Here is a 70,126-nt window from a genome sequence, read left to right on the forward strand (position 1 = left end):
TCCCAAACTTGCCAAACGGCTCAAATTAAAGGCTTCCTAAAGATTATACAAATGATAACTTCCTATTATAATTAACCAGGGACAAGAATTTGGCCTTGGCAAGACCTGGAAAAAAACCCAAAACTAATCTTCAATACAAATCAAAGTAGAAAACTTTCAATAAACTTGTAGGTCCAAATCTACTTTTCCTTTCTTACCAAGAGGTTAAATGCCTTCTGCTTTGAAGAAACACATTAAACTGCTGCAATACTCTGAAATTAAAATAAACATTCCTACTCTAGCTAGGATAAAAATGTATGAATCAGTTACTGTTTAACTCAACTTAGAGAGGCTTATTCTAATTGCCCATTTCAGATACTTATATCCCTGTGAAAAGAGGACACAAAGGAGCAAAAACAGATGACCAATTCTGTTATTATTTTTCTTATACTGCAAAAATTCAGCAAAAATATACCAGAATAAGAGTCATCGATCAATACAACACACACTACCTCCCCAAAAGAAGAGGTTTAAAAAAATTTTAAGTGGCATTTTCCATTATGTGACTTTATCAAGGTTGTAAGTTAGACCATTTCATTAAGGAAATGAACGATGGATCAAGTATCAGGAAATTAATTTAATCACATTGTTGTTCCTAAGGCAAACATAGGAGTAAATCTATATTTATCGGACTCTCTTGTGACCCCATAGACTATAGTCCCCCAGGCTTCTCTGTCCATGGTATTTCCCAGGCAAGAATACTGGAATGCGTTGCCATTTCCTGACCCAAGATCAAACCCGAGTCTCCTGCATCGGCAGGTGGGTTCTTTACCACTAAGCTACCCGGGAAGCCCAACCACGTATTAGCCAAGGCTTAAATAAAAAAGATTAAAAACAAACAAAAAAAATCAAGGTAATCTAGCCTCCTAAGACAATACAATTTTGTTAAATATCATGAATCCAAGAACACAGAGGCAGTGAGTATGTCGGTCAGGCACATCAAAGCTGGACCGCCTGGAGCCTTACTGGGCTCTGACTGCCCCTCACCAGCTGAGTGGCTATCCTCTCAGTGTGAGTCGCTCCTTACCTGTAGAACTGTGACAACAGTGCTGCCTCTATTACTCGGCTAATGTAGGGATTAGAGTTAGTACATGAAATAATCAGAGCAAGGGCTTGCAAACAGTTAAGTGCACAGCAGAACTTAGCTAATATGATTGCATTGATGATCAAGTCTCAAAAGACTCCCTGTTAGGAATTTACTCAGATTCTTTACCAAAAACCGTGGAATATTCTCCTTTGCAATTCTTAGAAAATAAGTATTCAGTTGAAGAGTTCTGTATATTCCTATTAAGCAAAAAGGTAGGAGATGGAGAACAGCATAAATCTACTATTCTCCAAAAACTTACATTTAACAATGTCTCCCAATTGAAACATTTCATAGTCAACAAGCATTCAAGTATCATTTCTACTTTACTTGCTTCTGAGCACTTTAAGGATTTTTATCTCCAATGATTTAAATACCTTTGCCTTAGCTAAAAAAATGTATACATTTATAAAGTGTTAAAAAGTTAAAAATGGAACCTCCTCAAAAAAGCTGAAAGCACAATTCCACATGTAGTGTTTGAATTTGCTATTATGAATTCTAGGCAAAAGTGTTATTCCATACAATGAATATTAGCGAGGGATAAAAACAACATATTTCCTAACAATATGATGGAATACGATTAAAAGAATTTGCCTGCAACCTGGCTATTGACACAGAAGTCTGGGTTTTAAGGCTTCCTACCTCTGAAGTCAGCAATGTGTATTTCAGAGTACTGGGTGGCTCTCACCTTGGGATTCAACACACTTCTGAAGGTCACTGGACAGGAATGTGAGCAAACTCGGGAAAACGGTGAAGGACAGGGAAGCCTGGCGCGCAGCAGTCACTAAGGTCGCAAAGAGTCCGACACGACTAAGCGACTGAAGCACCGCCACAACGGCAAGTCACAGGTTCGAGACAAGCCTCCCGGGCTGGCCTGGGCTCCGGAAGCCCGGCCTAGAGGAGCCCCGGCGCCCGGCCGCGCTCCTGGGGCCCCCTGCGCTCCCCCGGGAAGGAGAGGCCCGGTGGCCCGGGGACCGCGCGGGAGGGGCCGCAGGCTCGCCAGCGCCCAAGGCCCGGCCCCACGGCCAACACCGACACGGCACCCCGGAGGGGCCCCACTACCGTCCAACTTCAACTTTCCGGCTACAACTAAAACGCGGACGTTTTAAAAGTCGTTCTCTCACAAACTAGTAAACTAACTGAACACAAGGTGGTTTACTAAACGCTCATCCTGACTCTTCACTCATCTTTGACTTTCAAACACGAAGTCCGCCTCACTTCCTTAAATCCACACAAACGACGAAACAAAGTCGGCCTGAAGAGAACAGGGCGGCTTTTTGTTGATTTAGCTCAAGTTAAGTTCATTAACGGGCTAACTCGTTTCCCACTTTTACACATTCCTACTCTTTAAGAAGAGCCCAAACATTTCAGAAGGACACTCCTCAGACGAAGGCGCGCCTCAAAACACGCAGGGGCCCAGACCAACTTGAGGAGCGCGCCCTCGGCGTCGGAGGAAACTTTTATTTCTTCGGAGAGCGGGCTGCCCCGGGGGGACGCGCTCAGGGGAGTCTTCGGGCGAAAACCGCGAAGAACACTCGGGACCGAGGCCGAGCGGACCCCGACCCGGCGGGGCCCCGAGGCAGTGCCGGCCCGGCGCGGGTCCCGCCGCCCCCAGGCCCCGGCCCAGACCCGGCCCGCTCCTCACCTTCGGGGACTGGGCTCCAGGGGTGGCCGGGTCGCTGTCGCATGGCCGCGGAGACAGCGCCGTCCCGGGGCCGCCCGCCGCCGCCATCAGCCCGAGCGCCCCGCGCCGCCGCCTCCGCCGCCGTCGCCGCCTCGTCCCGGCCGCCGCCGCCGCCGCCGCCACCGCCGCCGCCGCGCGGGCCGCCCGCCGCCCGGGCCCCGCCCCCTCCGCCCGCCCGCCGCCCGGGGGCCGGCCCCTGCCTCCGCGCGCCCCGCGGCCCGCCAGCGCCGCCGCCACCGCCATGGCCGCCGCCAGCGCGCCGCCCGCCGCCGCCGAGGACGCTGTCCGCCGCCCGCCGCCCGCCGGGCCCGCCGCCGTGCGCGCCCGCGGGGCCCTCCGCGCCCTCGGCCGCCGCCGCCGCCCGCTGCGCTCGCCGCCGCCGCCGCCGCCCCCCGGCCGCCGCCCTCGGCCGCACGCAGCCCCGGCCCGCCGCCACCCCGCCTCTCGGCAGCCGCCGCAGCCCGGCGCGCTCCGCGGCCCCACCTCCCGCCGCTCCCCTCAGCCCCCAGCCCCGCCCCGGCCCGCCGCCCTGGGCGCGCTCGCCGCCACCGCCCCCTCCCCGCCGCCCCCGGCCCGGCCCCTCACACGTCAGCCCTCTCCTCCCACCGCGCCCCGCCCGGGCTCCCCGCCTCTCCCCTCCGCCGCCTGCCTGAGGGGCCCCTCCCCACCCCTTCCTTCCAGGTGTCCGCGCCCGCGGCCCCGCGCTCGCTCCTGGGGGTTCCCCGGCCCTCCCCTACCCCTCCATCCCAGGTGTCCCTCCCTCTCCGGGGTCCGCGCCCGCGTCCCCTCTCTCCCTCCTGGGGGTCCCCGCCCCCGCCCCACCCCCTCCGCCTCCATCCTGAGCGGCCCCTCCCCGCCCCCTCCCTCCCCGGTGTCCGCTCCCCCGTCCCCTCTCTCCCCCCTGGGGGGGTCCCCGGCCCCTCCCCGCCCCCTCCCTCCCCGGTGTCCGCTCCCCCGTCCCCTCTCTCCCCCCTGGGGGGGTCCCCGCCCCTCCATCCCAGGTGTCCCTCCCCTCCCCCTTCCTCCCAGGTGTCCGCGCTCCCGTCCCCTCTCTCCCTCCTGGAGTCCCCGCCCCTGCCTCCCCGGCGTCCGCGCCCGCGTGCCCAGACCTGGCGGTCCTCGCTGCCCTTCCCTTCCACCTAATTCCCGAGGGGCCCGCCCCCTTGCCCTCCTCTCCCCGCCCGCTCCTTCCCGGGGTCCTCGTCGCCCCGCCCCCTCCTCCACCTTCCCGGGGGTCTCCCCGGCACCCTCTCCCTACCCTGGGGGCTGCGTCGCGGGAGGCTCTGAGGGCCCCGGCTCGTCTCCTCGCGTTCCCGGTTCCCAGTTGATGCCCGCCGTCCGCCTTTGTTCTTTGCTGGCGACCTCGAGCTCTCCGGCGCTCCTGAACCACCTGCCAGGGAACGTGTCCTTTCCAAAGGCATCCTCAGCTTGCTTTCACTTGAAAAGTTGATCCACATCGACCTTGGTTCGTGCGGGAGTTCTCAAACTTAGGTGAAATTTAGGACTTTGCTGGGATGCTGCGGATGCAGAAGCTCCCATTCAGGACATGAGATCGCGTGCGGAGAGGAAGGTCAGAGCATCGCAGCGGAGCATTTCGGGACCGTATGGCCCTCATCAGATTCCCGCTCCGCTTTTTCTGTCTGCGTAGCCATAGCCCGTCGTTTATCGAACATTCAGTATTGTTGTAAAGTGCTTAGGCCGGTAAAAGTCACGAAGAAATTGACTGCTATTATTAATCCTGGTTCTTAGGCTTCACTTGGTCACTTTTGGACTTCATCAAAAATTAAAAGAAAAAAAAAAAAGCTAACAGAACCTTAAAGGAACACATGAGAGACAGCTGAGATAGGATGACAGTGGTGCCAGAAATGTTAAATTTGACCTCTCAGAAGACACCTTGTACCTGAGTGTAGATGACTTGGTTCCTGGCAAAAGATTCCTGGATTTGGAATACAATATGGCTTCCCTTTCCTGCATTATTTTTGCTTACACCCAGCAGACAAGTTTGGGAAGGTAAGACAGGGATTGTTTCTAGCCGGTCAGTTTGATACAAAGGACCTCCTTTGACTCTCCCAGCCCACCCTTTCCTGACTTCCCTATTTGCATCCGATCAGAGATGGCATCACCAAGGACTCAACACTGGCAAACTGCTCCTAATCCAGCCTCCATTTTATCCGCACAACCTGGTCAGAGCAGCGCCCATTTCCCTGTCAAAAGCCCACTGAAGAAAACGGCCTAAGTGTCTGAATGACTCAAGGAGAACCAACATCTTTCCCCCAAAGTCCCTCAACTGATCAAGACCCTCAGTCAGACTCTGTGGATAGAGTTTAATGTTTATATATATATATATATATATATATATATATATTTAGTTACTTGGTTCTAGTCTTGTTCCTTGGGTTATTTTGTCTCTGGATCAAATTCAAATTTAAAACTTCATTCTAAGCCAATAAACACTGATTCAGCTTTTCATCCTGCAAGGCATAATATTAAGGCTGTTCAGAGTACAATCCCTGCACACAGGCTGCTTCAATACTGAAAGAATTAGTGTGTGTTGACTGGAAAAGAAAAAGCACAACCTGAAAGCTGAGACTTGTATTTTATTCAGGCATACTAAGGACTTCAAGTTCTAAAGACAGGACCCTCAGATCATTCTGAGATAACTGCTCCAAAGAAGCAAGGTGGGGAGCCAGGATATATAGGGGTTTTTGCAATAAAGACCTAGTTAGAACATCAGATTACTGTTAGTTGAAGAAAATCAGACATCTCAAGTTAAGGAATCTAGTGCTTTTCTCAGTGTGAGAAGATCCAAGAACCTGGGCTCATTGAAACCATTCCTTTGATGTGCACCTCAGCTACCCAGGGCCAGGATCCCGTTTTCTCACCCTGAGATTCTTCAGGGTGCACTGAGGGGGTGGGGAGTGGTGGCTGCTGTGCCTGACCTCTGGATGGCCAGGCATCCTGCCTCCTTCCTGAGCTCCCTCAGGGCTTATCATCATCATCCTATGGCTGTAACATGATGGCTTGATGGCTGCAACATCCTTTGTTTACTGATATTCTGGGCAATAATTTTCATTCACAGATGGGTGAAAATTTACTTGCAACCAGAAAAATTAAGATTTTAAGCTTGAGATAGAATTTGAAAAGTAACTTGAGATACTGATAGAACTACTGGTAAATGTAGTTGTTGTTCAGTTGCTAAATTGTGTCCAACTCTTTGTGATGTCATGGACTATAGCCTGCCAGGCTCCTCTGTCCATGGGATTTTTCCAGGCAAGAATACTGGAGTGGGTTGCCATTTCCTTCTCGAGGGCATCTTCCCAAGCCAGAGATCAAACCTGAGTATCCTGCACTGCAGGAGAATTCTTTATCACTGAGCCTCAAATGTACAACTAGAAGTATATATATGGATTCAAACCCAAAAAAGATGGAGAAGTGGGAAAGTAGGAGGGATATCCAAGTACGACACTCATTCCAGTCTGGCGTGAGGATCGGGTAAGTGAAGGCAGAGTCTCAGAGTTAGGAGTGAAATATGCAGGGAGGCTGTTGATATAAAGGTGAGAACAAAGATTTGGAGTTAAGACTTTGGTGTGATACCAGCTGTGCCACTTACTAGCTATGTGATCATGGATAAACTAATCTTTCTGACCCTCCAGCTCCTCATTTGCAGGATTAGAATAATAATGTCCATTGATTTATTTCACAAAGGTTTTATGGAAACCAACTAGGAACTATGTTAGGTGATAGAAATATAAGGAATCATGTATTCATCAAATACTACCTTACTATTTATTGTTAGATCCTGAGTTAGGCACTGGCAATAGAGTGCTGAAGAGAAAAAGCAATAAAACTGTATAAAACCATTAGAATATGTAGTTATAGGTGAGAAAAAGGCTCAAGTCAAGAATTCCTGAGATATTGGTGAAAATAGAGAAAAAGGAAGAAAACTATCAAGTACTGTAAGCTTAGAGTATTGATCAACATGTCATTTGAGAACCTGAGTAAGATAAAGACCGAAAAATGTCCATTGTATTTAGAAATTTGGTAATAACTAACCATATTATTTGTTGCAAGCTATTTTAATGGTGTGGCAGTGTCAGAAGCTAAATTGAAGTTGATTAAGGAAGGAATTAAAAGATGCTTACTCCTTGGAAGAAAAACTGACAAACCTAAAGCATAGACATCACTTTGCCGAAAAAGGTCTCTCTAGTCAAAGCTATGGTTTTTCCAGTGGTCATGTATGGATGTGAGAGTTGGACTATAAAGAAAGCTGAGTGCCGAAGAATTGATGCTTTTGAACTGTGGTGTTGAAGAAGATTCTTGGACAGCGAGAAGATCGAATAAGTCAATCCTAAAGGAAATCAGTCCTGAATATTCATTGGAAGGACTGATGCTGAAGTTGAGGCTCCCAAGACTTTGGCCACCTGATGCAAAGAACTGACTCACTGGAAAAGACCCTGATGCTGGAAAAGATTGAAGGCAGGAGGAGAAGGGGATGACAGAGGATGAGATGGTTGGATGGCATCACGGACTCAATGGACATGAGTTTGAGCAAGCTCTAGGAGTTGGTGATGGACAGGGAGGCCTGGCATGCTGCAGTCCATGGGGTTGCAAGGAGTTGGACACAACTAAGTGATTGAACTGAACTGACTGATGCTGAAGCTCCAATACTTTAGTCACCTGATTCGAAGAACCAACTCACTGGAAAAGACCCTGATGCTGGAAAAGATTGAGGACAGGAGGAGAAGTGGGCAACAGAGGATGAGATGGTTACATAGCATCACTGATTCAATGGACATGACTACGCAAACTCCAGGAGATAGTGGAGGACAGGTGAGCCTGGTGCCCTGAAGTCCACAGGGTTGCAAAAAGTCAGACACGACTTAGCAACTGAACTGGTTTTGATAATAACAAGGATGAACCAAGGAGCAGATGACCAACATGTGCTCGATGAAAAGGTCCTTGAGTTTGAGTTGGTCAAGGAACTGGGAACCTGGAGTACAGAAGCCCTAGTTGCACAATAGCACAGAGCGATAAAAAAGAAAAGACCATGAAGCAGAAATCATGCAAAGTGATCTTATTAAAAAGTACAGTTCTTCTATGACTGTAAAAACTTTTTGTTAAAACATTGAAAAACTCCCTTATTGCCAGTTATACATGTATACAGAATTTTCATTGCAAAAGTAGTATTTATTTAGTCCACTATAATTTGAAACATGAGACACTCAGTTCAGTCCAGTCGCTCAGTCGTGTCTGACTCTTTGCAACCCCATGAACTGCAGCACGCCAGGCCTCCCTGTCCATCACCAACTCCCGGAGTCCACCCAAACCCATGTCCATTGAGTCAGTGATGCCATCCAACCATCTCATCCTCCGTCATCCCCTTCTCCTCCTGCCCTCAATTTTTCCCAGCACCAGGGTCTTTTCAAATGAGTCAGCTCTTCTCATCAGGTTGCCAAAGTATTGGAGTTTCAGCTTCAACATCAGAATTACTATTTTCTTTTTAATAACTTTGCCAAGAGAAATTTAAATTGTGCTTGCCTTTTTCTCACCCTACAACTTACCTTTTTCTATGCCTTGATAAATTTTCATACTTATTTTGAAGTTTGGATTGGCTTCCAACATTTTATCTTTTGTATTTTCAGTGTTGTAAATTATCTCCTAGAGTTTCTTCAATGTGAAGTTTTAAATTAGTCTCACTTCCTCTCAACATCTTCATCCTTTTGTCATGACCAGTGGCTGTAACTGACCTATGAAATCTGGGTGCATATTTCACAGCACTGAGCCACCAGCTAGCTCAGTGTGAATCAGTTCTTGTAGTTGTCTAAAATGATGGAACCAGTCTTCACTGGCAGAAAAGTTTGCTTTTCTGTCTCTTTGTAATTACAGTTTCCTTTTAACATAGTAACTAACTTTGACATTTTGGCCTGAATGCTAGTCAAACTGATTGAGATTTTTATTATTATTATTACAGTTGACACTTGCCCTGTGCAGGTCCACTTACACAGATTTTCTCATTAAATACATCCTACACTACCTTGCCTCCTGCGGTTGGTTGAATCTGCTGATGTGGAACAGAAGATACTGTATCCAAAGTAGAAGACAGTCTTTCTCAACCAAAAATAGCTTTCTGTTCCAAAAGCAACTCAAACTGAAAGATGTCCACACAACTTGACCTCGTTTTTCCTGCTTCTTGGACTTTCTCCCCATGGTTCCTCCTTCCAGGCAGGCTGAGGTCTCATCCTGTCTTGATTTTGCTCTTGTCATTTTCAAGTTTCCTAACCAATTTCATTTCTAGCATCATCACTTCTTTGCTGCACTTTCACCTTTTTGGCCAATTTCCTCTTTAGGCTGTCCATTTTTGTAAAACATCACACGGGTTCATCACAGGGAGGCAAGCAGGTAACATGAGTACATGCTTTGCTGTCTTGTGACCTGAAGCGCTGAAGAAGAGAAGTGCAGTGATCAGTGACTAAAGGGCTTCGACAGAAAGCTCGTGACGCCCATCTGCTGTTTACATAATGACTTGGGGACTGCAGAGCTGGATGAGGAATTTGTACTTCATGCAGCTCCTCACGGGCAATCCACCGTGGTCAGTGAGAGATGAACCATGCTATTCGGGGACCGGTGTAATTTAACTACACTGTAGTAAAAAACGTGCAAAGTGAGAACTGCCATACTGGATGATTATCTCTGTGGATACTGAAGTCACAAAGAACGATGGCAGGAGTTGAGTGGAGATGAAGCTTGTGATCCAGCAGCTCAGGTTTTCAAGTAATGAGAAGGAACACCCCAGAGGACTCGCAGGCAACAATCACACACAGAGGTGACAAACTATACGTATATCCAGATGGCGTGGATCTGCAGGAGCTGGAGCTTTTCACAGTCGGGGGTTGCCTGCCCTACCTCCTGGCTCTGAGGAATGAGGCATTACGGATGAGAGAAACACCAGCTTTTACTTGAGAGGGTTGCAGTGAGACTCCTCCTCAGGGAGAAGTCAGGTCGCTGTTTTAAGGAGAGAAACTCAAAACTCATCTGGAGCAGAGGCTGGGAGAATAGAGGAACCATGTAAATGAAGGTCAACAACCGGCTATAAAGTTTTGAGAAGCAGGGACTCGGATGAGTGGGTGTCCAGAGTTCCGCAGGGACTAAAGGAAACACATACGTGACATTTGACGTGGTTGATCCTTACGGTTCCTTAATGGCAGGAGGAAATGGCTCAGAAGTTATGGTTTTCAATGTCTGGCATGCTGCTTTGGTGGCCTCAGTTACTTCACACTTCCATGGGTGGAGTGGGCAAAGAGTTTGATGACCGCAGGGCAGTGGTTTCCTTGGTACAGACACAGCTCTGAGGAGGAGGCAAGGGAAGGAGTCTGTGGTGCAAGGGAGGCAGGCATGCATGCAGGATCTCAGGAGCACACAAAGGAGCGTGTCTAATGCAGGTGGGATTAGAAGTGAGACGTGGGTTGGCAGTGTTGCTAGGATTAGAGGTGTTTATGATGCACCTGGAATCCACTAAATCTTGAGAAATGGAGAATTTTATATTCTGGAGACTCTAGAACCTAAGAGTTCATATTCACGCCAAGAATGACAGGGGTTCTGGGACAGGGAGTGACATAACCAAAGTCATGCTTCCACCACAGTTACCTCTTCAGTCTTACAGATGGAGACGAAACTGGCAGCAACGAAGGGTCATTGGATCTCCTCCCTGGTTCATCCTTAGAAGCACTGCCGTGATTTACAGAAGTACACTTATTTAATACTAGCGTCCCGGTACAATAAACACGCAGGGGAGGCAAGGGCCCTGTCCATTTTGTTCACTGCTCACACAATGCATTTCACCCAGTGCCTGGCACATGGCAGACCAGTGACATGTTGAACAAAACAATCAACACACGAATGAAAAAAAAGAAAGGGACTACGGAAATGTGAGCGAAGTGAAGACCCAGACAAGAGATGTCACAGTCGGGGGGAAAGAGGGATGATCTGAATCACTTCAGAGAAACAGAATCCACAGAATTTAACAACTAAGTACGAATGGGATTGAGAGAAGGGCAAGAGGAAGCACAGCTGAAGGCCATCTGAACTGTCAAACCAAATGATAACAGGGAACATCTCAAGACTTGGTACCCTCCAGGGTTATGCTAAGTGCTGGGCATAAGAGACTGACTGTATATTACCTCACTCAATTCACAAACTAACCCTCGGAGAAAGGTATAATTCTCACTTTACGAAATCACATTTATAAGTGGTTGGCTCGATACCAGGAAGCGTGTGTTCCCTGATAAGCTCACCGGGAAAGAACACTAACATGAGCTCCTTCTTAGGTTTGTTATTACTGATTTCTCTGTGGCCAAAGTTCGTGAACAATGACTTCTCTTTTAAAGATTCTTTGGGCTACAAGTATTATGTCTCTGCTGTGTAGCATGGAACTGCCAGTACTGGATTATCCAACACATAACACACAAGTGAAAAGAAAACTCTCATCTTTCTGTTTTCCTGTTTATAGATTATTCAACTAATCTGTATTTTTACTGTCCATTAAATTTGACATGGATTTTCAAGTTCTGATTATCACTGTGAAAACAGAATGAATTATCACAGACATTACTGGCTGCCTCCCCAAGCCCACCCTCTGCTTCTTTCTAGAGGAACTCCCACTGATAGTGGTGTCCACTCTCCATGTGGCCATGTGCTTCAGGGAAGGTGAGCTCCAGTCGCAGCCCAGGGAGCGAGTCATAACTGAGCCATGGGAAGGCGATTAAATTCTATCAAGGTAAAAAGGAAGCTAAGCGCTGAAGAACTGATGTTTTTGAACTGTGGTGTTGGAAAAGACTCTTGAGAGTCCCTTGGACTGCAAGGAGATCCAACCAGTCCATCCTAAAGCAGATCAGTCCTGGGTGTTCATTGGAAGGACTGATGTTGAAGCTGAAACTCCAATACTTTGACCACCTGATGTGAAGAGCTGACTCATTTGAAAAGACCCTGATGCTGGGAAAGATTGAGGGCAGGAGAAGGGGAAAATACAGGATGAGATGGCTGGATGGCATCACCGGCACAATAGACATGGGTTTGGGTGGACTCTGGGAGATGGTGATGGACAGGGAGAGCTGGCGTGCTGCAGTTCATGGGGTCGCAAAGAGTCGGACACGACTGAGCGGCTGAACTGAACCGAAGGTAAAGAACTCTGCATAGACGTCCAAGGGGAGAGCAGGAGGACAAAAAGAACCCGGATCCTGATCAAAGGCCTGGGAGATACAATTTCGCTCTTTTTAAAGATGATTGTGTTACATTTTTTGGTTCTTGCAACTGAAAATAGCCTGACGAACAGACTAACGAACTGCACACTTTCAAGTGTTTTGCTTGGAGGGAGAGGTAGTACTTAGGGAAGTATTAAACATCTCAACATCTTTCTTTCAAACTTGGTAATTTCTTTAAAAAGAATGCATGCAGTATATTAAGATAGCATACAAAATATATCTTCCTTTGGAAGTTTTCCAAAATCTATTGTAAAATTCACTTAATTTGACATTTTACAAGGTTGTGTCCTAATTTCCCACAGCAAATTCTAATTTTCTTAAATCTAACAAGGATGAAGGCAGAAGAACGGGACAATAGAGGATGTGACAGTGGGGTGGCATGACCGACTCACTGGATATGAGCCTGAGCAAACTCCAGGAAATAGTGAAGAGACAGGAAGCCTGGTGTGTTGTAGTCCAGGGGGTTGCAAAGAGTCAGACATGACTGAGTGACTGCACAACCACAAAACAAGAATGATAATTTCGCCATAAATCCACTATAAACATTCATATATATGAAAAAGGCATATACATCTCATACTTTGGGGTAATACAATGTTAACAAATATGATAACTATAAGTATAAAGGTAAAAATCCAGCTTTTACTTGTTTGTTGTTAAAAGAATACAATTGAGAAGCTTCAATTGGAGATATAAGAATATAGTTAATCAAAACTACTCTGAAGTTCACAAGTCTATAAATTTTCATGTATTTTAGAAAAGTTTAGCAGTAAACACTCTTTGGTCCATGGAACAAGCTATTCACAGTAAAGCGCAAACACTAAGACCAATGCCACGAACGTTTCAGTTTCATGTTTCGCGGAAACCCAGCTGTCCCACGCCACATCCCAGATCCATCTGCTGGCAATCTAGGACAGAAATGTTCAGAAGGCCCACTTTAGATCAAACATGTTAAAAAATAATTTTTTAATCTATGCAAGTTTGGTTTTTTCAGAAGTTGCATCACTATCTTAGGAAATTTTATTTTAAAAGTAATTTGTCCAATTTTCCCTTTGCTGAAAAGACTTAATAGCGATGCTTCCTGGACCCATCTTCTCTTTACTGGAGAGGGTAAGTTGTCTAACACAGAGACCGACCTTAGCAGTGAGTCCCGGGGCAGAACGGGAGGGACTCTGTAACTCGGGTCTAGGAGTTCTGCAGGCAAGACTAACTGTGCTGTCACAGTCCAGAGTAAGGCATTATCCTTCCTACCCGCAGATTTTCAACCAAAAGTTTGTTACGGTCTTGTCTTGAAATGAAGAAATCGTACTGATCCTACAGGCAGGCTGTTAGAGAAATCCTAACTCCTTTGCTTCATGTACAAAGCCACACAAAATCTGACCTTTCTGTGGTGAGCTTCTCCGATCAGGAGGTTGAGTCTGCTTTTCCACCCCATGAATATGAACTGACCTTGGGATTTGCCCTGAGCAAAATAATGTGACACTGCGCAGCTTCCAAGAGAGGCCTTAGGAAGTCTTCTGCTTTCACCTCTGGAATGCTTCGAGGAGCCCCATGTAAGGACACCATTCCTCCTCTGGAGGACAATAGCGTCTGTGCAGCGGAACCAACGGTCACAACTGTGAGCAAGGCTGCCTGGGACCTCTAGGCCAGCTGCATCACCAGATGGCCGAAAGTGTACCGGTGAGGCCAGAAGAAAGTCCACCCAGCCCATCCAGACTGCGCTGACCCACAGGACAATAAGCAAGCACATGACTGGTGTCCTAAGCTGCTCACTTCTGGGATGGAGCTGCCTAAATACACCCATCTCTCTGGTTACCAGCCAAGCCCATGTCTTTGCGCTCCATGTTTTCTCTGCTGGGACTTTCTCCCTGATCTTTAGCACAGCTGGTTCCTTCTTCTTGTTCAGGCATCAGAGGATAACCTCCCCTTCTCCAGACCATTCCAAGGAGCCACCTGTCCACCTGGAAGCTCCCCATTCCCTGAGTGTGCAGGTGGATGTGATAGAATTCTCTCCTCCCTGCAAGCCTGGCGACTGTCCTGTGGGCGGCAGCCTTCCCTGGGGCCAAGTCCTCCCGCCATGCTCCCACGTGGAGGTACTTACATTGATTGCCTGACCCGTCTTTTGAATAAATAATACTTTTATAATGAACTTATAACGGTGGTACCCAAATTCTTTGACCGATGACAATATGCGGTCTGCTAATTCAAGTGACAAATGAGAAAAGACTTTGTCGTCATATTTGACATCTTGAAGACTTTCCTTTAAAAAAATTAAGAAAGATATTTTAATTTTCAAATTGTAAATAAAAATTGAAGTAGAAAATTAATATTTAATTATTGGCCATTATTATTAGTAATTAATATATGCAGCTTTTGGAAACATACACATATCTCTAACCAAATGATATTAAATGGTTGATATGCTTACCAACTTATTTCAATAACAATTTTGAAAAAAATTTGATTTGGTTTTAAAATTATGTTCAATTGCTCTTCATTAGCAATCCTTAAGCTTAAGTTTTCCTTTACTAGATTACTCTGCCAAACATTTATTAGGGAGAAGCAAGATTTTTTTTTTTTTTTGCCACTCGGCCTGTGGAATCTTAGCTCCCTGATCAGGAACTGAACTCACACCCCCTGCACTGGGAGCACGGAGTCTTAACCACTGGACCTCCTAGGAAGTCCCTATTCCTGTCTTCTTGTCTCCCTCAGTTAAAGGCCACGTCTTTCTAATACTGCCCCTGTAGCTTCTCACTCTACTGCTTTTACCTCCAGAAGAGTAATATGGAAGTCAGAGATTGCTCATCGTGTGTCACTAAATTAATAGGTAGCTGGGAGTGGGTAGACAGATGTGGACCATGAAACACTGCATTTTTCTACAGACCATAAGCAGACCTGGACCAGCTGGTGAGCAGGTGGCACCTGCCTTTGATTAACTGACTCAGATCAATGACAAACTAACCAATGTTCTAGGTGCTAATGATAACAAATGGATACCTACCTGCCAACTTTACAGGATAAAACCAAATAAATTACCCATTTTTTGGTTGTGCCTCCCTTCTAGAAGGCTTTTGGATCTGAACTGGGTCTAGAAGCATTTAGTTCCCTCAGGCATTTAGCTCAATTTTTTGTACACTTAGCAACATCCATTCTCTCTTCTGAATCTGCCTAAGAGATCCCAGGCTTTATCTATTAATACATACATGTTCCATTTTAACAATTAATGAATAGTTACTATAGGAAGATACCTACAAGCTCCAGCAGTATATATTATTTATGTGTCTAGAATGGTGATAATGTTCCCTAAATACAAAGGAAAATCCCCAGCCTCTTAGTGATCCCAGCCTTCCCCCTATATATCCAATAAACTGTTCCAAGCCCCTTATGCTCAATGCAATTCTATAAATGATCACATGTAAATACATCTTGAAATTCTGCTATACCCAATGAACTTGAACTCAGTCAATGTCGTAGGGCCAAGTGAGAGACACATCAAAATGCTTGCTATTAGGCAATCGCTATTAGGGTTAATAATTATTTTATTATATTGAGTTGAATTTATTTCCAAATTATGAGCCATAATATAGTTTCCGAATATTATCTGGTAATTATTACTTCAGTTTAGAAATGTATCTATGTCGATGGTGGTGGAGGGAGGTGGGGGAAATGGGTTTCCTAAATATTCTTCTGTATTAACATATTCATTTAAGAATTAACTCTGATATAATTAACAGGATGTAAATCAAGAAAATGGCAACCCACTGCAATATTCTTGCCTGGAGAATCCCAGACAGAGGAGCCTGGCGAGCTGTCATCCATGGGGTCGCAAACAGTTGGACATGACCAAGCAACTAAGCACACAGCAAAAATTATACAAAAGAAATTAAACGTATGCTTTCTTCCCAATAGCCAGCTTACATCAGCTGTTACTGAAGGAATGCATCTTGCAAATTTGAGGTGGGGGAGGTAATATTAAAATAAGTACTCCTGGAGGGGGATTAGGCAGGGTAGAGTCCCACAGAGGGAACCTGGTCGCCAGAAATCTCCTGGGTGCCTGATGCCCAAAAGTGAAAAGGGGATTCAGAAAGGTGGCCCCTTAAAGAAACAGTCTATAATTTTAAAGTTTTTAATTTGGCCCTTTATTAGGAAAGATGGTGAAGGGGATTCTTTCCATCTGAACAATGTAGCCTTCAGACACAAACACTAGTATAATTAATATTGGTAGTACAGTATTAACTAAAATTGAAGAAGCTTTGTTGGACTAGTCTGAAAACATGTGTCTGAGTTTCAAACAACTGTCTTGAATGAACTTCAGATTCCAGCTTGTTTAATGAAGAAAATCCACACATAAGTTGGGGATTGCCTGTTCTTAGGATGTTTAGTGTAGTCATGAATCAGTTTTTCACACATATTCAATATGGGTTTTATTTTTTACTCATTCCTTCAAATATGGGAGAAACATGGAACCTGCAGGATAAGTAATTTATGGATAATTAAGCATTAAATGAAATACCAAAAAATTCTTTGTGATTTAATCATAGCATCAACATGAAGATTATTCAGTATGACTACAAAGTACTTTCAGAGATAAATGCTACAAAAAAATCAGTCAGGGTAACTATAATGCCATAAATCTTAATATGGTTTATCACATCCCCAAAATTAAGATAATGGTATCATATATACCTATCAACCTACCTTTAGTATCTGCTGGACTTTTGTTTCTACTGAATGAGCCTGGAATTTTTTCAATGGCTCCATTCTATATGAATTAGCAAACTTTAGTTTTGCCAGGGCACTCTTCCATTCTTTACCTAGATCAGCAATTGAGTCATCAAATGGAGGCTCTACATACTGAACATCATGGACTGAGTCTCTCAGTCTTTCTCTTAAAATTTGTGCATACTGAAATGAGAGAAGAGAGACAGAGAGAGACGACTTTTTAAATTCCATAATGAAATTTCAGTTTTAAGGACCCTGGGGTAGTGGGACAAGGCTGACACAAAGCTTGGAAATCCATTATAATAGACTTCTATAATTATGTGGTTGCTAAATCCTAGAGTCAATCCTGGCTATCAACTTGGACAAGGAGGAAAAAAAATATAGGTATCATCTATCTATCTATAAACACACAAACACAAATTTGAATGCATAGATTTAGAACATCCATGGAAGATGCAGAAGAACTAGAAACAAGATGGCCATTGAGAGGGCAACTGAATGGCTGACAGGGATGTAAGGAAAACCTTTCATGTTCCCTACTCTGACATTGGGGCTTCCCTGGTGGCTCAGAGGGTAAAGTATCTGCCTGCAATGTGGGAGACCTGGGTTCAATTCCTGGGTTGGGAAGATCCCCTGGAGAAGGGAATGGCACCCCACTCCAGTACCCTTGCTGGGAAAATCCCATGGATGGAGAAGCCTGGTAGGCTACAGTCCAGGGGGTCCCAAAGAGTTGGACACTACTGAGCAACTTCACTTTCACTTTTCACTCTGACATTATGAAAATATTATCCTTTATTGTCTTCTTATAATTTTAATTATTTTATCTTTGAATAAATAATACAATTATTTGTTAACTCATTCATAAGTTTTAATTGAAAAGATAACAAAAGTGGTATATTTGGTATATATGTCATTCCATGCTTTTGACATTCAACATTTATTCGGTAACATTCAACCTGCCTTAAAGAACTATTTATTTAGTGGCTACTATGGTTAAGTATGGGGTTCCCAGGCGGCACTAACAGTAAAGAATCTGCCTGCCAATGCAGGAGATGTAAGAGACATGGGTTTGATCCCTGGGATGGGGAAGATCTCCTGGAATGGCTACCAACTCCAATATTCTGGCCTGGGAAATCCCATGGACAGAGGGAGCCTGGTGGGCTACAGTCCATGGGGTCACAAAGAGTAGGACATGACTGAGCAATTAACACTTTTACTTCAGTTAAGAATGGGGGCTTCCCAGGTGGTGCTAGTGGTAAAGAACCTGCCTGCAGATCCAGGAAACGTAAGAGACGTGGGTTCGATCCCTGGGTTGGGAAGAGTCAGACACAACTGAAGTGACTTAGCATGCACACACAGTTAAGTACTCTATGCTCTGAAGTTACAGTGGTGAACTTCATTATAATAACCAGGAATTGTTTTACATGTATTAACTCATAATAAAGAGTCTGAATCCATGGAGTTATCCTTCTAGTGGAAAAGGAAGTGAAATCATTCAGTTGTGTCCGACTCTTTGCAACACCATGGACTGTAGCCTGCCAGGCTCCTCTGTCCTTGAGATTCTCCAGGCAAGAATACTGGAGTGGGTTGTCATTTCCTTCTCCAAAATAGTGAGAGTGAAAAGCTGGCTTAAAACTCAACATTCAAAAAACTAAGATCATGGCACCCAGTCTCATCACTTCATGGCAAATAGGGAAACAATGGAAACAGTGACAGACTTTATTTTCGTGGGCTCCAAAATCACTGCAGATGGTGACTGCAACCATCAGATTAAATGATGCTTGCTCCTTGCAAGAAATCAAACCTAGATGGCATATTAAAAAGAGGAGACATTACTTTGCTGACAAAAGTCCATCTAGTCAAAGCTATGGTTTTCCCAGTAGTCATGTATGGATGTGAGAACTGGACCATAAGAAAGCTGAGCACTGAAGAATTGATGCTTTTAAACTGTGGTGTTGAAGACGACTCGAGTCCGTTGGACTGCAAGGAGTTCAAACCAGTCAATCCTAAAGAAAATCAGTCCTGAATATTCATTAGAAGAACTGATGCTGAAGCTAAAGCTCTAATTAAAAGACACTTACTGCTTGGAAGGGAAGTTATGACCAACCTAGACAGCATATTGAAGAGCAGAAACATTACTTTGTCAACAAAGGTCCGTCTAGTCAAGGCTATGGTTTTTCCAGTGGTCATGTATGGATGAGAGATGTGGACTATAAAGAGAGTCGCACGCTGAAGAATTGATGCTTTTGAACTGCGGTGTTGGAGAAGACTCTTGAGAGTCCCTTGGACTGCAAGCAGATCCAACCAGTCCATCCTAAAGGAGATCAGTCCTGGGTGTTCCTTGGAAAGACTGATGTTGAAGCTGAAATTGCAATACTTTGGCCACCTGATGCAAAGAGCTGACTCATTGGAAATGACCCTGATGCTGGGAGGGATTGGGGGCAGGAGGAGAAGGGGACGATAGAGGATGAGATGGCTGGATGGCATCACTGACTCGATGGACATGAGTTTGAGTAAACTCCGGTAGTTGGTGATAAGACAGGGAGGCCTGGCATGCTGTGATTCATGGGGTCACAGAGTCAGACATGACCGAGCGAATGAACTGACTGCCATCTCTAATTCACTAATACTGTTCTACTGTGTCAAATCTGCTGTTGATTCCACTCAATTTATTTTACATTTTTAACACTATATTTATATTTTCAAATGTATGTAGACATGTGAAACTAATCAAGTTTTCAATTAACAGTAATTGAAGGTTTTGGAATCGTTGGTTGCAAGCAACAGGAACTGATTCTTGTTAACCAGTTAACCACATACATAACTAACTGGAAAGACATGAAGTAGCTCACAGAATGGAAGAGAAGGCTAAAGCACCAGGCACTTAAGGCACTTCAGTATGCCACTTCAATTTAAATTAATCTCGGTCATTTTCCTGAATTATTCCAGGGAGAGTTCATCTAATCAGACTAGTCTTGGTCTCATTCTCACTATAAAGTTAAGGAGGGTGATTGACAGTCCCACCAAAACTCTATTCAATGGGGAATGAGTTCATTCTCCAAAGCAAACTGAGGTGCTACTATGAAAGAAAATAAATGGACACAGGAGAGAGAAACTCAAAATATATTTATAATGATTAAATTGTGTGTCCTAATTTTTCTTATGCTCAGGATCATGAGAGTCATCACCTACCTAAAAGTTAGGAATGATAATTAGTCACTCACTGTCCTCAGGCACACTTAATGAGAATTTGTGAAGCCTTTTCTCAGTCTCTTCCCATTTATCCGTCTTTTTAAATTTCTGACCTGTAAAAGCTCAGACTTTAGAGACAACTATAATTAATCCCATTCATTATCAAATAAGAAAGCCCTGCCTTGTCCATGTCCCCTTCTCCCCAGATTCTGGCATGTACACCAAATGTATGTGTCTGTCGTCCCCTCCTTTTGGATTCAAACTTACTTTCCAAGACTTCAGATCTTTAGTAGACAGTAAGTTTATAAAGGGCAGCTCAAAATAGAAATACTTTTCATTACTGTAGGTGACCTATGGTTACTCAGACTTTTATACGGTATGGTTTTTGGGAGCATGAGTTTAAGTCCAATACATTAACCAGTCAGCCTTGCTGTGCTCTTAGTTCTGTGAACGTGCCCTTCTTACTTTTCCTCCTTTTCTTTCCTCTGTAAAACGTAGACAGCAAAGAGCACTCATCAGAACCTGAAATGTTATCAAGACTTTTGGGGGAGGGGTGGAGAGGGAATCAAGATCTTCAAAAATTCTCTCTCCTCCATCCTGTTGATTATGGGTCCCATTAAGTAGGCATGAAAACCGTCACACAAGTGGACCAGAAGCCCCAGCTTTGTTACTACAATTCTGTACCCTTGGACAAATTATTTTCTCTCTTAAAAGTCTCAATAAAATATGGAGTATTGATCACTAATGGTTTCCAGATTACGGTCACATAGAAATCTGGTGCTATACCACCAATAAAACTGAATGACATTATTCATTAATTTCAGATAGTAAGTTACTGGGAAGAATTATTTTCAATTTAACTTTCTCTTTTTTATGCTCTCCAAATACTCAGACTGCTGCTGTTAACAAAAACTCAAAACATCTCATTGTTCTACTTGGTATATCCAAACATTCTTGTTCTAAGAAAACCCGCATACACCGGCTTCTGGTTAATAAATCTGCCCCTGGTTTCAGTAATGACATTAAACACACTAAAATTACGCATTTCTGGAAAAAGTTCCTCTCGGGAAACCTGGAGCTGAGTAAATTTGAAGAGAAGTGAAGCAGACGTTTTGGTTTACGCGGTGCTCGAGGGTCTACACCACAAAGTCGGGAGAGTCCTGCAGCCCAAGGTCGGCCCGTGCCCCGTCTTCGCACTCACTGCCTCCTTCTCGAACATGCTAGGCCTCCTCTCTTTGCGAGGCGTCACCGGCGGCTGCTGAGGCGCCGACACCGAGGGCGCCTTCCCGCCCCTACCGCGCTTCTCCATCCCGGCGGCGCTCCGCGCCGCCTTCACAGCCACCCCAACGCCTCGGCGGCTTTCCGCTCGAGTTCCAGTCTCGCGCTTGCGTCGCGCCAGCCGGAAATGCGCCTCAGGGAGGGGCGTGGCGTGAGTGCGTCATCTCTCGGCGCCGCGGCCGGGAGCCGGAAGTCATGGAGGAAGAGTCCAGGTAGCGGCAGTCATGGAGGAAGAGTCCAGGTAGCGGCAGTCCCAGAGAGCACCTGAGTTCGTCCATCAGGCTGCGACGCGGGAAGCATCGTCTTGACCGCAGCCGGTGCCGCGGCTGAGGAGGGCGGGCCGTGTCCGTCCAAGTAGGCGTCTGCTGGACTCCCTTCCGCCCTCGTGCCCTCTGGTGTCGCCCACCCCGCGTTCGGGGGCGCAGGTCCCGGCTGAAGTCTGCGAGGACGTGGCGTGGGGACCGAGCCTGCGCCCTGCGCGCGCGGGCGGAGGGGGAGCTCTGCCGCCGCGACCGCCAAGTCCAGGAGCTGTTCCCGGGACCGCGGACGGGCACGCGCAGCGCACCGTGGCTTTTAGCCTTTGTTCTGACTGCCCTTCGTCCCTAAAGGAAGTGTCCTCTACGTGGTCCCTTAGCGATGTGGGAAGTATGTGTGGTGATCTCGCCTCTGGTTCACACTTGCAAATTAGAATTGTAGTTGACGTCTTTAGGCCACTTTGATAACGTAAAACTAAGTCAAAGGGTCTCATTAACTGGCTGCCTCAGTGGGGTTGCCTCACAATAAAGATTTTACTTTCCTCTCGGAGGGATTTCAGTGTCAATCGATTATCTGTGAGCAGTTTTTAGCACTAGCTGCTACTTGCTGAGTACTGTGTGCTAGGTGCTTCTCAAGTATTATCACTGATTACTGCAGCCATAGGAGGTGGTCATGTTTTGCCCTGCTTTACACTTAAAAGTCTCAGGTATGTTAGCGGTTCCAAGGCAAGAGGTGGAAAAGAGTCTGAGGAAGAATTCAAATTCAGATCATTCTAGCTCTCAAGCACAGATCATTTGCACTATCCCATGCTGCTCTGGGCAAGACACTGAAGTACCAAAGATGACACGGAGGGGTACACACACACAAAAAAATTCAGGTTTTGGGGCTTCTAGTGGGAGGACAGACATGTCCCTGGTTGTAACACACAGAAGAGAGATTTATTGTCTTGAGTGGCAGTTAAAGCGTTGCAGCATGTATTATTTGTTGATTTGAGGTTGAATTTTATTTCTCGATTAACAGCAGACTCTCTTCTTGTCTAAGAGAATATGAGCTTAAAAAGTTAACCTAGAAGCCAGCTTCTAGAATTGCATGTCTATTTGTAGTAGAATGTAGCCATTCTACAAATCTGAAGGTCTTGGAGCCTTAGAGAGGTCCATTTCAACTCAGGGTGAAAGTGTTAACTGCCCAGTTGTATAGGACTCTCTGCAACCCCATGGACTGTAGCCCACCAGGCTCCTCTGTCCATGGGATTCTCCAGGCAAGAGTACTGGAGGGGGTTGCCATTCCCTTCTCCAGGGGATCTTCCCAACCCAGGGATTGAACCCCAGTCTCCTGCATTGCAGGCAGATTCTTTACCCTCTGAGCCACCGACTGGGGATAGGAGGAGCCAATAATTCATTTAACTCTTGTTTTTCATTTATCATGTTCCAGCATCTGCTGTGTCCTGGGCATACAATGTTGTGTAAGACCTGGTCTCTCTGCTCCGGGATCTTACTGTTTGGTTGAGTCTGAGGGACGATTGTGTTGATCCAGTGTCTCCAACCAAAAGAGACTTTACTTACAACCTCAGTTGTGAGATTCCAGGGCCCACTTTACTAGTGGAGTAGATGAGTTTTTGTGCAGAAATATCATTTCTGCCTGTCTCCTGTCACTCCAGAACTTCAGCTCATTCCTTTAGAGTTGAAATGCTTTTAAAAAATGCAAGGAGTCCCTTTTGATGTGGATGTAACCTTTTTGAGTTATATTTGTGTATTTGTCCAGAGACAGACCACAGGAGTTTTCACACTATGATCATTTGATATAAAGCATTAACTAGGAATAAAATTGTTAACTAGTTATGTGAAAGGATAAAGTGAGATCTCTGAAAGTGTGGTTGAGACGGCAGCTGCAGGAAGCAGTCACTCCAGAGGACTGAGGGAGCTGAGGGAAGTAGTTGGCATTTTAGACACTTAGAGGAGGGTCCCTGCACGGTTGAAACTCAGGTTTCTGAGGAGGAAATTGTGCTACAGAGCTGCATGGAAGAGCCTGGCAAGTAGGATGCAGAGTTCTGAAGGGAAGTCACCGGATCCGTGGTGTGTGTTTCTGGTGGGCGTTCTCTGGTGAAGCTGGTCCTGCAAGTGTTGGAAAGATTGCAGACTGGATTCAGCTGCTGCAGCAGGAGGCACTGCAACTGCAGGGCAATGCTCAAAGGAGTGGGAATTCTGTGCCCAGAAAGGCACATGAAGTTGCCAGGCTGCAGGCAGGAGAAGCAAGTGCCGCCCCCCTCCCCCTCCCCGCCCCCGATGCTGTCTTGCAGTGTTCCAAGGAGAGTATGCTGACTGGCTGAGTGGGTGTCACACAGGATTGCTGAATATTCCACACACATCTCAGGAAGTACCTCAATTGCTGGGGCCTGAAAGCATTGGTTGACTGCAAGACTGAGAGCGGGAATGAAGCTTTTGGGGACAGGAAGAGTGGACAGGATAATGGGTGATACTGACGGGGACGGAGGAACTGAAGCCAGCTGGCTTCCAAGTTAGGGAGCTGCCAAGACTTACTAATGTTGGAAAATGCACACCCCTTAACACATCACATAAAGACACCAGGTCCTTTTCAGACCTGGAATATGATCTCTCTGCAGATTTATTGGGCGATCTTAGTGTAATGTCAGGAGAATTATGAAAAATTGGTTTTATTTAATTTTTTATGAAAAAGCAGCATGGTTTGCTGCTTTTTACACTGTAGGGAGTCAGAATTATGCATTTTGCTCTGTTTTAACATTATTTAATGTTTAATTCATTTAGTAGCTTGATTTTATATTTTTCTCAGCCCTCATTTAAAAATGCTTATTCTGATAACTTTGGGATAATTTGTGAATCCTGAAAGGAATAATGCACTATCCATAAAATATTCTGAGCTTCTGTAAATTCTTATGTTAAAAATATTATGTTTAATAAACTTAACTTAAAATCTTTAAACATTTACTTGAAAATATTTGCATAAGTAATCTTTAGTTGATATTTAATCACAATGTTTTAATCATATAGTTCTTCTGACATCCAGAAAGTGTGTTAACACACTAACTATTCCTGAGTATATTTTATACTTAAGACATGATAGAGTTTTCCTATGACTTAAATATATTATAAAATTAATATTTTCTGTTAAAGAGTGTGTTTTATGTTTTATATTTCAGATATTAATTGGGGAGCCAGTTGCCACCTGTCTTTCTCCTTCGGTGTATGACATGATCTGTAAACTTGGGTTTGAAGTCAGAGAAAATTGCGACATCAGTAGTATTGTAACTCAAAATGGTGACGTATGCTGGAAGAAAATTACAGACTGCATGGTTTATACAGAATCAGGTTTGTACTTTGCCTGCAGCCCAAATGCCCATCAGTACTGTTCTCTTTAAAATGTCTTAACCTATAAACTTTCCCTTTCTGACCACCGCTTTTTGGGTTAGGAGATGTTATATTAATAGTACAGGCTTAACTCAAAGAGAAAAAGAATCGGTGTGGAAAGAGGGAGTGAGACCAGAGAAGCGCAGGGGAGTGAAGGAAGCCGCGGGTGAGGAGGAGGGGTCAGAGGCTATGCGGGCCGAGGGCTCTCGGCCTGCAGTCCAGGTGGAAAAGGGAAGCAGACAGAAAGTCATGACTTAAGGGTGTGGGATGACCAGTGGTACATACAGTTATTTTACATGTGTTCTAGGCATTCTTGTACCTTTTTTAAGTAAGGATGGATTGGAATATTTTTAAATAGTTGTAAAAATTATAAGCAAACATGCTCTGGCCCCGCAGTTCCATCCAGGAACATACAAGACAGGTCCAATCACAGGTGTGAAGGTGTGCCTTTGCCAGGTTACTCCTTGCAGCAATTTGTAATAGAGAAAGAAAGAAGGAAAGAAAACTGGAAATAGCCAGATGTCAAGCACTACAGGATTGGTCAGTCAAATTATGAAAAATGCGTGCAAGGGAATATTATGCAGTCGTGAAAGAGAGTAAGGAGGCCTATCTTTCTGGCTCAGAAATCTCTCTGAGCTATATGGCTGAGTGAAACAATAGGGGGAACATGTAATATTTGCTTTTGTATGTATGAATATTTCTAAAGCTGCCATAGGAAGAACTGGTGGCAGGAGAGAGACTTCCACCCTATTATATTTTTGGGTTGTGAGCCATGTAAATGTTCAGCCGGAACTTATGGAAAAAACCCTCAAAGCAAAAATTCATCTTATAAATATGTCCCAGAATAATAATAATTATTATCAATTAATGTCATTGGAAATCTCCTAGTCTAATAATGTTACATTAAAAAGTCATGTTAAAGTATTATATATACAAGTTTACATACAGGCAAAGAAATTAAGAAAATATTTTTTGTCTTATTTGAACCTTTCTGTATTTTTCAAACTCTCTGACAGTTTTTCTTTTATAATCAGGTAAACACATGTGTAACTTATTTTCCACAACATGAGTATCTTTGTTTTAAGTTCAGTTTAAACTGGTTCTCAGTTTTGTGGAAATTTCATCATTGAAGCACTTTGGCAACGTAGGCGTTGTCATCACACGATGCAGAGCTCACTTGCTTTCTCACCCTTGCAGCCCAGGATCTGGACCACCGGGAAAGCGTGCGGCTGCTGGGCCCCGTGTGCCAGGCCGTCCACCTGCATCTGTCGTCTCTGCCCGAGGGGCAGTTTGAAATGCAATATGCACCGGCGCTCCAGTGGACAGGTGTTCCAGAGGTTTGACTTTTGAACAACAACAAAGTCTTAGAAATGAAGGACTGCAGATTCCACTTAGAGGCCTTTGCTCCTTGCTGATTTTAAAGGGGTCTCCTCTGTCCTCCGGGCCCTGGGTTGTGAGAAGGCTGGAGTGTTGCGAGGGAAAGTTGGAGCTGTTTGCAAAGCCTGAGCTGAGAGACATCCTTTGCCCAAAGGAAGTTTCTGGATGCGGTGTCAGGATCGGGGTTCGGGGAGGTGGTTTGGTGCATGGGTGCTGCTGGTCCCAGGACAGAAGAACTGGACAGCTTCAAAAAAAGAAAAAGACCTTCCAGACTGATCGTAAGATGTTCTTACAGTTGGGGCCAGGGGACTCGAGGCAGGGACGCTTGGCTTGTTGAGAGCAGCAGAAGGGAGATGGGGTAGTTCAAGGTTCAAACCAACCGTTTCCCTTGGCATATTAAGTGATTACAGTAGAGCAGTAACTATAAAAATCTAACTCTAGAGTACTTTGACTTTCTTCATACAGAGTGGCAGGGCCTTCCCTTCTCCCTGTGTAGTAGCTTCCTTAAATGGCAGGGTGAGCTGCCTTATTTATCTTTTTAAGAAGTAATCAAAATGAGATAAAAGATTTAGGTCAAAGTATTTGACTTTCCAGTTTACAGTTATGCCAGATTTATTGCTTTTAATAAACATTTACATAAAGAACTTCCCAAAACCTCCTTAGGTATTCAGACGTTTTTCTTGATTCTTTGTATCTTGTTATATTTATATAAAAAATGTTTACCTACACCAAAACAGTCATTAAAATATGCTAATTGAAATCTTTAGAGGTTTGAATTTCATTAATAGAATTGTGACTTTGAGAAATAATGCTTATTGAACACGAATTCTAACATGTGTCTTATTCTAAACAGTTATTTCCTGAAATACTTGATGCCTTGAGAAGTCTTGAATCCCCCAGTATTTCTCTCAGCCTCATGAAGCTCACGTCATGTCTGGAGCGAGCCCTGGGTGATGTAAGCGTAAGGACTCTTTCACTGTTGGCTGTGTAAAGTGTCTGAATGAACCGTAAACTGTTTTGCAGTTTCACTGACATTTCTAGATTTTAATTATTGTTTTCCTGTATAATCACTTGGCACAGATTTTTGAAATATTTTTCTTTTTGAATGATTGTGAGATCAGAAACAGTGTCTCCAGTTCTTTCCTCCCTTCATCTGTATAGACATTTGCTTTGTGGGTGATATTCTGGTTAATGTGATTTGGCTCATTGTAATACAGTTGTTACACAAGTTTGTTTGAATTTCAGGTATATTTACTGATTGGGAAGGACTGCCCCTTTCTTTTAAGAGATCTGCTCGCATCTGAGGAACTTGCTCAAGTCTTCGGGCAGTCTGTGGTGAGCTTGTCCAGTTAAAACCGATGGAGGAAAAAGGGCCCAAAACAATCAATGATAGCTCAATTTTTATTTCTCAAAAATTGATGCTATGTTAGGAAAAAATTAATTATTTCAGGGATTCAAGCTTACTTTCCTTTCCCACAGACCCTTTCTGCCAAAATTGCCATGCTTCCAGCCAAAAGACACACCTCTCTCTTGTCCTGGTTAATGTGCTTTGATGATAGCCTCCGATGTGATGACCTCAGGTGTAGGAGCCTCTGATATAAGAGCTTCTGGTGTGATGAGCAGGTGTGATGACCTCAGGTGTGGAGCTTCTGGTGTGATGAGCAGGTGTGGAGCCTCTGGTGTGATAACCCATTTGATGACCTCATGTGTAGAGCCTCTGGTGTGATGAGCAGGTGTGATATCCTCAGGTGTGGAGCCTGTGGTGTGATGAGCAGTTGTGATGACCTCAGGTGCAAGAACCTCTGGTGTGATGAACCCATTTGAGGACCTCATGTGTGGAGCGTCTGGTGTAATGACGCTGGAGGAATAGCCTCTGATGTAGTAACCTCTGGGGGTCAGGCAAATGAGCAATTTGAAGTCTGTTGATCTCATCGATTGTGTATAATAATAGTAATTCTAGAAGATATAATACTAACTTATTCAGGAGTAAAATTTAACCCTTTAAAGAGTGATATTACAATTTTATTATTAAAAAGTCAATATTTTTAATATGTGAGAAAGTATACCTTTTGCAGCTACTGAAACTTAAGTTGAAAAAAAATTTAGATGCCAGTTTAAAAATGGGTACTTTTTCAGAATCTTCTCGAGGCCACGTGATCATGATTTTTTAAGACCAGTGAGTAACCTTCAGGCAACTGAATAAGTCAGGTCAAGGTGAAGAAGCAAGCCAGGGTGGTGCCCACCGGGAGGACGTTCACAGACCGGCCTCACTGAGAAACTGTTGTCAGTGAGGCTTTCCCACGCTTCCTGGTGCTTCCTTACGCCTTGCCAGCTTAGGGTCATTTCGTTTGGTGGAGCGTGTGGAGTGAAGTACAGAATGCTTATAGTCACACTGAACTCTTAAATCCCTTGTTTTGCTCTGTCCTCTGTTTTCTGCCTGTGTTGTGTAGTGAGCTTTCTGTCCACCTGCAGCCCTTTCAGCTCCCAGGTAATTTTCCTAGTTCCTTGGCTTATATACTTGTAATTTCCCAGATGGTATGAACAATTAATTTAAAATAATAGTAAATTTAAGGCAAGTAATATTTAATTATTAATGTTGTTAAGTTAAAGTTCATGTTAAAAGTATTTTAAGTTAGTGTGAGAGCCAGGACTTCCTGGAGTAGGACGGAAGGACTGGCTGTCAGACGTTCTGCTGCTGAGTCGAAACCCCTTGTGTGAGTTCCTGCCCGTGAGGGCATGCAGAGTACCGTCCCCTCTTCCCTCCGAGTCTGCAGATGAATGAAGCAGCTTCAGTCCTTTCCCGAGTCTCTGGGAGGCTCAGCTCCTCTTTCCTACGACATGGGTTTGAGTCCTCTTAGTCTCTGAGCAGCTTCTCGTGTGTTGTGAATCTCCTGTAATGCGTGGTGCTCCACACCCGGGGGGATGCCAGGGAAGGTGTAAGTGTTGCCGTTGGACAAGTAGGGTCCTTGATTCGGGAGGGTCTTCACTTTGTGCTGACAGGTAGGAGGATGGAGCAGGTGAACCGAGAGCTTCAAGTCAGACAGGAGGCCGAGCCTCGGCGCTCAGCTGCCTGCTGTGGAGCCTAGTCTGTCGTCTGCTGTGGAGTTGTTTTATCTACAGACCAGGCCTCTCCACGTGTGGCGTGGACGCAGTGTGTCCTGGGGGCTCCCATCCCCTGTGGCTTTGAGGCCTCTACACGCATGGTCCCACCCCTCCTCGCTTGTATGCTTCTCTTGTGTGTAGTGTGAGTACAGCGTCTCCTCAGAAGTCGCGCGTGTGTAGTGTGAGTACAGTGTCTCCTCAGAGGTCGCCCCCGGGTGAGCGAGAGGAACACGTGCAGAAAGCGTCTGACAGGCTGCGGGGCGGCAGGGCTCGTCCTTTCCCTCCGTGCTCGCACTCGTGGTCCCTGCGGCTCCGGGGGAGGCTCCCGCGGCCCCAGCTGGGCTGGCTGCTCAGCAACCCCGCGGCCTGCCCCCTCCAGATGGACGTGCTCAAGGTCTTCGTGGGCTCCCCGCGTGGGCTGAACCTCCGCAACGTCCTGTGGCACGGCTTCGCGGCCCCTCAGGAGGTCCCGCCCAAGTGAGTGCCGCGGCGGCGCGCGCGCTTTCTTCACATGCTGAGAAGTTTGCTTTATTTTGAGTTTCACATCAAGAAAATATGTATTTTGAGATAAATAAGAGAGTTTGGGTTCAGGATGTTGAAGACAAAACTGGACATTAGTGGCCAAATGGCCGCTGTGGTGATTGGGTTAGGATTTCAGGGACTTTTATGCTCAGCGCCAGAAGTGGTGACGTGCACAGCCCCGGCGGGTGGGGTCCTAGGTTTCGGCTCACCGGTTCCTGAGAGGTCACTGGTCCTGCGGACCACTGCAGTTTCATCCCCACAGCCAGTGGGATTTTCTGCAATTTGATACTGTTTTGCTTTCTTAATTTTAATGTTTTTTTTTTTTAAGTAGAGCTTTTTATATATGTGCTGGGTTTGTGTTTCTAACAGATTGCTATGGTATTTCCCACTAGATACTGCTCAATGTTGGTGTTGTTGACAGTAGGATTGGGTCAACTACTGAAGGGTTACCTTCAACAGACTAACTTCACGTTGGCACATCGACCGTTTGTAACTCTTACGAGCATAGAGGATTTGATCATTTTTCCTGGCAAGTACCACACTTCAGGTTTTTCTTTGACTCTATCTTTGTAAAGATATTTATAACGTTATTAAGCAGCACTGACACTCAAGCTGTGTGGGAGGAATAGTTACTCTCCAGGGGAAACCTGCCTTTGAAAGTTTCATGAGGAACCTGTTAAACTTTGCCACATAAATCCTCACCCCTTCCCATGGTGCCCCCAGGTGTCCCCAGGGTTGGCACTGGGAGTCTGAGAGCCACAGCTACGTGAATCAGTGTTAATATTATTGGTCAATAATGTTAATAATGTTGATCAATATTAATAATACCAGTCGACATGAATCAGTATTAATGATAAAATTAGTTTATCATGCAGATGTGTGGCTTGGGCCAGTCTGTGACACACATTCCCTTCTCCTCTCTGCTCTCTTGCTATGTTCTCTTAATGGTGATGCCAGAAGTGCCAGTAGTATAAGTATTCTCCTGTGTCATCTTTGGACTTCCCCGATGGCTAGCAGAGAAGAACCCATCTGCCAATCCAGGAAACGAGGGTTCAATCCCTGGGTTGGGAAGATCCCCCAGAAAAGGAAATGGCAACCCACTCCAGTATTCTTGCCTGGGAAATCCCATGGTCAGAGGAGCGTTGGGCTACAGTCCATGGGGTCACAAAGAGCTGGGCACGATTTAGCAACTAAACAACAACAAATATCATCTTTTGTTTTTTTTTTTCATGTCGAAGTCTTACCAGATTGATGAGGGTTAGGACACCGGACTTTGAGAAAACAGATAAACCCTGTGTTTGCTCCAGCCCCACCCCTTTTCCTGTTTGGTGGTAGACAGGCCGTGTCTGCTTTTGCCAATGAAAACCCTGGAGGGGAGAGTACAGAGCATCTTGGCCCCAGCAGTCTTAGCCTTTGGTATCATGGAATCTTTTGCTAGTCTGGTGACTGCCAATAGCATATATCTTTTAAGACTTTACTTTTGTAGAGCAGTTTTAAGTTTACAACAGAATCAGGAAGGAGGTGCAGAGGTTCCCAGCCACCCGTCTCCCTTGTCAGCATCTCTCACTGGGTGGGACATCGGTTGCCACGGATGGATGAGCCTACATGGACACAGCATGGTCACCTTAAGTCCAGAGTTTACCTTTGGGTTCACCCTTGCTTCCCGTATCTTTGGAAGATGTATTTTCTTGGTCCGTGTGGCCAGCCAGTTGCCCCTGAACTCCTCTTCTCACACAGTTGCAGCCTCTGTCACTGGTGCAGTCGCCCTGGGCCCCCACGGGTTGCCTGTGGTCACCTACAGCCTGACGTCATTCAGGTGGCCTTACTCTTAGACGGCACGCATTGCCCACGGTCCATCTTCTTAAAGAGGTTGGCCCAGTGGCATCACTGCCTAAGTGTGTTCATACCTTTTTTCAGTTGATCAGTGTGATTGTGCTTAAAAATATTTGCTATTTTACAGATGTTACGACTGAGGTGCTTTCAGTATTAGAAGAAGTGATGAAGAAGTCCACTTTTATACTGAAAGTCATGTTGCCATATTGGGAAGTTGCATTAACCAAGTTAAAGTCTCACAGGTACCTGCAGTGTGGCTTTACAGATTGGGCACTGGTGGTCTGCAGGCCAGGCCTTCCTAGAAGCCTCCGCTTCCTGTACTGTGTTGCTGTAAAAGCAAACAGGAGTCGACCTGAGCATAAATTATCTTCCTGTAATTAATTAAAAGGCATCTTTTAATTGTGTTTTAAACATTTTTTTGTTTTGTTTTTTGGTACAGTTTTATATAGTTAATAATGATAATTATTTTAATTTTTATTTTAGAAATTAAGAAATCATTTTGGCCACACTGCACACCTTGCAGGACCCCAGTTCCCTGATCAGGGATTGAGCTCGGGCCACGGCTGTGGAAACCCAGGGTCCTAACCACTCAGCCACCAGGGAGTGCTGCAACAATTACTTTTTTGAAGCAACTTATTAATATTTTTCAAACTCTTACTGTGACTGAAACACGGTGTGCAGTGTTAGAGAGTCAGGAGAGACAGAGGCTGTCAGTTGCCTCTGTTCCCCAGGGAGCAGGCCCCGGGTATTGCCCTGGGGGGTCAGTGGGCTCCACTTCTCTCCCCATTACCCTGTCCTGATGCAGACACTTGAGTGGAAACCATGAGAGCCCACCGACACCCTGGCGTCTGAGTACTTTTTAGATGAAACAAGTTTGGCAGGTATTTGGTGACATTTTAATCTGCTGCAGCTACTAAAACAGTCTCATCGTACATTAAAACACCAGAAAACAGTTTTAGTGTCACTCGTCTCATGAGACCTTGATTCTGTTTTTGTTTCTCATGTTAGTGAGTAATCAGCCCTCACTGCTTTGGACATTCGTTGGTAACCTCTGGAAAACAGCACCCTTATTGTGGTGTTGGTGCCAGAGTTTACCTTTAGAACGTGAAGTTTTACTGATTTCCTTCAATTTCACAGGTTTGCTGACTGTGCCATATTGTTGTTGGTGCAGCTAGAGACTGGACTTAGGAAGGTTTTTGCTGAAGTTAACGAATGTCCAAAGAGACTTCTAACTGCTGAGGTACACTTCTAACTGCTCTAGTGGTTGGTGGTGGTGGTTGCTACTGTATTGACAGTTTTCTGTCCATAATTAAAGCTTTTACTATCTTGTTTTTGTTTATTGTTAAATGAATTTTCTTGTAAGAACTTTCTTTGGAAGGCTTGACTTATCATTTTTTGTGGTTTCCTATTTTGATTTTGTATGACTTCTATTCATCTGTGATTCTTCCCTTGTGGCTCAGCTTGTAAAGAATCTGACTGCAGTGTGGGAGGCCTGGGTTGGGAAGATCCCCTGGAAAAGGGAAAAGCTACCCACTCCAGTATTCTGGCTTGGAGAATTGCATGGACTGTATAGTCCATGAGGTTGCAAAGAGTCAGACACGACTGGGCGGGATAAAAATGGGAAAAAACATTCTGTCGTTTTTTACGTTGTTAATGATGTCATAAAAGTGGTTGATGCTCATGCTTTCTCTGTAGCCATAGTTACTGCTGTACTATTGTAACCCCACGATGTGGGCACAGGTGGTCTGCAGCTTGCCTTCTCTAAAGAGACTGCTTCCTTTTGGCCAGAGCTGCCGGTGGAGCTTAGAGATGCCTTTGAGTGGCCATGTCCTAGTGGGCTATGGGAGAATCCATTAGGTAGGGAAAAGGGGGAATATATATCATGGGATGAGCACAAGCATCTGCCGTAATGGTGTTCTTGTTTCTTCCTAGTTCATCGTCCTCTTTTTGCCCCTTAAATCAGTTCAGTTCAGTTCAGTCGCTCACTCGTGTCCGACTCTTTGCGACCCCATGAATCACAGCACGCCAGGTCTCCCTGTCCATCACAAACTCCCGGAGTTTACTCAAACTCGTGCCCATCGAGTCGGTGATGCCATCCAGACATCTCATCCTCTGTCGTCCCCTTCTCCTCCTGCCCCCAATCCCTCCCAGCATCAGGGTCTTTTCCAATGACTCAACTCTTCGCATGAGGTGGCCAAAGTATTGGAGTTTCAGCTTCCGCATCAGTCCTTCCAATGAACACCCAGGACTGATCTCCTTTAGGATGGACTGGTTGGATATCCTTGCAGTTCAAGGGACTCTCAAGAGTCTTCTCCAACACCAGTTCAAAAGCATAAATTCTTCGGCGCTCAGCTTTCTTCACAGTCCAACTCTCACATCCATACATGGCTACTGGAAAAACTATAGCCTTGACCAGACAGACCTTTGTTGGCAAAGTAATGTCTCTGCTTTTTAATATGCTATCTAGGTTGGTCATAACTTTCCTTTCAAGAAGTAAGCATCTTTTAATTTCATCGCTGCAGTCACCATCCGCAGTGATTTTGGAGCCCCAAAAAATAAAGTCTGACACTGTTTCCACTGTCTCCCCATCTATTTCCCATGAGGTGATGGGACCAGATGCCATGATCTTAGTTTTCTGAATGTTAAGCTTTAAGCCAACTTTTTCACTCTCCTCTTTCACTTTCATCAAGAGGCTTTTTAGTTCCTCTTCACTGTTTGCCATAAGGGTGGTGTCATCTGCATATCTGAGGTTATTGATATTTCTCCCAGCAATCTTGATTCCAGCTTGTGCTTCTTCCAGCCCAGCGTTTCTCATGATGTACTCTGCATATAAGTTAAATAAGCAGGGTGACAATATACAGCCTTGACGTACTCCTTTTCCTATTTGGAACCAGTCTGTTGTTCCATGTCCAGTTCTAACTGTTGCTTCCTGACCTGCATACAGGTTTCTCAAGAGGCAGGTCAGGTGGTCTGGTATTCCCATCTCTTTCAGAATTTTCCACAGTTTATTGTGATCCACACAGTCAAAGGCTTTGGCATAGTCAATAAAGCAGAAATAGATGTTTTTCTGGAACTCTCTTGCTTTTTCAATGATCCAGCGGATATTGGCAATTTGATCTCTGGTTCCTCTGCCTTTTCTAAAACCAGGTTGAACATCTGGAAGTTCTCGGTTCACGTATTGCTGAAGCCTGGCTTGGAGAATTTTGAGCATTGCTTTACCTAGTGTGTGAGATGAGTGCAGTTGTGCAGTAGTTTGAATATTCTTTGGGATTGCCTTTCTTAGGGACTGGAATGAAAACTGACCTTTTCCAGTCCTGTGGCCACTGCTGAGTTTTCCAAATTTGCTGGCATATTGAGTGCAGCACTTTACAGCATCATCTTTCAGGATTTGAAATAGCTCAACTGGAATTCCATCACATCCACTAGCTTTGTTCGTAGTGATGGTTTCTAAGGCCCACTTGACTTTCAGGATGCTTGCTCTAGGTGAGTGATCACACCATTGTGATTATCTGGCTCGTGAAGATCTTTTTTGTACAGTTCTTCTGTGTATTCTTGCCACGTCTTCTTAATATCTTCTGCTCTGTTAGGTCCATATCATTTCTGTCCTTTATCGAACCCCTCTTTGCCTGAAATGTTCCCTTGATATCTCTAATTTTCTTGAAGAGATCTCTAGTCTTTCCCATTCTGTTGTTTTCCTCTATTTCTTTGCATTGATCGCTGAGGAAGGCTTTCTTATCTCTCCTGGCTATTCTTTGGAACTCTGCATTCAAATGGGAATATCTTTCCTTTTCTCCTTTGTTTTTCGCGTCTCTTCTTTTCACAACTATTTGTAAAGCCTCCTCAGACAACCATTTTGCCTTTTTGCTTTTCTTTTCCATGGGGATGGTCTTGATCCCTGTCTCCTATACAATGTCACGAACCTCTGTCCATAGTTCATCAGGCTCTCTTTCTATCAGATCTAGGCCCTTAAATCTATTTCTCACTTCCACTATGTAGTCATAAGGGATTTGATTTAGGTCATACCTGAATGGTCTAGTGGTTTTCCTACTTTCTTCAGTTTAAGTCTGAATTTGGCAATAAGGAGTTCATGATCTGAGCCACAGTCAACTCCTGGTCTTGTTTTTGCTGACTGTATAGAGCTTCTCCATCTTTGGCTGCAAAGAATATAATCGATCTGATTTTGGTGTTGACCATCTGATGATGTCCTTAAATAGGCATTCCTCAAAAAATCCTGTCTTCAACCCTCTACTCCTTATATGCATCCCCTGGGAGAGCTCACATAATCCAGTGCCTGAAGCTCTTACCTCTGTGGGAGCAACACCAATCAAAATACTCCGAAACTAATGAAAATGAAAGCCCCACATGGCACAAGTTGTTGATGCAGTTAAAGCAGTGCTAAGAGGGTGGTTTAGAGCATTAAGTTCTAGCCGTCTTCAAGGCATTCTTTCTAACTCACAGTTCTTTGATCTCCTGTGTTAGGTTTACACCTGTTTGTTCACTATGTTCATAGGAGCTTTCGCCAGCATCCAGATTTACTTTACTTCAATAAAGGCGATTTTTTTCTTCCACAAATTTGTTCTCTGATATTCCTTACTATCCTTATTCTAAATATGATTTTGCCCCTCCTACCGTCTTGTTGGGGCTTCTCCTTTGTTCTTGGACGTGGGTATCTTTTTTTGGTGGGATCCAATGTTCTCCTGTTGATGGTGGTTCAGCAGTGAGCTGCAATTTTGGAGTTCTCGTAGGAGAAAATGAGCGCATGTCCTTCTACTCTGCCATCTTCTGACGTGCAAGAAACTAAGATCATGGCATCTGGTCCCATCACTTCATGGCAAATAGATAAGGAAACAATGGAAACAGTGACGGACTTCATTTTCTTGGGCTCCAAAATCACTGCAGATGGTGACTGCAGCCATGAAATTAAAAGACGCTTGCTCCTTGGAACAAAACCTATGACCAACATTGACAGCCTATTAAAAAGCAGAGACATTACTTAGCTGACAAAGGTCCGTCTAGTCAAAGTTATGATTTTTTCAGTAGTCATGTATGGATGTGAGAGTTGGACCATAAAGAAGGCTGAGCCCCGAATAATTGATGCTTTTGAACTGTAGTGTTGGAAAAGGCTCTTGAGAGTTCCTTGGACTGCAAGGAGATACAGCCAGTCCATCCTAAAGGAAATCAGTCCTGAATATTCATTGGAAGGACTGATGCTGAGCTGAAACTCCAATACTTTGGCCACCTGATGCGAAGAACTGACTGATTTGAAAAAACCCTGATGCTGGGAAGTATTAAAGGTGGGAGGAGAAGGGGATGACAGAGGATGAGATAGTTGGATGGCATCACTGACTGGATGGACATGAGTTTGAGAAAGCTCCGGGAGTTGGTGATGGACAGGGAGGCTTGGCGTGTTGCAGTCCATGGGTCACAGAGAGTCAGACAGGGCTCTGTCCTCTTTGTGGCTCCACATCCAGCTTCAGCGCCGTCTGTGCTCCGCCTGCCCTCATCCTCCCGTGCATTACCCTGCTGGTGGGTCGTGCCCCTGATTGACCCAGTGGTCTACCAGTGCTTGGCTTCACTGGCTCGTATCTTGCTCACCTGAACTTGTCCTCACAAGTCTTCGTGCTTCTCCTCCTCCTCTCATCCATTCTCCTGCTGCCACTGATTATTTGCTAAGTTTATGAGTATTCCTGTGTCTTCTATGAACCCGTCTGCTTAAAAGCCTTTCATGACTTCCGGTGCCTGATTGCACTGCTCACGTTTCTGGTTTAAAGGATCTCAGAGTCTGGCCCCAGCCTTTCTCCACTTTGTTCTCCACCTGATTTCACCAGCATCATTTAGACTCCTTGCCAGTTTCTGGACATGCATACCTTTCTTCTTCCTTGCCTGCTGTTCCCTGCCCGGCAGCTTGCAGCCACAGGGGTGACCTCGCAGAGCCTTGTCTACTCAGACCTAACACTGCTTTCCTCTGTATTCTGTTTCTGTCTTATCTGGAGGTGGTTCTGCACTGCATTTTTGTAGAGGTCTCTGGTGCAGCCCTGGGGACTGGGATGTCCATACTTGGGTCTGCTGGTGCCACACCCAGTGTCTTTCACTGGGCTCTGCCCAGTCCAGTGTTATGGAGTGAAACCTGGCCTTCCAGTGGAAAGAGCTGGAGCCCCAGGGTCAGCTCTCATTCGGGTGTTCTTAGAATTGACTTCATGGTGTCCTGGCCACTCAGTGCATGGCTCTATGGTTCATGAATTTGGTCATTTAGTTGTCATTTCACTGCACAGGTAGACACGGTGACTATTTCTGCAGAGGATAGTTTATCAGATAATATCTTAAATTTTACCTAGAATAAACCTAACACCAGTTTACTGATGAGTGAGTGATAGTCACTCAGTCGTATCTGACTGTTCATGACCCCATGGGCTGCAGCCTGCTGGCTCCTCTGTCCATGGAATTCTCCAGGCAAGAATACTGGAGTGGGTTGCCATTTCCTTCTCCAGGGGATCTTCCCGCCCCAGGGATTGAACCCAGGTCTCCTGCATTGCAGACAATTTCTTAACCATCTGAGCCACCAGAGAAAGCTACTTTTAAGACATTTCTAAGTATAAAGACAGGTCAACTTAAAAAGTATCAGCAAGTACATGCTTGACTTTATCTTATAATCTGTAGATAGTACATTATAATATGTAATTAATCCATATACCTTTTCCAAACAACCGAGACAGAAGTAGCAATAAAGTTATAAATGACAGTCATCAAACAGATGAAATAAGTTAGATGAAGCTTCTCTCTCAAAGAGATGGGGACTGGGCAAATGGTCAGGAAGGAAATACAATGTGCTTTTAACTTTGTACTAAAAGTAATGTTCATGCAGTTTACTTATAAGGCGATATACAAATGAAAATACTTTGTAAAACTATAAACTGCTTCTGCAAATTCTATGATTATTTTATGGCATAAAATCTCTTCAGAGTCAATGGAGGCTGTGAAGATGAGTGAGACTTTGTGACTTTTTAGAAGCTTATGTGTATAGGGGTGCAAGAGAAGGTATTTATACCAATTCTGTAAAACAAGATAGAGGTTTATTTCCATCATTTATGGAGATGAGTGAAAAGTTAAGTCTTTGAGGAAGTGGTGGGAATATTTAGTAGGCAGTTGAATACTTAGAATAGAGCTCAGGAGAGATTTTAGCATCGGCAGAACAGGTTTGGGAGTATATGGGCTTTAGAGCCATCTTCACAGCAATACATGTTGAAGAATATGTGATAATAAATATTAAAATGAAAGTCTGTTAATGAGCATTAATAAGTGCAACATGTTTCTTGGGTGCTCAGCCTCCTCACAATACCGATTTTGACACGCTATGTGTAAAATCGTGCTGACTTCCCCAGAAGCCTTTGAGATGGGCATTCCTCACTTCTGGTTTAGCAGAGAAACTGGGGTGTGTGAAGGTGCTCAGGGTTTCACGTGCAGAAGGTGCTGAAGTTGGGATTGGAATGTCGAGGCAGTCTGGCCCCGAGCCACATCTGTAAACCCTGCACCAGTTACTCAAGAAGCATGAAAGGCACCAGATGCTTGTTGGAGAAAATACTCAATTGTGCACGCTTGCACACAGATACCAGTCATCAGTAGAGGTACTCTGTGTGTGTGAGCAGTGGTTTGTGAAGTTGTGGGATTGTGAGTGTCAGATGCACCTGAATTGCTGTACGTGTGAGGGTGATAGTCTTACGCGGCTTGTCCGCCAGGATCACTGTATCTTCATGCCTTGTGTATCATATTTATGTAGTCAGCAACATCCTTCCCAAAGTGTTGCTAGATGAAGTTTTATTTACAAAAGAAGGCTTCATATTTGTGGCCCTACGCTAGAATTGTTTCCTGCTTTGAATAATGTCACACTACTTGTATTTTGCTTTAATTATTTCTTTTCTTTCCTTTTCTAAAGTCAACAGCTCTTTATACTACCTTCGATGAAGTAAGTAAACTTCTAAGATATCTTGAGACAAGCAGAACATTGTATTTGTTTAAAATAAAAATTAAAATGTAAAATTAAAAATCAGCCATAAATCATACGCTTGCAGGAAAATATTGCAGAAAAACATAAGCAGAAAAAAAGAAAAAGCTGATGATAGTGTTGAGTATAGCTTTCAGGCTAATTATTAACCTAGTTTCTAAAGTTATGGAAAGGCCATAACATACATGTACACACATGTATATATGTATAAACACACCATGTACAGTGTTTGCACATATACATAAACACATATATAAACATATATATATAAACACATATATACACATACACACATATACACAAACTGTGCATAAACACACACACACATATATATATACGCACATGTGAGTATGTGTTAGTCGCTCAGTCGTGTCCGACTCTTTGTGACTCCATGGACTATAGCCCACCAGGCCGCAGGCTTGTCTGTCCATGGACTTCTCCAGGCAAGAATTCTGGAGTGGGTTGCCATTCCCTTCTCCAGGGGATCTTCCTGACCCGGGTATTGAACCTGGGTCTCCTGCATTGCAGGCAGATTCTTTACCATCTGAGCCACCAGGGAAGCCCATATGTGCACATACATATACCTGAATATATATAAGCACATACACACCTCTATACATGGAAATGCATGAAGCACACACATCACACAATTAAGAATACATATATATCTTCTTAAACTCATTATATTGGTTAAGAAAACCTTTCCTAAATAGGTGGTTGCTACTTTCTTAAGACTGTCCTTATTTAATCTGTTTTGGACTTAACACATGTCACACCACATGTCTAGTATCTTTTGACAATGAAAGTTCTATGTATGTATACTTGTATACCAGTTGATCAACTTATTTCTTTTTGCTGTTTTAGATATTGGCAAAACACTTGATTGATGGTAAAATCAACCAGCTTCCTGTTTTCCTGGGAGAGCCTGCAATGGTAAAGTGTCAGGCATTTATAATTTAATACCCTGCTATTTACCAATATGATTAGCTTTTCTCAAAAATGACATTAATTTTGTCTTGTTTCCTGCCCAGAAGTGCTCCTGAAGCATTTGCTTGTCTGAACTCCACTGTCTTTGCAGCTGACATAGGCTGAGCTCTGAGTAAGCTCAGGCCCTGTGCTTCATGCTGATTATCCAGACGTCCTTACCCTAGGACCTGAGGACTTAGTCACGCTGGTCCTAACAGTGTTTGAATTTGTGGGTTATATGAATTTAGTGATGAAATGTGTGAAACTGTTAGTCATTTAGTCACGTCCATCTCTTTGCAAGCCCATGGAGTGTATATAGCCCCCAGGCTCCTCTGTCCATGGGATTCTCCGGGCAAGAATACTGGAGTGGGTAGCCATTTCCTTCTCTAGAGGATATTCCTGACTCAAGGACAGAACCCAGGTCTCCTGCGTTGCAGGCAGATTCTTTCCCATCTGAGCCACCAGGGAAGCCCATATGTGCTGGTAGCAGGGACTGTATTTGCTTTATGAACAACAACAAAGTCAGATGTGACTAGTAAGATAGAGTGTTGGATGAGAAGATAATTATTTAGATCTGTTTTCTATTTGTCAAATTCTTGTATGTTATGAGGATATTGCAGTGACTTCTTTGGACTGTAAATAGGATTTTTATATTTTTTAACTGGGAGCCAGCATCCTGGGTTCCAGTTCCCACTGTGTGACATCAGTCACTCCTTTCTGCTACCAGGAAGTTAGCATGATTAAACTCGTTTATCTAAAGCCCTTTTTCATCTTGAATCTCTGTGACTCCTCTGTCCAGCGGCAGTTTGCTTGAATCAGCAAATGTGGTTTTCTGACTCTTTTCCTCTGCCTGTGGAAGAGTCCTTGAACATTTGTGATTAAGAAAACAGCCGTGTCTTCACAGGGCTTCAAAAATAAAGGGGCGATCTGAGAAAGGACACGTGAGAAAGAGGCATGAGGGGAAAGAAAACCGGTGCTGTCCATGTGAGCACAGCTATGGATTCCAGGTGTGGTCAGCACAGTCCTCCTCCTTCAGGGGGTGAGGCTGGGAATGGTGCGGCCACCAAGCACTGGAGCCGTGCAGGCAGCTCTGCAGCCCTGGTGCAGTCCTCCAGACTCGCCAGCTTCTTGTGAGTCCGCAAGGAACAGGCGCAGAAACGCGGCTCCCCGGGAGAGCCAGCCTGAGCCGCGGGGCTCCTGCCTGAGGTCGCGGGGTGCAGTTCCAGAGGACGGGGCTCCCCAGCAGCATCCTGCCCCGGGCGGCAGGGTGCCATTACACAGAAGGGAGGTCCTGCAGGAGAACGCAGCGGCGGCGGCGGGTGCAGTGAGAAGCCGAGGGATCCCGGGTGGCTTGGTGCTTATCTGCTCTGTGACCGTGACGGACTCTTCCAGGCTCACTTTTCCGTAATGAACATTGCTGCTTCGGCTTGCCCTTTCTGGGCCTCAGGCTTCCTTCTTTCTGCTGAGAATACTAACCACACGCTTTTTGTGTCCTTTTTCTTTGACAGGAATTTCTCTGGGATTTCCTAAACCATCAGGAGGGTCCCCGTCTAAGAGATCGGTTAAGCCATGGGGAAGTCAGTTTACCTGAATTTCCGAAAGCAGCAGCCAATCAGCTGCTTGCGTTTTCCTTTGTCCTTTTACTCAGATTTATTGATGAAGATCTGTTATCAGTGTTCAAGGTAACGTGTAGGGAAGAAGACGTTTCATTAGATTCACTTCTTTCAGTTGAGAAGGAATGGAGTTATTTTCAAATGTAATTAATTATATTTTAAGTATCTTTTAATTTATTTGAGTTATGGTGTGCCTCCGTCTGAACAGATTACTTGTGGACATGTATTCTCTATAACATAAATTAATATTACTTGATCTCACCTAAAATAATTGATCCTATTTTTTTTACTCTAAATCTGTATTTATTTACTTAAACCTTTTTAATGGAGCCCAGTTGATTTATAGTGTGTTAGTTTCAGATGTACAGCAGCGTGGATCAGTCACACACACACACGTTCCCACTGTTTGAGGTTCCTTTCCCGTACCCGCCACGACAGATGACTGGGTGGAGTTACCTGTGTGTGCAGTAGGTCCTTACTGGTCACCGGTTTTATGTACAGTAGTGTCTACGTGTCAGTCCAATCCCCAGTTCATCCTCCGCTCCCTCTTATCCCCTGATAGCCATGAGGGGGATAAGCCAAGAAAACAAACAGCCATTGTTTTCTACTGCTGTAACTCTTTCTGTTTTGTAAATAGGTTATTTGTACCACTTTTTTGTATTCCACATATGAGCAATATCATATGATATTTGTCCTTCTTTCAGTATGAGAGTCTCTCTATCTGTGTTGCTATTGGTTGTCTTTAGGTTTTTCCTCTCTGGCTTATGCATTTGGAGTTCTTCTTAAAAGACCCTTTTAAGGTTTTTGTTTTCTGAAATTATAGAAGTATTCATATGCTTTCAATTACAGTTGCACAGCTTTCTTTCCATTTACATCTTTTGATCCAGCAGGAATTTATCTCACCTGGGAATCTAGCTTTTTTTTTCTTTAACAAATTGCTTGCAAGTTGGCCAACCCCATTTAGAGAATAAACATCTCTGTGCAGGGTGCCCTGAACTCCAGACCTGGACTCCCTTTTCCTGTCTTTACTGAGTCTCACAGCACATTAGTTGGTGTTGACATTAACACTCACATTAGTGTCTGACATTATGGTCCTGTTTCTCTTCTTCTTCAGAATGTCCTGCCTCTTCTCTGATTGTTATTATTCCAGTGAACCTGTGCAGTTAAATACAAAGCCCATAGGGATGAGCCCCTGATGGATTAATGTGGGGATAATTGACGAGAGTGGCTGCTCAGGCGCCAAGGCCAGTCCCCCACTTCACTCTCCCGGTTCCGTGCTCTCCCTCACGACTGAGCCCCAGGTCCGCGTCCCCCTCCCCTGCCGCCCCCGCACTGAGCCCCCAAGCATCCCCCGTGCTCAGAGGCCCTCCCACGGCTCCTGTCAAGGGGGAAGCCATGTGTGCTGTGGTGGCCACTGGCTCATTGCTGGCTTCAGGTGTGAGTCCTGGTGACCCTGCCAGGTACCAACCGCCCTGTGAGCCTCATGGCTGTCTGATTTGTAGGTGTCGGAGTAAATGGAAGTTAACTGCATTTCTTCTCCAAGTAACAACTAGCCATTTCAGTGGTTTTGTGCTGTTGAGAGTTCTAGGTAGTTACTGCTTATACATAGGGAGGCTTTTGACTTCCATGTATTAAATTTGTTGGCTATCAACTCACTGACTTTGCTGTTCTTCAGTGGCAATTCATGTCCGACTCTGCAACCTCATGGACTACAGCACACCAGGCTTCCCTGTTCTTCACCACCTCCTGGAGTTTGCTCAAACTCATGTCCATTGATTCAGTGATACCTTTGAACCATCTCATCCTCTGTCACCCCCTTCTCCTCCTACCCTCAGTCTTACCCAGCATAGGGTCTTTTCCAGTGAGTTGGCTCTTTTCATGAGGTGGCCAAAGGATTGGAGCTTAAGCTTCAGCATCAGTCCTTCCAATGAATATTCAGGACTGATTTCCTTTAGGATTGATTGGTTTGATATCCTTGCAGTCTAAGGGACTCTCAAGAGTCTTCTTCAGCACAGTTCAAAAGCATCAGTTCTTTGGCACCAGCCTTCTTTATGATCCAGCTCTCACATCTGTACATGATTACTTGAAAAACCGTAGCTTTGGAAAAACCATAGATGGACCTTTGTCAGCAAAGTGATGTGTGTGCTTTTTTAATATGCTGTCTAGGTTGGTCACAGTTTTTCTTCTGAGGAGTAAGCGTCTTTTAATTTCATGGCTGCAGTCACCATCTGCAGTGATTTTGGAGCCCAAGAAAATAAAGTCAGCCACTGTTTCCACTGTTTTCCCATCTATTTGCCATGAAGTGGTGGGACTGGATGCCATGATCTTAGTTTTTCAAATGTTGAGTGTTAAGCCAGCTTTTTCACTCTCGTCTTTCACTTTCATCAAGAGGCTTTTTAGTTCCTCTTCACTTTATTTCATTAGAGTGGTGTCATCTGCATATCTGAGGTTGTTGCTATTTCTCTCCAGTTTGTGCTTCCTCCAGCCCGGCATTTCACATGATGTACTCTGCACAGAAGTTAAATAACCAGGGTGACAATATACAGCCTTGACTTACCCTTTTCCTAATTTTGAACCAGTCCATTGTCCTGTGTGTGGTTCTAACTGTTGCTTCTTGACCTGCATACAGATTTCTCAGGAGGCAGGTAAGGTGGTCTGGTATTCCCATCTCTTGAAGAATTTTCCGCAGTTTGTTGTGATCCATACAGTTGAAGGCTTTAGTGTAGTCAGTGAAGCAGAAGTAGAGTTTTTCTGGAATTCTCTTGCTTTTTCTATGATCCAAAGGATGTTGGCAATTTGATCTCTGGTTCCTCTGCCTTTTCTAAATCCAGCTTGAACATCTAGAAGTTCTCAGTTCACATGCTATTAAAGGCTAGCTTGAATGACTTTGGGCATTACCTTGCTGGCATGTGAAATGAGTGCCATTGTGCGGTAATTTGAACATTCTTTGGCATTGCCCTTCTTTGGGATTGGAATGAAGACTGACCTTTTTTAGTCCTGTGGCCACTGCTGAGTTTTCCAAATTTGCTGGCATATTCAGTGCAGCATTTTAACAGCATCATCTTTTAGAATTTGAAATAGCTTAGCTGGGATTCCATCACCTCGACTAACTTTATTTGTAGTAATGCTTCCTAAGGCCCACTTGACTTTACACCCCAGAATGTCTGGCTCTAGATGAGTGATCACACCATCATGGTTATCTGGGTCATTAAGACCTTTTCTTGTATAGTTCTTCTGTGTATTCTTGCCACCTCTTCTTAATATCTTCTGCTTCTTTTAGGACCAAAGCATTTCTGTCCTTTATTGTGCCCATCTTTGCATGAAATGTTCCCTTGGTATCTCTGATTTTCTTAAAGAGATCTCTATTATAGTTTTCCGCTGTTTCTTTGCATTGTTCAGTTCAGTTCAGTTTAGCCGCTCAGTCGTGTCCGACTCTTTGTGACCCCATGAATCGCAGCACACCAGGCCTCCCTGCCCATCACCAACTCCCAGAGTCCACCCAAACCCATGTCCATTGAGTTGGTGATGCCATCCAACCATCTCCTTCTCTGTCATCCCCTTCTCTTCCCACCCTCAATCTTTCCCAGCATCAGGGTCTTTTCAAATGTGTCAGCTTTTCGCATCAGGTGGCCAAAGTATTGGAGTTTCAGCTTCAGTGTCAGTCCTTCCAATGAACAGCCAGGACTGATCTCCTTCAGGATGGACTGGCTGGATCTCCTTGCAGTCCAAGGGACTCTCAAGAGTCTTCTCCAACACCACAGTTCAAAAGCATCAATTCTTCGATGCTCAGCTTTCTTTGTATTCCAACTCTCACATCCATACATGACTACTGGAAAAACCTTAGCCTTGACTAGATGGACCTTTGTGGACAAAGTAATGTCTCTGCTTTTTAATATGCTGTCTAGGTTGGTCATAACTTTCCTTCCATGGAGTAAGCGTCTTTCAGTTTCATGGCTGCAGTCATCATCTGCAGTGATTTTAGAGCCCAAGAGAATAAAGTCAGCATTGGTCACTTAAGGCTTTCTTATCTCTCCTTGCTATTCTTTGGAACTCTGCATTCAGATGGGTATATATTACCTTTTCTCCTTTGTCTTTCAGTTCTCTTCTTTTCTCAGCTATTTGTAAAGCCTCCTCAGACAACCAGTTTGCCTTATTGCATTTCTTTTTCTTGGGGATGGTTTTGGTCACTGCTTCTTGTATGGTGTTATGAACTTCCTTCCATAGTTGTTCAGGCACTCTATGTCTACCAGATCTAATCCCTTGAATCTGTTGGTCACCTCCACTGTATAATAATAAGGGATTTGATTAGGTCAGTTGTGAATGGCCTAGTGGCTTTTACTCGGAGAAGGAAATGGCAACCCACTCCAGTACTCTCACCTGGAGAATCCCATGGAAGGAAGAGCCTGGTAGGCTGCAGTCCATGGGGTTGCTGAGAGTTGGACACAACTGAGCGACTTCACTTTCACTTTTCACTTTCATGCACTGGAGAAGGAAATGGCACCCCACTCCAGTGTTGTTGCCTGGAGAATCCCAGGGACGGCAGAGCCTGGGGGCTGCCGTCTGTGGGGCCGCACAGAGCCGGACACGACTGAAGCGACTTAGCAGCAGCAGCAGCAGTGGCTTTTCCTACTTTCTTCAATGTAAGTCTGAATTTGGCAACAAGGAGATTATGCTCTGAGCCACAGTCAGCTCCCAGTCTTGTTTTTGCTGACTATATAGAGCTTCTCTATCTTTGGCTGCAAGGATATAATCAATCTTATTTCGGTATTAACCATCTGGTGATGTCCACGTGTAGAGTCATCTCTGTGTTGTTGGAAGAGGGTGTTTGCTCTGACCAGTGTATTCTCTTGGCAGAACTCTGTTAGCCTTTGCCCTGCTTCATTCTGTACTCCAAGGCCAAACTTGTTACTCCAGGTATCTCTTGACTTCTTACTTTTGCCTTCCAGTCCCTTAGGATGAAAAGGACATCTTTTTTTGGTGTTCGTTCTAGAAGGTTTCCTAGATCTTCATAGAACCATTCAACTTCAGCTTCTTCATCACTAGTGGTTGGGGCAGAGATTTGGATTACTGTGATGTTGAATAGTTTGCTTTAGAATCAAACTGAGATCATTCTGTCATTTTTTTAGACTGCACCCAAGTACTGCATTTCAGACACATTTGTTGACTGTGAGGACTACTGTATTTCTTCTAAGGGATTCGCCCACAGTAGTAGGTATAATGGTCATCTGAATTAAATTCACCCATTTCTGTCCCTTTTAGTTCACTGATTCCTAAAATGTCGATGTTCACTCTTGCCATCTCCTACTTGACCACTTCCAATTTACCTTGACTCATGAACCTAACATTCCAGGTTCCTATGCAGTGTTCTTTACAGCATCGAACTTTACTTTCACCACCAGACACATCCACAATTGGGCATCTTTTCTGCTTTGGCTCAGCCTCTTCATTCTTTCTGAAGCTGTTTATCTGTTCTTCCTCAGTAGCAAATTGGACACCTACTGACCTATGGCATCTTCCAGTGTCGTATTTTTTGCCTTTTCATCCTGTTCATGGGGTTCTCAAGGCAAGAAAACTGGAGTTGTTTGCCATTCCCTTCTCCAGTTGAACACATTTTGTAATAGTCCACAGACTTGGGTTTGCCAGTTATACAGGTGTGTCAGCTGTAAATAATGTAATTTTTTTACTCTTTTAGAAATACTTATATGTCTGGCAGTTGAGTGTTTATAGTATGTATTCCGCTTCTAGTTATATTCATTTTTAATGTTTAAATTCTTGTTGTGTCCTAGTTTTTTAGGAGAATCTCTTAAATTTTCCAATTGTTTGAACTCTTTTTCTCATTTATTTCTGGTTTTGCTGCGTTGTGGACAGAGTGGCATTTGTAATTGATAACTATTAATCAGCCTTATGTAAGATAATTCTGTTGGTTATGGCTTGACTACTATGTCAAAGCTGTTTTAATGAAGAGTTTTCCTTCCTGTAGCTGAGAGAATTATGTGTAGGGAGTTAACGAGAAGTCAGAACTCTCATGTGACCTCAGCTGCAATAGCAGAGAAACAGAAGCCTGACCAGAGTTGTAATAACAGCGGTCTGTTTTCTCTAAACCAGGAAAGAGCCGCAGTGAGGCCGCTGATGAGCCTCGCAGCAGCCTACGTTTCTCGCTGCCACCCAGCTTCTCAGCTTAAAACACAGGTGTGTGGGGAGAGGCGTGCGGGTCCACAGCTGTAGAAACTTGAAGGGTGCAGGCCGCCGCCTCCAGCCCGGCTCCGGGTCCCCAGACCTGACTCTGTGGCTTGTGTGCCTCCCAGATGTGTGGCCTTGGCCTGGCCACTGCATCTTTCTGGGGTCCAGCAGTTGAGGTGATGGTGGGTTTGCATCCTCGGTGTTTTTAGTACTCTGTGGGTGACTGCATGCCATTAACCCAGGACCTGTCACAGGCATTGCTTGGCAGTGGTGAGGGATGTTAGCTTCATCAGACCAGCTTTTGTTAACCTGTAGCTTAAACAAGCAATAAGCTTGTGAACATTTCTACCCGGATATTGTGATTGGAGAGTGGCTCAGAAAGTTTATTTTACATATGGCAGGCGGTACCAGGGAGCAAGGTGGGGTCGTGTCCAAGAATATAATCGTCACAATAGTTGCTAGTAGAAATTCTGAAAGGAAGCTGTAGAATCAGTGCAGGCTGGTTTGGGGAGATTTGCAGAGGTGTAGGAGAGAAGCCCAGCCCGGAGTGGACGGTCCCCAGGAGCGTTGGGTGGGAGGGGCTGTTGACACTTCCTAGGGATCTCATGTTTTCACCTGCCTTCCTGTACCTGTGTTGCCTGAATAACAGATGCCCACCCAGTTTTCAGATGTAGCCTCTGTAGCAGTTTTACAAACATGTCCTGTCAGGTGCTGAGCTGTGGGGGGAGCATTGGAGCTTGGCCTCTGCTGCCTTTGCCCGAAGAAGCCAAAAGGGAGGCTGTGCGGTGAGTCCTCACAGGAGCTTCGCAAGGCTCCGTGAACCTCAGCTCCAAACAGTGTCTTCTCTGGCAAGACTGTCCGGAGACAGGTCCCAAGGAGGGGTTACTAGGGCTTGGTGCTGGGGGGCCGAGACTGGGGGCTCGGAGCCCAGTCATGGGGGGAGCGTTTGCAGAGACCAAGGGCCCAAGCATGAAGGAATGCCTCCTGGGGAGGTGGGTGGCATCTGGCAGAATAGTCAGCCGGTGGTGCCTCTGTCATTTACCTTTACCTTGGCCTCCGATGTCGCTTTTTCATTTTATTTTGGGGAAAGCAAGTTCCAGATGAAGTGCTTTGCCCAGTGAACCACTGAAATAAACATAAGTTTGTGCTGGTCCTAATTGGGCAACTGCTCCTTGTCACATGTCTTTAAATGTTTCCTGTCTTCAGATCAGAAGGTGATTCTGAAACAGATGCCTGCAGCTCTTTAATCACAGAAATCGTGGCTGAGCTGTGTTGCCATGTGCCTGAGACACACCGCACTGCCCACCTCTCTGGGCCCCTTCCTCCTGAGGAGTGAGTCCGGGGCGTCCTGGGTGCTTGGGCCTGGGGGAGGTGTGTTGCGTTGCAGACTTCGCGGAGGAGCTGTTAGATAAGCCCTGATGGTGCGTGTGGCGACAGACGTTCTCACACAGGATCCACCGAGTCTGATGCCTGTGACGAGGCCGCGGCAGTTGTACAGGCCACCGGCCCAGGGCGGACAGGCCCTCAGGACCTGCTCTCCGCCCCGCAGGTGGCCCCGGCTGCTCCATGCGCTCTGCAGCATCCCCGTGCGGACCCTCTTCTGCCCCCGAGCTGTCCTGGAGGTGCTGGCTGTGCTCCGGAGGGTCAGCAGCCACTGTCGCCGCGTTTGTGACCAGGTGGCCGCGTGCGTGCAGCTGAGGCGCCGGCAGTGGGAGGACCGAAGCCTGCGCTCACGGCAGAGGCGGAACTACCTGCGTCTGGTGCGCAGGTGCGTGCTGCTTGCTCTGCTGGGCGGAGCTATGGTGGGCGGAGCTCTGGTGCGCAGGTGCGAGCTGCGTGGCCTGGTGCGCAGGTGCACGGCCTGCTGGGTGGAGCTATTGTGGGTGGAGCTCTGCTGGGCGGAGCTATGGTGGGCAGAGCTCTGCTGGGCGGCTCTCACCTGATGGGCTTCTGCTCCCACTTCAGAGAATGCTTATTTTCGAGAAAAATTGCAATGGGTATCACTGTAAATACCACCTGTAACTGTAGAATATGGGTTCTACAGACCCAGCGAATTTTTGGATTTTAAAGGTAACAGCAGATTTACCCGGCAATGCTGGCACTGTGTATCTAGAATGCTCTGCATCCTCACGAAGGCACCTTATAAAGGTGATAAACACTTACACTTACTAAGTTTTAACTGATTTTATGTTTTTAGTACGAAGCTTCTGTTTCCGATGCTTTACCTGATTTTATTGCTGATTGCGCTAGAATTGATCAACATTCACATGGTTCTTGGGAAGAATGCTTCCGAATACCAGCAGTACCTGAGGTCAGTGTGTAACAGTTCAGAACACCAGTGGTACCTGAGTCAGTGTGCACACTTCAGAATACCAGTGGTACCTGAGTCAGTGTGCACAGTTCAGAACACCCTCAGTACCTGAGGTCAGTGTATAACATTTCAGAATACCAGCAGTACATGAGGTGAGTGTGTAACACTTCAGAATACCAGCGGTACCTGAGGCCAGTGTGTAACACTTCAGAACACCCTCAGTACCTGAGTCAGTGTGTAACACTTCAGAACACCCTCAGTACCTGAGTCAGTGTGTAACACTTCAGAATACCCTCAGTACCTGAGTCAGTGTGTAACACTTCAGAATACCAGCAGTACATGAAGTGAGTGTGTAACACTTCAGAATACCAGCAGTACCTAAGGTGAGTGTGTAACACTTCAGAATACCAGCAGTACATGAGGTGAGTGTGTAACACTTCAGAATACCAGCAGTACATGAGGTGAGTGTGTAACACTTCAGAATACCAGCAGTACATGAGGTGAGTGTGTAACACTTCAGAATACCAGCGGTAACTGGGTCAGTGTGCACACTGCAGGAGATGAATCTGTGTGTCAGTGATTTTGAGTCATGTTCCCTCCTGTCTGGCCCTGAACTGCTCTTCTCTGTGGGTTTCAGTGCAAGTGAGTGAGCCTTTAGAGCTGACACAGTTCAGAAAGCTGAGTGGTCTACATGTGAATGATTTTGGAATCCCTCCTGACAGGGAGGAGGCTGGTGAAGCTGCAGCACCCTCAGCTGCGTGGACACCCAGAGCCTGGTCTGGCTCTAATCCGCAGACCGTCTGCCGCAGGGCCATGCACGCACCGTAGGGCAGTGCCCCCCACCCACTGGTCGCCGGCAGCCCCCAGCTGTGACAGCCACACAGGGCTCAGATGCCCCCAGTTCCTTTGGGGGCACAGTCACCTCATCTGAAAGCCACGGTCTAGACAGGGGTTGTGGGTTTTTGCTGTGTTAACTTCTCCCTAAGTGTGAAAATTTCAAAATTCCTTAGTTGGAGAAAATTTGGGGCTACTTGAGAAACTTTAAGGAGAACTTGGGAAATGTGGGCATGGCCCTTCTTCCCACCAGTCAGAGGCGTTCCTGGGCTTCCTGGTGAGTCATCTTCCAGCAGAAGCCTTTCGGCAGCGATGGCTGCTCCCAGCGGCACCTGTATACTGTTGGGGGGGGGGGGGCGGCCCCTCCATGGTGGGTGAGGCTAGTGGGGTGGAAACAGGAGGCGCAGCCCCCGAGGGTCTAGTGTCTTGTGGTCCAGGCGGCCCCTAAGGTCCCATCAGCAGAGTGTCCTGCATGGACCTGGGAGTGGGTGAGCTGTGTGGCGTGTGGACATCCACCCTGTAACACTGACATTCTTGCCTTCATTCAGTTGGCATTCTCTCATTTCCATTTTGAATGTATTTCCTTTTCTTGAATCTTCAGGTGAAAATTAGCTAGAGTACTTCAATTGTGATTCCAAAATGAAGGGAATACACGTAAATCCTTGTTGCATTTTACAGTAGAATAGATAAATTACTTTCTTTTAAACAGGTTCTTAAAGTGTGTCTTGCAGTACACAGAGAACCTGGCAGCTTACACCAGCCAAGACAAAAACAAGTGGGACGAAGCTGTCCATCTCACACACGCGGCTTTGTTGAAGATTTGGACTTTCACTGAGAAGAAACAGATGTTAACACATTTAGCCAAAAAATCCACAAGTAAAGTCATCTGATAAGTCAGGATGCCTCGGGCTCTGTCAGAAACCTGACCGACCATGTGGACTTCATAGCCTGTGAATTGAGGACCCAAGGACCAGGTGGGTGTCCAAGGGCATAGCATCTGAGGGCAGGTGGGTTCGGGACTCTGATCCATCAGGGCCCCAAGCCTCCTGCCCTTCAGTTCTCCAGTCGCTTTCCGGCTGCTGGTGTGAGCCTCAGGTGGATCCCTGGGAAGCAGTGGCCACAGCAGTTTGGGGCCTCGTCTCCCAACGTGTCCTGTCCAGAGGAGACTCTTCTCGCTCAGCTGTCATGCAGGCGTGGCTGGCTACATTTTACTGGCCATAGTGCAAATCTTGAAATGATGGCTGTGACCAGCACCCTGCCCTGCGTTCACAGGTCAGGCTGGGCGGACGTCCACCCCTGGACCAGCCACTGGAGCATGGCGGGAGGCGTTGGGCCAGTCATCCCTGTCCTTGGAGCAGAGGGTGAGGTGGATGGGATGCAGATCTCGCTGGAGAGAGGTGGGAAGGCCCTGGGAAAGCCTGCCAGTCAGCCTGTCCCCAGGGGTCCAGGTCTGGCAGGTTAGTGCAGCCCCTGGGAGGACAGAGTGAGATGGGCCGTGGACACCCCCAGGTCAGGCTCGTGGGAAGCCCAGGCAGCCACCGCAGGAGGCTCCTCATCTGCTCCGGTGGCGGCAGCAAGGCCCGTGGTTCTCCAGGAGCCCCTGCAGGGCTGCCCTGAGCCCAGAGTCTGGGTGCACTCGGCTGTGCCCCTCCCCCGCTGGCCACACAGCCTCCTCTGGCCTTGCTGGTGGGTCGGCCTCCCAGGAAGGGTGTCCTGCCGTGTGCTCCAGCTTCTCTGCCCTCAGAGGTCGACAGGGAGGCCGCCGTGGGGCGGTGGGGCAGTGTGACCACAGACTTTCCTGGTCCAGCTGTCACTTCTCCAGTTCAACAGCAGCCACCCCTTTGTAACTGAACTTGTCGGTCAAGATGGGGACGCCTCCCGCTTCTGTCTGCCCCCCACACCATTGCCCACCCCCCCAGGCTGGACTCAAGTTACAATTATGATTTGGAGGAGAACCACTCATAACCCTGCTGGTGTTGGCGTTGGAATGGGGTGGGGGGCAGGGAAGAAGCAGCTGGGGCTGCGTGGTGACCGCGGGACCTGAGGCCGGGCTGGCCGCTGGGCTGAGGAGGCTTCCTGTCTCGTCGCCGCCTCCTCCCTCAGCCACTGGCCTCTGGTCGCTGGTCCTCACCTGGTAGGTCGACCCAAACCTCACTCCTCAAAGAGCTTTCCCGCTAGAAACCTCCTAGTTCTGGGAACTAGTTGTCCATTGCCTTTTACCCCTGGAGATGGGAACGCTGAGAGCTTTCCCAAGGCCCCCGCCTGGGCTGCGGCTGTCCCCAGGTGCGTGGGGAGCAGGCCCCCAGTCATAGCCCTTTGTCCTTTGCTTCCCTGGCAAGGCTGCCGGGAGGGCCCGTCTGTGGCAGCGTTTTCTTGAGAACAGAAGCCTCCAGGCCAGCGGGCAGCCAGTGCACCGCCCCTGGCCATGGCTCCAGCAGGCCGGAGGTTGCCCCTGCACCTGCCGCCGGGACTGCAGACCTCTCAGCGGGGATGCAGCTGTGAGCACCGCCGTCCCGGCTGCATCCTCCAGGGGCTGGAGCGTGTGCCGAGCGGGTGCCGCCCTACTCGCTGAGCACCAGTGGCTGATGTGACGGGCTGGGAGGTCCCTGCGTCACCTGATGCCGGGGGGAGGGGCCCTTACCTCTTCCTCACGCCCCTGCACCCCTCCGACCCCCTTGTGTCGGACCCCAGGCTCGTTCCTCTGGGCCCCTGACTGCTGACCTCACTGACCCGGCGCGCTTTCCGTGGGTGTCCCCTCACCACGTGGTCCTTCCTGGCGCTTGACAGGGAGCGGTCCCCGCCCCCGCTGTCCTGGGGCCGCCCTGCGGCTGGGCACTGCAGCTCTGCCCTGCAGGTGGTGTCTGTGGACTCTGCAGAAATCACAGAACTCTTCACGCTTTGGGCAGCCATTACAGTAGGCACACACGAGGAGGAGTGAGCCTGTGGCTCTGTGACCCCCGCCTCGGAGCGAGCGGAGCCGGCTGCTGCGCGGTGGGGGCGTCGGCAGCTGGAGAAGGGGGTTCTCAAGGGGGGCCACCTGATGGCCGAAGGCTCAGAGGCACCGACTGGCTCCATCAGGAGGAAACTCGGAGCCCCGGGCAGAGGCGGAGTCCTGGTCTGTGCAGGGTCCCTGGGTCCTGGGGGGCGGGTCCTGGCCTGTGTGGGGTCCGAGAGCAGCAGGGAGCTGGCTCTCACAAGGACAGGAACTGCGAGGCTTTGCCCGGGAGCCTCGGTCTGCTGTGGGCCTGTGTGTGGCTCCACCTGGCTCCCGTGTCCACACGAATGTGTGTCCACCAGGCCTGGCGGCACCCAGACCACAGGGTGAGAGCTGCCTTCATGCCCACCTGCAGGTCTTACTCTGGGTTTTGTGCCAAACCGGCCACTTGGCAGGTGAACCGGTTAGCAGCCCGACAGCCGGGGCCAGTCCTGTAGACGCTGCTTCCAGGATGCAGAGGCCCCCTGGGTGTCTCCTCTGCCCGGGTGGCAGGTGAGGTGCCTGCCTGCCCGTCCCCGGGGAGGGCATCCGGGTCGCTAGGTGCTCGGTTTACACTGTAGCCTGTGGCCATCCATGCTCCATCAGGCCGTCTCGGTCGCCGTGTTTGCTGCCCGTGTCACACCATTGACGGTGCCGCGTGGACAAGGGGGCCGCGGGTTCCAGGCTCTGCTGACCCCTGGAGACTTGGCAGAGCCCTCACGAGGCCTTGGAGACAGAAGCAGAGCGCTGCTGTGGGCTCGGCCCAGGCGCGTGGCGGGGTGCCCGCCCGGGGGTGCTGACTGGAGACCCGGGCTGTGATGATCTGTCCCGATCTGTCCCGGAGCAGCGTTGCGGTGGGGGTCGCGTCTGATTACGTCGGTTTGTACATCGCGTCTGATTACATAGGCCCCCATCCGCGCTTCCCTGCCGCCACCCCTCTGCTCCGCAGGCCGCATGACCCCCTGTGGCTCTCAGCGCGCTACCGGCTTCAGGGTCGTGGGGAGTTCATTCTGCCTGCTTCTACTCGCCCTTCCCGCCACGGCCGAGGGCCGGGGGACCCACCGTCCTTCACGGCGAGGTCCAAGTCTGAGTTGGGGCCGGGGCCACAGAAGGGTCGGGTCGCTCTGCTGCCTGTTTGCTCGCAGCCAGGCCCCCAGCCCTTCCACGGATCGAGGGCGGCCTCAGCGGCGGCCCTGCCTACCTGTCTAAGGGGCGCTGGGACGAGGTAGCCACCAGAGGCCTCTCGGCTGTGTGTCTCTGACCGGCTCTGCCTGCAACCGTCACAGGACCAGGCGGGCGAGCAGACCCAGAGAGACCCCTGCCTTTGGGCGTCAGCGTCGCTTCCTGAGCAGACCAGCTACTCCTGTCTCGGGGCTTCCTCGTGGGCTGATGGGGATTCAGACGCCAGTGCGCTTGCTTCGTGGGCTGCTTTCTCTCCCTGATCCAGCTTCTCACTCGCTGTCCCCTGACTGTTCAAGGAGACTCAGAGTTTCTTTCATTTTATTAACCCCAGCCCCTAAACAGCATCTCAGTGTTCGTGTGTCTTCTCCTCAAGTCTCTCCTGTCTTAGTAAACAACCTGCACCTACTGATCAGGCCCCAAGGAATTTCTCCCATTTGAACTGTTCAAGGAGGTCTTGTTTCTGTCAGCCTAGAAAGCGAAAGTGTTAGTCACTCAGTCGGGTGGACTCTGACCCCATGGGCTGCAGCCCGCCAGCCTCCTCTGTCCATGGGATTCTCCAGGCAAGAATACGGGAGTGGGTAGCCTATCCCTTCTCCAGGGGATCTTCCTGACCCAGGAATCGAACCCGGGCCTCCTGCATTGCAGGCAGATTCCCTGGTGAGCCACCAGGGAAGCCCCTATCACCCTAGATGTCTGACCAAATGGCTTCCCTTTAGGGAAGTTCTGTGGACCCACAAGGGGAGCAGCCCCGCACTTGAGAGGCACAGAGGGCACAGTGGGCTCTGCTCTGAATTACAGGCTGTTTTTCTCTTCCTTTTATGCTGATGGTTCCCAGACCCTGGTCCCCTGGACGGCTCAGCACCAGCACCACACAGGCCGTGTCCACTCACCAAAACCCTCCCCAAATGTCCAACCCCAGCCCCTCAGAGTCAGTCCTCCACCCGATCCCCCGGAGATGGTCTCCTGCCTGCCCGCCACCCTCACGTGTCCCACCTGGCCTTCCAGATGGGCTGAGTTCTCACAAGAGAGTGTGGCCAGATGCCTACCTCCAGGGATGCTGTCCACGTGTCCCAGGGGTGCAGCCTGGGCCTCCCGCAGAGAGCGGCATGGGTCCATGGTGTCACCGTGTCTGCAAGCCTTTCCCGCGGGTCCTGGGCAGCAGATGGCAGCCACACGATGCCTATGAACTGCGCTCCACTGGCTGGGGGCCGGGCACTGGGCACATGGCTGCTGCCTGCCTGCCCACCCTCGGGAGGCCGCATCGCTCCTGCCTGACACAGGCCGGGCCCTGTCCACAGCATCCGCCCCTCCCTGCAGCCTGTGTCCTGCCAACCACCTGCTCCCTGGAGGGAAGACCCTGCCTCTGTCAGATGCATCCCTGCTTCCCCCGGGGCAGCAGCCACAGCCAAGGGGGCAAAAGTCCTTGTTCTCAGAGGAGGTCCCAAGTGGGCTCTGACCCTTGGGCGGGGGGTGGGGGCAGGAGGAGGGGGCCAGCTGAGCACCGTTCCACCGGCAGGAGTCTCGGTGAAGCTGGGGCTAGCTCTGAGGGGCCGTGGTGTGACATTGACAGTCACGGTTGAGAAGTGGCCAGAGGCTCCTGATGCCTGGGGGTCTGCGCCAGGCTCCCCAAACTCTATATCCTCTGCCGGCCCAGTACGTCCCTCCGATGGAATTGCTGGGGAAAGGAAGGAGGTGAAGGTTAGCTAGATCTGGTCCCCACACAAGGCAGCAAGCTCTCGGAGCTGTTCAGAGTGAGGCCGTGAGGGAGCGGCTGATGCTGCCATGGGGGCCCAGCGGAGGCCCCGGGCTCGATGCCGGACACGCCCAGACTAGAGCCTGGCTCCGTCTATCAGTCACGGGCTGGCCCTTCGCCCTGAGCTTTCTCCCGGGAGGCGTGTGGAGAGGAGCACCCCTCCTGGTTAGGGTGCCGTGCTGAGCACGTGCGAAGCGCGCCAGCCACTCCTGACCGGGGCGACGGTCTGGCAGTCCTGCCGGCCTTCCGCGAGGCCCGGAGGAAGGACGGTGTGGAGACTCGGAGGCAGTCACGCCCCGCGCGTGTGGAGAAGGCCCCCACCCCCACCCCGAGCCTCTGCAGACGTTTCTGTGCACGAGGGGGACAGGACACAGCTGCCGCCTCTTAAGTCTTCATCCTTCTGCTGAGCTAAGAATAGCTCTGCCCGGCCCGGGCGGTGCCCTCGGGACGATCTGCCAACAGAGCCGGAGCCGACTGCGAGCAGGCCTCGCCTGTGCTGGCCCTCAACGTGGGACGCGGGGTGAAGGGGGTCGGGGGACCCTTTCCCAGGGATTCCGTGGGGAATCTGCTCCTGTGAATAAACATTGGATTTCTCACGTCAGAGATGCTCTGAGCTGTGTTAACGCTGTTGGTGACTTGCTGGGTCTGTTTCGTGGGGTTGTGCTTCCTCTGTGTGGACGCGGGGTGGCGCTCTTTAGCAAAGCCAGGCCGAGGCGCCTGCGGAAGGCAGCGAAGGGCTCCAGGAGGGAAGGGGCCTGCGTCTTTGATCCAATGGGACCTGCCCCGTCCTCTCCTCCTGCCTTGCCTGTCCCCGGCCGTGAGTTTCCATCAGCCAGGCAGGTTCCAGTGGAGACAGGCGCTCCATCCCTGGGAGGACAGCCCAGCAGGCTGAGAGCAATCTGCCCGGGAGAAGCTTCGTGTGCAGTTTGGTTGACTTCCTACAGAGGACAGCGTTCAGGATTTGCTGTGGGAAAGGTCTCCTAAGCTCACCTTTATTATGAGGTGCAGAGACCAACCCCCACCCGGCATTGCGGGGTGTTTGGGATGCTGAGAGGAGCCCGCAGGGTTGCAGGCCTCCCGAGAGCACGGCCATAGCCAGTTTACAGCCGCACTAAGTAATTCCAACCAAACTGCATCCCAGGGCGGTGTGCATGCCCCAGTGTTAGAGTCAAGCTTCACCTCCAGGGAATGAACATTGTCAGGGCCCCAGGACCGGGGAATGGGGCACCAGAGTGAGTTAATTAGGGACCCGTAAAGGGTCCAAGATCAGATCTGAAATCTTTCCCAAGAGCCTGGTTGAAGCAGAAAGTTCTGATGTGTCATTCAATTCCTTTAAAGGAAGAGTGGTTTAGATTATGTTCGTAAAAGCCACCTTTGCGCAGCCCTGAGGTATGGATTACAGCTGGGCGGCCCAGTACAGGTGTAAGGGCCGGGACGGTGTTCCTTCCAGGGCGCCTCGTGGTCCTCACGCGTCCACGTCCACACCCTCCCCTCCCCTGGGTAGGACTGCTCCTTCAGGACTGAGGAGGCCTGGGGAAGTTGTCTCTGGCAGGAGGGAGCGTCTCAGTGGGGCTGGTCCTTCCCCACAGGGTGCATGGCCCTGGTCAGTGTGGCCCTACGATGTGAACTCTTGTCTTCATCAGACAGTAACCCTGTTTCTAGAGGGCTTCACAAGTGGATTATCTCGAACGAATTCCCCCAGCAGCCCTGTGAAGACTCAGTCCCGCTGCTTTACAAGTAGAGAATGCACCCGGAGGTCCCGGTTCTTACTGAGTCAGATTCCTGTGTTTCCGCTCATTTCTTTCTCTTCTTCCTTGTTCAGTTCAGTTGCTCAGTCATGTCCGACTCTTTGCAACCCCATGGACTGCAGCACGCCAGGCCTCCCTGTCCATCACCAACTCCCGGAGTTTGCTCAAACTCATGTCCATTGAGTCGGTGATGCCATCCAACCTTCTCATCCTCTGTCATCCCCTTCTCCTCCTGCCTTCAATCTTTCCCAGCATCAAGATCTTTTCCAATGAGTCAGTTCTTCGAATCAGGTGGTCAAAGTATTGGAGTTTTAGCTTCAGCGTCAGTCCTTCCAGTGAATACTCAGGACTGATTTCCTTTAGGATGGACGGGCTGGATCTCCTTGCAGTCCAAGGGACTCTCAAGAGTCTTCTCCAGCACCACAATTCAAAAGCATCAATTCTTCAGTGCTCAGCTGTCTTTATGGTCCAACTTTGACATCCATACCTAACTACAGGAAAAACCATAGCTTTAACTAGACTAACCTTTGTCAGCAAAGTAATGTTTCTGCTTTTTAATATGCTATCTAGGTTTGTCATAGCTTTTGTTCCAATTAGCAAGCGTCTTTTAATTTCATGGCTGCAGTCACCATCTGCAGTGATTTTGGAGCCCAGGAAAATAAAGACTCACTGTTTCCATTGTTTCCCCATCTATTTGCCCTGAAGTGATGGAACCAGATGCCACGATCTTAGTTTTCTGAATGTTGAGTTTTAAGTCAACTTTTTCACTCTCTTCTTTCACCTTCATCAAGAGGCTCTTTAGTTCTTCCTTGCCTTCTGCCATTAGAGTTGTGTCATCTGCATATTGAAGGTTATTGCTAGTTCTCCTGGCAATATTGATTCTAGCTTGTGCTTCATCCAACCTGGTGTTTCTCATGATGTACTCAGCATATAAGTTAAATAAGCAGGGTGACAATATGCAGTCTTGACATACTCCTTTCCCAATTTGGAACCAGTCTGTTGTTCCATGTCTGGTTCTAACTGTTGCTTCTTGACCTGCATACAGTTTTCTCAGGAGGCAGGTGAGGTGGTCTGGTATTCCCATCTCTTGAATAATTTTACACAGTTTGTTGTGATCCACACAGTCAAAGCCTTTGGCATAGTCAATAAAGCATAAGTAGATGTTTTTCTGGAACTCTCTTGCTTTTTCTCTTCCTTGTAGTAGTTGATAATTCTGATTTCTCTGGCTTAGATGAAAGTGAAAGTGAAAGTCTCTCAGTCGTGTCCAACTCTTTGCAAACCCATGGAATTCTCCAGGCCAGAATACTGGAGTGGTTTGCCTTTCCCTTCTCCAGGAGACCTTCCCAACCCAGGAGTTGAACCAGAGTCTCCTGCATTGCAGGTGGATTCTTTACCAACTGAGCTATCAGGGAAGCCCCCTAGATGAAAGTTACATACTAAAATGACATAACTAATTAAAAAATAAGTATTTCATTCCACTATGGGGAAGACATTCTACCAGGGAGACTGAAGAATCCCGAAAGGCCACAGAGACAAAGGCAGGAAGTGCCTTCTGAAAGACATTGAGTCTGCGGTGAGCAGGATCCCCGGATTTCCTAAGCTCCCGCTGTCTCCTTCTCCTCCACCTGTAGTCTGGGCTGGAGTCATCACATTGGCCCTGGGGGCTGCTGAGTGAGGAGAGGGGTGAGGACAGGCCCCGAGAGGAATGACAGATGGAACAAAGCAGAGCCAGGAAGGCCGAGGAGGACCAGCTGAGGCAGTGGGGAGGCTGGGGGTTCAAGGAAGACACGGACCAGAAATGTCCCTTGAAGTGGCCCAGGCGCATCCACGGCCCTGGCAGTCAAGGTCAGGCGGGTGGGAGGGTGCAGGAGGCAGGAAGCACGGACTGTGCCTTGGGGGTTCGGTGGAGAAGGGGAGGGGTTGGCAGGGGCTCTGGGGAGAGCTCAGTGGGGGGCCAGGGGGACCGCTGCAACTTGGGGCTCAGCATGCCTGCGGGAGAAGCTGCAGATTCAGGAAGGGGGTGCTGGAGCAGGTGAGAGGAACGGGGGTGCGGAGCCCCAGGCGAGACTCCTGACCTCAGAGGAGGGAGGGAAAGCACGGTGCAGAGGGTTCCCAGGAGGAAGAAGGCTGGTGAAATGGGTGCAAACAGCTGAGTGCAGCGGATGCAGCAGGAAGGGAACGGAGAGGGGAGGCTGAGCATGGGGACGTCCAGGTGGGGCTGGGGGCCATGAGGGCTGCGGTCAGCAGAGGACGGCGCTGCCGGGAACCTTGGGGGCATGGACCTCAGGGTGAGGCGCGAGTTGGCTCCGTCCTCCTTTCTTCCTCTGGGGAGCGTCAGCCTCGCTTACCTATAAATGGGGAACCCGAGTCTGAGTCTGACCGTCGTGTCTGGGGCGGGGACTCAGGACAGCTGCTGGGAGCATCTGGGGCCAGTAGGAGGCCCGTTTGCTTCGTGCTGTTTGTCACCACGCAGCAGGAACGCAGGAAGGTGTGAGAGTGGACACCGGCAGGACAAACGCGGGGTTGTTGCTGCCTGTGAAGCTTGTGCAGGCCACTGTGTCCAGATGGCCGCTGCACGTCCAACCCTGTTGCTGTGCCTGTCACACACCCTTGGGGGGCCCTCCCCTCTGCACCCCCAGCCCTCTGGCCGCCTGGGGACCCCTGAGGGCCCGTGTGCCCGGCTCTGTCGGCTGAATCCCCAAGGTTCCTCCACCTTCTGCGGGTACCTGAGGGCCGAGGCCCCAGGACATCTCCACCCTGAGGAGGATGCCCACCCCCGCGGGAGGCCCACGCCGGCACCCTGCTCCGTGGTGTTTGTCACCCCCGAGGCCCCCACGTTCTCACCATCACTTCACGTGGGTCAGCGGCTCTGTGAACCCGGCGGGTCTGCCGCTGTGGCCACCAGGACCTGCCCCATGGGTCTGAGAGGAAGCGGTCAACTTGTCCCCGCCAGCCCCTCTCTTCTAGGACATTCAGGACGGGAGGTCTGTTTCCTGAGGATGTAGTGGGGGGCATGGTTTTCAGACCAACTGGCTGCTGGCAAGGCAGCGTCTGCCTGACTCCCTCACTCACCGGTGACCACCTTCGGGCCCATCACATGCTTGGGTCCCAGTGGGCACTGAGGTGGAGGGAGCAGGTCAAAACCCGCAGCTCCCTCTGTGCTGGGGCAGCAAACACACAGGCTCCAGACAGAGGAATCCGAGCATGGCCAGGCTGCAGGGTTTGGGTGTGAGCCTCCACAGAAGCAGCACAAAGTCCCCATGTCTACTCACTTTGATTGACAGCTCTGATCTCTTCTCTGGTTGATTCCAGGAAAGGACTTTTGCCAATCTAATAGGTTTCCTATTATAATATGGTAGAGCTTCTGTTTATATTTTCCCCCTGACTATCTAGTTAAAGGTTTTTGCCCACTTACCTATTGGGTTATAGATCTTTACCTTTCTTATTGATTTCTAGAAGCTTTTTATATACTCAGGATGTAGCTTGTGATAGGAGAATACACACACACACACACATTTTCTCATTGTTTTTCTTACTTCTTAATTTGCTGATGTTAGATTTTATGCAGAGGCTTTTATCTTGGTGTAGTTGAATTTATAAATCTCTCTTTTGTTTCATTTGGATTTTCAGTTTTAATTAGAAGAGTCTTTCCTTGACTATAAGATTATATAGGAACTTGCCCATGCCCATGATTTCTGTTAGTACTTTTATGATTTTATGTTTAAATATCTGACTCATTTAGAATCAGTTTTGATGTACAGTGTGAGACGTGGGTGTGGCTTTTGTCTTTTATTATTCACTTTGTTGGAGATCTGCCCAGCTGTTTTAAAGCCATTTACCCCAGTCCCTTTTTCACTACTGATCTGAGATGTCACCATAACTATATACTAATTTACCACATTTTCAGCACAGCAGTGGTCTAATAACTAACACGATTTTCCTACCTCTACTTGTTACTTTTTCTATTTGGATTTTAGAATCAAATTGTCTAGTTATATTCTCCAATATGCTATTGGAGAAGAGCAGAGAAATAGCTCCAGAAAAAAATGAAGAGACTGAAATACAGTATATTAACACATATATATGGAATTTAGAAAGATGGTAATGATGACACTATATGCAAGACAGCAAAAGAGACACAGATGTAAAGAACAGACTCTGGACTCTGGGAGAAGGTGAGGGTGGGATGATTTGAGAGAATAGCATTGAAACATGTATATTAGCACATGTGAAACAGATGACCAGTGCAAGTTCAATGCATGAAGCGGGGCACTTCAAAGTTTGTGCTCTGGGGCAACCCAGAGGGATGGGGTGGGGAGGGAGGTAGGAGGGGGGTTCAGGATGGGGGGACACATGTGCACCCATGGGTGATTCATGTCAATGTCCAGCAAAAACCACCACGATATTGTAAAGTAATTAGCCTCCAATTAAAATAAATAAATTAATTAAAAAAAAGAATGAAGAGGCTGAGCCAAAGCAAAAGCAGCACCCAGTTGTGGATGTGACTGGTGATGGAAGTAAAGTCTGATGCTGTAAAGAACAATATTGCCCAGAAACCTGAAATGTTAGGTCGATGAATCAAGGTATATTTGAAGTGGTCAAACAGGAGATGGCAAGAGTGAACATTGACATTTTAGGAATCAGTGAAATAAAATAGACAGGAATGGGCAAATTTAATTCAGATGACCATTATATCTATACTGTGGGCAAGAATCCCTTAGAAGAAATGGAGAAGCCCCCATAGTCAACAGAAGAGTCTGAAATGCAGTACTTGGGTGCAGTCTCAAATGACAGAATGATCTCTGTTTGCTTTCAAGGCAAACCATTCAGTTTCACAGTAATCCAAGTCTATGTCCCAACCACTGATTGTCCAAGAAGCTGAAGTTGAATGGTTCTATGAAGACCTACAAGACCTTCCAGAACTAACACCAAAAAAGATGTCCTTTTCATCCTAGGGGACTGGAATGCAAAAGTAAGGAGTCAAGAGATACCTAGAGTAACAGGCAAATTTGGTCTTATAGTACAGAATGAAGCAGGGCAAAGACTAACAGAGTTTTGCCAAGAGAATGCACTGGTCATAGCAAACACCCTCTTCCAACAACACAAGAGAAGACTCTACACATGGACATCACCAGATGGTCAATACTGAAATCAGATTGACTATATTCTTCACAGCCAAAGATGGAGACGCTCTATGCAGTCAGCAAAAACAAGACCAGGAGCTGACTGTGGCTCAGATCATGAACTCCTTACTGCCAAATTCAGACTTAAATTGAAGGAAGTAGGGAAAACCACTAGACCATTCAGGTATGACCTAAATCAAATCCTTTATGATAATACAGTGGAAGTGATAAACAGATTCAAGAGATTAGATCTGATAGAGTGCCTGAAGAGCTATGGATGGAGGTTCGTAATACTGTACAGGAGACAGTGATCAAAACCATCCCTAAGAAAAAGAAAAGCAAAATGGCAAAATGGTTGTCTGAGGAGGCCTTACATATGGCTGAGAAAAGATGAGAAGCAAAAGGCAAGGGAGAAAAGGAAAGATCTACCCATCTTAATGCAGAGTTCCAAAGAATAGCAAGGATAGATAAGAAGGCATTCCTCAGTGATCAATGCAAAGAAATAGAGGAAAACAACAGAATGGGAACGACTAGAAATCTCTTCTGGAGAAGGCAATGGCAACCCACCCCAGTGATCTTGCCTGGAGAATCCCAGGGACAGAGGGGCCTGGTGGGTTGCCATCTATGGGGTTGCAGAGAGTCAGACGTGACTGAAGCAACTTAGCAGCAGCAGCAGCAGCAGAGATCTCTTCAAGAAAATTAAAGATACCAAGGGGAACATTTCATGCAAAGATGGGCACAATAAAGGACAGAAACAGTATGGACCTAACAGAAGCAGAAGATATAAGAAGAGGTGGCAAGAATACACAGAAGAACTATATAAAAAAGATCTTAATGACCCAGATAACCATGATGGTGCAATCACTTACCTAGAGCCAGGCATCCTGGAGTGTGAAATCAAGTGGGCCTTAGGAAGCATCACTACAAACAAAGCTAATGGAGGTGATGGAATTCCAGTTGAGCTCTTTCAAATCCTAAAAGATGATGCTGTTAAGTGCTGCACTCAATATGCCAGCGCATTTGGAAAACTCAGCATTGGCCACAGGACTTGAAACGTCAGTTTTCATTCCAATCCCAAAGAAAGGCAATGCCAAAGAATGTTCAAACTGCCGCACAATTGCACTCATCTCACATGCTAGCAAAGTAATGCTCAAAATTCTTCAGGCTAGGCTTCAACAGTATGTGAACCGAGAACTTCCAGATGTTCAAGCTGGATTTAGAAAAGGCAGAGGAACCACAGATCAAATTGCAAACATCCGTTGGTTATAGAAAAAATAAGAGAGTTCCAGCAAAACATCTACTTCTGCTTCATTGATTATGCTAAAGCCTTTGACTGTGGGGATCACAACAAACTATGGAAAATTATTCAATAGATGGGAATACCAGACCCCCTCACCTGCCTCCTGAGAAATCTGTATGCAGGTCAAGAAGCAACAGTTAGAACTGGACATGGAGCCACAGACTGGTTCCAAATTGGGAAAGGAGTAAGTCAAGGTTGTAAATTGTCACCCTGCTTATTTAACTTCTATGCACAGTACATCATGGGAAATGCCAGGCTGGATGAAGCACAGGCGGGAATCAAGATTGCCAGTAGAGATAGCAATAACCTCAGATATGCCGATGACACCACCCTTATGGCAGAAAGTGATGAGGAACTAAAGAGCCTCTTGATGAAGGTGAAAGAGGAGAGTGAAAAAGCTGGCTTAAAACTCAACATTCAAAAAATTAAAATCATGGCATCTGGTCCCATTACTTCATGGCAAATAGATGGGGAAGCAATGGAAACAGTGACAGACTTTATTTTCTTGGGCTCCAAAATCACTGCAGATGGTGACTAGAGTCATGAAATTAAAAGATGCTTTCCCCTTGGAACAAAAGCTATGGCCAATCTAGACAGAATATTAAAAAGCAGAGACATTACTTTGCCAACAAACGTCTGCATAGTCATAGCTATGGTTTTTCCAGTAGTCATGTATGGATGTGAGAGTTGGACCATAAAGAAGGCTGATCACTGACCAATTGATGCTTTTGAACTGTGGTGTTGGAGAAGACTCTTGAGAGTCTCTTGGACTGCAGGGAGGTCAAATCAGTCCACCCTAAAGGAAATCAGTCCTGAATATTCACTGGAAGGACTGATGCTGAAGCTGAAACTCCAATGACTTTGGCCACCTGATGCGAAGAACTGAGACCTTAGAAAAGACCCTGATGCTGGGAAAGACTGAAGGCAGGAGGAGAAGGGGGCGACAGAGGATGAGATGGTTGGATGGCATCACTCACCCAATGGACATGAGCTTGAGCAAGCTCTGAGAGCTGGTGATGGACAGGGAGGCCTAGGGTGCTGCAGTCCATGGGGTTGCAGATTTGGACACAACTGAAGTGACCTGAATTGAGTCAGCTTCTCATGATAAAAAATTCAAAATCAAATATTCAGAAAAACCTGAATCCATCCTTATTTTTGTGGCTATTGCATTAATTTATAGAACAGGTGTGGAGACTGCAGCCTGTGTTGCCGAGTCCTCCTGTGAGGACGATGGGAAGCCTCTCCACTTGTCATGTTTTCTTGTATGAGTTCTTTAGGACATTTAAAAGTATTTCTCATTTCGTAACTTCTTAGGTTTATTCTGAGAAACTTTGTCTTTGGATAATTAAATGGGAGGTTAACTTCTTTCATTATATCTTTTAAAGCTATTAACTTATCTCTTTTAATTTTATACCCTGATATCTTATTAAATGTTCTTTTTTTTTTTTTTTGAGTTTGGTTGGTCATTATTTTCTCCTTTTTTAAAAAACAAATATGCCCCACAGTGTTTCAAGTAAGCTGAATGCCATGAATATGAAACTTGTAGTTTGCAATATCTAGAATCCAGGGGAGGTGAGTTAGATAGAAGTGATAGTTATTCCAATCAAACAGATAACATCATTACAAGTTGGTTTGTAGCATTTAAGTTTCTTTTTTTCTTAATGATTAGAGGTCCCATGTTGTCTCTTTATCATTATTATTATTTTCTCTTCATAATGTCTTTGGGCTGAGATAGATATATTTTGCCATGTTAAGAAAATATTTATACAATCCTATTTTATTAAAGTTTTTAATACAAAATTTTATCAAATACTGTTTCAGCTTCACTGAAGATGACTATTATTTTTTTTTAAATCTCTGTATCAGTTAAAAGGTAAAGCAAATACCTACTTTTGAAACCAGCTTTATAAAAGATTTTGAATTTTATTTTGATATGTAATTAGTTTGGTTGAGCTCTGTAGCATGTATTATTGAGAATCTAATGTTCCATAAGGACATAGTGTTTTTTCAAGCATTTGAAGTTCAACAGCCTCTTGAATTCACTTAACAAAACTTCATGGCAAAAAACACAGAGATGTGCAGGCATGCCATTATTTAAAAGTGGACATTTGTTCTCTGGGTTTTAATGAAGGAAGTGACATGCAGTATGTTCATCTTAAACAAAGCGAGCATCTTAAAGCGACAGGGCACAGAGGTTGGTATGTAGGAAGCCAGAAGATTGGATAAACACTGTCAATACATTTAAGTAGATGGGTTGCGTACTTTTAAAGCCCTTAAAAAAAATAACCTAAGAAATAGCTAGAAAACAAGTAAGTAGGAAATCTAAGTTCACAGATGCCTCCTGTCAGACAACCTGCCTGCTGCCGGTCTCCATGGCAACAGCAGAGTGAGGGACCGCAGACCGAGCAGCCGCCACAGTAAGTCCATTGATCCCTGAACACCTTCCTTTCCGAAGCTTGCTTGTTGCCTTTCAGTTCCGCAGAATCACATTACGATTTTGTGGTGACTGGAAACCAAGGGAAGCAAAGAGTCCTGCCTCTTAGGATGGAGCAGGCACTCACCACTAAGGGGAGCCATCTTGCTTTTTACACAGTATCTTCCACTGGACCTGGACTGGGTGTGGGGAGCCCAAGCCTGGGTCTGGATGCATAAACTTCCAGCACCTCACTCAGGACTCAGTTTTTGATATTTTGTGTGTCACGGAGGTGGTGTGAATGGGCTATAGACACTAACTTCTAGGTTATTTATTTGTCTCCTGTGCAGTGCAGTGATGCTGGCAATAAACACATCACCTCGAGGTGGGGGCGGTGGGAGAGCATCCGCCAGTCGGGATCTGCTGATCTGATGGCATTTCCTCCCCCGGAACCTCCTCCGTAAACAGCTGGGCAGGATTGCACCGCCTCTCCGTCAGTCGTAAGGGTGGGTGATGGATCTGACAAGGCTGCAAGCGTGGGTGGGTGGAGCCCAGCACCTGTGTGCCATCCCGTCCGAGACTCCTGAGACATTTTTGTTGAAACTTAACAGTGCTTTCTGATGAGGATGTGAGCTTTAAAGCTTCAATGCTGCCATTTTTCCAAAGGGGCAAAGCACTGCTGATGGTGACAGAGCTGGCCCCATGGCGGCAGCCCTGGGGGCCAAACCAGGGTTTCTCCAGACAGGGTCTGTGCTGCCGCCTCCAACCTGCGCGGGGTAGGAGCTGCAGGAGAGAAGAACCGGAAGCAGAGGCACCAGGCAGGACCCACTCAGAATGGGCCACCAGCCAGAAGGACCTTGGCCCACTGGGGCATGTGTGCGGAACCACCGGGAGCGGGCGATCCGCGGCTGAGGGCTGAGCAGAACAGACCGGTCTCCTCCATGTTGTAAAGGCTGCTTCATGAAGTGGCCGCTGTGAACACAGGTGCAGCCTGTGCGAATCTGCGACTAACGGTGTGACCAACCGCTGTCTGTGCGCTCAGCTCTGCCCAGGGCTCCTGTGCTTGGAAAGCCTCTCCTTCCATCGGGAGGACCTGCTGTCCATGTGCAGGACAACATGGCCCAGGCCCTCTGCCCAGGCGGTGCTGGGGGCCGGTGCACTCTGGACGGAGGGACTGGTGTGAGGTGGGCTTTTATGTATGTGACGGGGCCTCGGATGAGCAGGAAGGCTTATTCCATCAGCCAGGTCCACTCTGTGGACTCCACTTCCAGGGTCACAATGTAAAATCTCTGTCAAAAAAACTAAATCCTTCCTTGGCCTGGATTTCTTTAAGATAATCCCGACCAGAGCATTCACACGGAGAGGAGCCCCTCCTTAGTCAGATGTACCTCCTAGCAAGCTCCCTAGTGGGGGCCAAGACATTATGCAAAGGAAGTGTTATTTATTTATCTTTCCCAGAAAACAGAAAACACACTGCAAATGCACTTGCCATTCAATTTGGCAGAGACTGAGACAAGGTGGTGACATGTTCCTGTATCAGGAAGGGGTGTGAAAACATTCGTGCAAATTAGAAGCTCCTGACAGAGATACCCAACCAGGGGGTCCTGCTGCCTCGAGTCAGCCCAGTCCCCCAGGGATGCCAGACAGGGGTCAGGGAGGGGAATTGGAGGTGGGGGGCGGGTCTCCGTCCTCAGACAGCTGGCTCTCCCTTTAGCCCACTAACCAGCTCAGCAAAGGAATGTTTGAGCAAGATAACATGCCCCCAACAGCCCAAATAAAGTGCTACTGAGAACAGGTGGGCCTGTTTGAAAGGTAAACGATCCCCAAAGCAACAATCAGACCAAGGATCTGACTCTGCGATTTGGTTAATATTTTCCCTCCCAGGCTTGCCCATGGGGGAGGGGGGCCCCAGGCCAAGTGCCAAGTGGATGGCCTCCCCAGGCCGGGTCCGTCTTTTCCCACTTTCACCTGCAGCCCCAGCAGGGAGACCTTTGCTTTCACG

At 47.2% G+C, this 70,126-nt stretch overlaps 3 protein-coding genes across 12 annotated transcripts in view; 1 reads left to right on the plus strand and 2 right to left on the minus strand.

The window, feature by feature from the left end:
• Positions 1–2,939, minus strand: part of PHF10 (PHD finger protein 10) — a 20,167-nt gene extending 17,228 nt beyond the window's left edge. For both annotated transcript variants that reach the window (XM_043457176.1, XM_043457175.1), the window contains exon 1: positions 2,769–2,939. In XM_043457176.1, coding sequence (XP_043313111.1) covers positions 2,769–2,855 — 87 coding nt within the window. In that variant the 5' untranslated portion in view covers positions 2,856–2,939. The remainder of the gene's footprint in view (positions 1–2,768) is intronic.
• An 8,978-nt stretch (positions 2,940–11,917) lies between these two features.
• On the minus strand, positions 11,918–21,390 carry DYNLT2 (dynein light chain Tctex-type 2). Of its 2 annotated transcripts, XM_043456993.1 has the most exons (4): positions 21,180–21,390; positions 16,763–16,969; positions 14,166–14,324; positions 11,918–12,972 (listed from the first exon to the last, which is right to left on the minus strand). In XM_043456993.1, the coding sequence occupies exons 1-4, from the start codon at positions 21,285–21,287 to the stop codon at positions 12,862–12,864; spliced, it is 585 nt and encodes a 194-aa protein (XP_043312928.1). In that variant the 5' UTR covers positions 21,288–21,390; the 3' UTR covers positions 11,918–12,861. The 2 variants fall into 2 exon arrangements, with proteins under 2 accessions (XP_043312928.1, XP_043312929.1); XM_043456994.1 differs by lacking the exons at positions 11,918–12,972; positions 14,166–14,324 and adding an exon at positions 15,974–16,531 and having other exon boundaries at positions 21,180–21,381.
• Positions 21,391–21,476: 86 nt separating this feature from the next.
• On the plus strand, positions 21,477–52,528 carry ERMARD (ER membrane associated RNA degradation). Of its 8 annotated transcripts, none has more exons than XM_043456985.1 (18): positions 21,477–21,901; positions 24,687–24,855; positions 26,092–26,231; positions 27,125–27,226; positions 27,517–27,606; positions 29,753–29,850; positions 30,288–30,424; positions 31,856–31,970; positions 32,866–32,968; positions 39,659–39,688; positions 40,592–40,660; positions 42,202–42,375; positions 48,412–48,495; positions 49,195–49,271; positions 49,693–49,818; positions 50,036–50,254; positions 50,684–50,797; positions 52,341–52,528. In XM_043456985.1, the coding sequence occupies exons 1-18, from the start codon at positions 21,893–21,895 to the stop codon at positions 52,519–52,521; spliced, it is 2,037 nt and encodes a 678-aa protein (XP_043312920.1). In that variant the 5' UTR covers positions 21,477–21,892; the 3' UTR covers positions 52,522–52,528. The 8 variants fall into 8 exon arrangements, with proteins under 8 accessions (XP_043312920.1, XP_043312923.1, XP_043312921.1 ...); XM_043456988.1 differs by having other exon boundaries at positions 26,092–26,220; XM_043456986.1 differs by having other exon boundaries at positions 21,477–21,610.
• Positions 52,529–70,126: the final 17,598 nt, after the last annotated feature.

The sequence above is a fragment of the Cervus canadensis genome, chromosome 33 (genome assembly GCF_019320065.1).
Source record: "Cervus canadensis isolate Bull #8, Minnesota chromosome 33, ASM1932006v1, whole genome shotgun sequence".
Classification (NCBI taxonomy): Eukaryota; Metazoa; Chordata; class Mammalia; order Artiodactyla; family Cervidae; genus Cervus; species Cervus canadensis.

Bases quoted from the DNA above. Each gene is read 5' to 3' on its own strand.
- DYNLT2 (XM_043456993.1), bottom strand. From the start codon at position 21,287: ATGGAGAAGCGCGGTAGGGGCGGGAAGGCGCCCTCGGTGTCGGCGCCT. The intron at 16,970-21,179 runs GTGAGTGCGAAG...CTCTCATTTCAG, and splicing joins GCATGTTCGAGAAGGAGGCA to TATGCACAAATTTTAAGAGA. The intron at 12,973-14,165 runs GTAAGTACCTCC...TTTCTGTCCTAG, and splicing joins AGACGGGTCAGGCAATCAAT to ATTGCCAGCAGATGGATCTG.
- ERMARD (XM_043456985.1), top strand. The intron at 27,607-29,752 runs GTGAGCTTGTCC...TGCCCCCTCCAG, and splicing joins AAGTCTTCGGGCAGTCTGTG to ATGGACGTGCTCAAGGTCTT. The intron at 32,969-39,658 runs GTACACTTCTAA...CCTTTTCTAAAG, and splicing joins AGAGACTTCTAACTGCTGAG to TCAACAGCTCTTTATACTAC.